Below are 71,148 nucleotides of genomic sequence, written 5' to 3'. Positions count from 1 at the left end.
AATCTGTCAATACACATATGCGACATACGGAGTCAGGTATGTGCCACATGCCCTGGACACGTATGGCTGCCAGGTGACACTCCCACCAAGACCCAGCTACACACGGAGATTGTGAACCTCCACATGCCATGGCATGGGATTAGCTGTGTCCCAGTGTAAGTGAACAGCCAGACACAACACAGGAGTGACATACATCAACACATCAGCAGAAGTAGGATGTCGATTTCAGAGACTGGTAGCGGAACACTAGAGCCACAGGTCACATGACATTACACTAGGACAGCCCGCACACCTTGCCAATAAGGTGTACATGTAATGACTCACTACACATTCATTGAGAGGATGCCGACATGTCCTTGTTACGCTACTCCATGTCCCATGCATACATACGCACCTCACATCCGATACCACATGTGGCCTGGTGTGCGTAACAGTGTGCCATTTCCATCTACACACAGACACATGTTGGTTGCTGCAACAGCTGATGCTTTTGAGGGAGCACCAACATCAAGCTAATGGGAATACCCCACACATACATGACATAGACACATCGTGCACCGTGGGTAGTCACATGTCTGGTGTGGTAACCCCTGTAGCGGGCATCAGGGGACACTTGCGTGTGTTGTTGACTGTGCCATGCCAGTGAAGCTCATCCCAAGTGTGCAGTACGACATGCACACATGTCAAAGGAGTCAAGGGCATGCCTGGCACACATTGCACCGTCACACATAACATCTGTACACATCTCATCATACATCTGGTGCCTTCTCGACTCAGGAGTGTGGTGCCACATCACAGCCTTTCACACCTGTGCCCCACACATGTAGTACTGCCCAGACAAAGCCTTGATGTCCATCCATGGACAAGTATGTCAGCCCTATTCCTTCCTGTGTGCTGCCTGTCACCACTGTGATGTGTGAAAGGCACCGTACATTCGCTCAGAGGGCCTGTGTACGTTCCCTATCACTATGGGAGTGCTGCCGTATGTGTACCCATAGTGATAGTGAGCGTACGCACGCGTGTACGGTCCGTATCACTATGGGTACGCATACGCGAGAACACCCATAGTGATAGTGAGCGTACGCACGCGTGTACGGTCCGTATCACTATGGGTACGCATACGCGAGAACACCCATAGTGATAGTGAGCGTAAAGGCGTGTGTACGGTCCGTATCACTATGGGTACGCATACGCGAGAACACCCATAGTGATAGTGAGCGTACAGGTGTGTGTACGGTCCGTATCACTATGGGTACACATACGCGAGACCACCCATAGTGATAGTGAGCGTACAGGCGTGTGTACGGTCCGTATCACTATGGATACGCATACGCGAGATCACCCATAGTGATAGTGAGCGTACAGGTGTGTGTACGGTCCGTATCACTATGGGTACGCATACGCGAGAACACCCATAGTGATAGTGAGCGTACAGGCGTGTGTACGGTCCGTATCACTATGGGTACGCATACGCGAGATCACCCATAGTGGTACGGACCGTACACACGCCTGTACGCTCACTTTCACTATGGGTGTTCTCGCGTATGCGTACCCATAGTGGTACGGACCGTACACGCGTGCGTACGCTCACCATCACTATGGGTGTTCTCGCGTATGCGTACCCATAGTGGTACGGACCGTACACGTGTGCGTACGCTCACTATCACTATGGGTGTTCTCGCGTATGCGTACCCATAGTGGTACGGACCGTACACACACGTGCGTACGCTCACTATCACTATGGGTACGCATACGCGAGCACACCCATAGTGATACGGACCGTACACACGCCTGTACGGGCCGTTGCTATGCATTTGGGGTGCCCTAGGGCCCCGGTACGCACCGTACCTGTGTGTTAAACTCCAAATTACATAGGGGACACATGAGGGACAAGTATAAAGGCCTACATGCATGCTGGTTGTCATGGAGACCAAGTTTAAAGTTTGAATTTTTTTCAGCAGGTGCACAGCAGTAGTCAGTTTGAATGAATCTACTGTGTTGCAATGTGGTTCTGGAGTTGACATCATGCTCAAGAAAAAAACACAATAAGAACCCACTGACTGTGCTAGGTTTGAAGGGATTGGAGGAAACATCAGATGCAAATGTGAGTGACCAATCACTCTGTACTCCTGTGCATGAAACAGGCCAGCAAGGCAGATATAAGGCAGCCAGGTCCCATGAGGGAGCACTTGCCTGCACATCTTTGGATTCGACGACCCAGCTGCTGCTACTGATTCCCTGGAACCATGTCAAGGTCTGTGGAGAGGGCACAGCCTTTCACCCTGGAGGAGAACCTGGCTTTGCTGGATGTGATCCTCCCACAGTACCCCCTGCTGTATGGGCGACCAGAGTATCAGGTGAGTGCAGAGTCTACTAGCACAGACTTTGTCCCTTGTTTGTGACTGTGACTTCTGGCATTGTGTCCAGGTGTGACACACATGCTATGTACTGTAGGGGGGGTCCCAGGGGGGGGAATGACTGATGTCTCCCAGCCAGTGCATGCTGTGGTGCATGTCTGCCGTCCTCACTTGCATTGTGTTTACTGTGACAATCACTGCATGGTGCATGCCAATTTCTGCCTGTCTTGTCCTCCTGGGAATGTAGCCTCTACAGTCCTCATTTGATTATGTGTTCAGCCCAGTGTGACAGGTGACTGCACCCACAGATGTGTGTTAGTTCTGTGTACCTGTGCTGAGAGTGTCCACATGATGTGTTCGTACCCTGGACATCGGTGTGTGTGTAAGTCCCCTGTCATGTGGCTGGGTGCATATGTGGAGTGTGGCACCCGGGCTGCATGAGGGATGGATATACCCTGCCCATGTGATGTGAGCAGGGAGCAGTGCTGTGTGTCTGACGTGCAGAGCCAGCCCCACACCTGTGAGCCCCCCCATCTAGTGGCACATGTGCAGAGTGAGGTTTGTCGCTGCATTTGGCAATGGCAGGTGAATGTCCTGTGCCTGTGTGTGTCTGTGTACTCTGCTGCGGTAGCGTCAGTGGCCCGTGGCATGTGACTGCTTAGAGGTGCTGCACATTATCCTGGTGTAGCTTGTGATGCACAGTGTGAGCCTGGATCATTGATTGTGTCGTTGCCCTCATTCCACCTGTGTACTTTCAATGGCACGCACTGCTTTTGCCCTTCCCCAGAGGATCATGTCCCTATGACAAAGGTGCAATGCGTTGGATGCATACTATGCCTTGTTGTAAACAGCAAATTTGTTCTAATATGTGTCTCTGTGACATGTGCCAGGTGTATTGATGTAGTGTCACTTGTTCATCCTCACAGGTAGGCTCCTCTGCCAAGAAGCAGATATGGATGAACGCCGTCAGTGCCGTGAGGAGGACGGAGGGTCGCAAGCGGCGCCTGGCCCAGGTGAGGAAACGCTGGCAGGATATCCGGTGCTGGACGCGGAGGATCGCACGGGTCCTGCTGGGGGACTCACCTGAGACCCATAAGAACCGCGGGCGCCGTCGTCTGACCCACATCCACAAGCGTGTGCTGGCGGTGATATCTCCAGACTTAGACAGGCGCTTACAGGAGAAGCAGCAGCAGGAAGGGGGTAGGTACATGTGTGTTTGTTGTGTGTCACCAGCATTTGTAAGTGCACAGTTGCATGGATACACTGCCAGGGTGTAAAGGTGCTGTGCAGATCCAGTTACCCACAGTATAGCGGTGCTCTCCTGCCTCCCTTCCCCTCCTTGCAATGTGTTCCCTGGTCTGTGTGTAGTCACTCCTTCACAAGGTTATGTAGGCTGGGACTTTCTCCACGTGAACTATGCCTGTAGCATCATGTGTGGGGGTGGTGTGTAACAGGTTTTGGGACCTTGCCTGTGCCCTGTCCAGTTCAGTACTTGTGGGTTCCATGTCAGTTGGCACTGATGCTGAGTCCAGACATGGGAGTTAGTCTCTCAAGTGTCATGCCTTACAGCACGCATATCCTATGTTGTGGCCTGTAACATGATGTGCATGAGTGTGCGATACGCATAGTGCAGGGATGGTGGCGTGTGTTGCAGTCATTCTCATTCAGGACCATGGAGTTGTGTGGCCACTACTGTCCCCTGGGGCATATTTTCCTAGCTGTCATGTGTGTCATCACAAAACGTGGACACTCTCAGTGTCTACAGCATAGGTTGTGCTCTGTGCCATTGTCCCCTGGCACCATGTATATTGACGTAATATGTAGTACAAGTGTCCACTGTACAGCCTGACCTGATTTTCCTTGTTCATACTCACGGTGGCCAGTGCCTGTGTGTCTTGTTACATTCATCTGATGGTGACCATTTGTACATGATTATTTGGACAGGCGCACCTTGGGTATTTTGTGTCCAATCTTGCATTTATCCAGCCCATGTGTATTTCACCCAGACTAAGAGATGTAAGTGCTTCCTGTGTCTCAACAAATTGTCTCATGTAGGGGGTGGTTGGTGCGGGCAAAGCCTACATGTCAAAACCTGACATCTCCTTGCTAGGTCTGGACAGTGTGTGATGTTTGTCTGCACATACACTCAAGGTGCAGTGAGCCAGTCATGGTGGGCATGTTTTCAGTATTACCCATGCAGCATGTGCCTCAAGTTCATGGATATGGTTCCTGCTCATCCCTATTTTCGGCGACGCTGTGTGGTGCAGATGCAGTGCTGGATTGTCCCCAGGGCCTGGCTCCTCTGTCAAACTCCATTTCATGTCATTTGCTATTGTGTCATGCTCTCCATAGTTTTTCTGTGGCATGGTGGGTCAACCAACTGTGTGTTGCATGCCCTACATCTGTACCTTGTTTTGTAGATGTTACTGATCTTTCTTTTCAGGCTATGCACTGTAACCTATGTAGATTGGACTCATGTGACATATGTATACAGGTGTATGATTAATTCCTGTCTGTTCACCTTGCCCACAGCATCGTCGGGGGACACGGAGGGAGACATGAGCACAGACGGAGCGGAGGGACCGAGCACCAGTGCCAGCGGTGACAACGTGCCTGGCACATGAAGTGTGTTAGACGGCGACCTCAGAGGAGCCCGGAAAGGGGTCCTGACTACCCTGAGACCTACCCTCGAAGTATCGTAGCCGGGCACTGGCGGGAGATTCCTCAGGGGGGGGGGAATCTCGTATCTAGGATCGACCCCTGGCACCACACGACACAGAGACACCACACCGTGCGTTCTTAGGAATCAATCTTTATCAATCAGATTAGCACTGCAAATATGTACAAGGAGAGCGTGGGCTCAATGAGTCTCGGCAGGGATAGGGGGTAGCGGGACAGTCTCTGGCAAAAGGTTCAAGGCAGGGACGTACCCGGCGCACAGCTCACAATCCTCGAGCTGGGGGATACGCTTGTTGTAGTTGGGGTCCGGCGGGACCGTGAGCGTCCGTGGGAGCCGCGAGTCACTCAGCAGGGCTCAGGTACAAGTTCGGAGGTCTTACGATCTTCAGGGAGCCGCGAGTCACTCAGCAGGGCTCATGTACAAGTTCGGAGGTCTTACGATCTTCAGGGAGCCGCGAGTCACTCAGCAGGGCTCAGGTACAAGTTCGGAGGTCTTACGATCTTCAGGGAGCCGCGAGTCACTCAGCAGGGCTCAGGTACAAGTTCCAGGAGCCGCAACCACGTCAGCAGGGCTCTCGTTGTTCCAGCGTCGAATCTGCCGGACAGTCCCAGAGCACCCCTTGTTATAGGTCGACCCCTCTTTGATGTCCGGAGTCTGTGCAGGCAGGGGTCTTGTCACCTGGGGGTCGCTTATCGGGGTTTCCTGCCATTGTCTTTTGATCCTTTCAGGGCCGGGTCGGGAGGAGTCCCAGACACCCAGCAGGCGTGGAGCCAGCCCTCAGGGAGGCCGGAGGGCCGATCGAAACCCATCGTCCCAGGGGAGTTCAGAGGTGCGATAGAAACTGCTCCTCCCTCTCTCATCCCCTGGAAGCGTGATGTCCTCCAGCCGGAGTGGCGCCTCTAGGCCCGGGTCGCGCTGGGGCCGGGCGGCCATCTTGGTGCATGAAGTGGGCACGCGGGCCCGGGGTGGCCGAAAGGAGAGAGGCCATGGACGAGGATGTCCGGGTCGGGTGCGTGTGTTCTGGTGGGAAGGATCGGCTAGGCCGTGGGCTCGGGGCTGCAGGTACCAGGTTAGGTGGTGCGGGGACAAGTAGAGCCATGCTACGAGGCCGGGTCCAACACGCGTCCCCCCAGCTGAAAGCCGGAGAGAACTGCCCATCATCTTGGGGGGTTCTCTTCGCTGAGGCGGAAGAACCGGGAGAGGCCGTCAGCGTTGGCGTGGTCCGTACCAGGGCGATGTTCTACGGTGAAATCCATCCCCTGGAGGGAGATTGACCAGCGCAGTAGCTTGGGGTTTTCTCCTCGCATCTGCATGAGCCATCGCAAGGGCCGATGGTCGGTTTGGACTTTGAAATGGGTGCCGAACAGGTAGGGGCGTAGCTTCTTGAGTGCCCAGACCACGGCAAAGGCTTCGCGCTCAATGGTGCTCCATCTTTGTTCTCTGGGCAACAGCCGCCGGCTGAGGAAGGCGATGGGCTGGTCTAGGCCTTGGTCATTCATCTGGGACAGGACGGCCCCAATGCCATGCTCGGAGGCATCGGTTTGGACTACAAACTCCTTGGAGTAGTCGGGAGCCTGGAGGACGGGGGCAGTACACATGGCCTTCTTCAGAGCTCGAACGCCTCCTGGCAGGCAGTCGTCCACTGCACCTTCTTTGGCTGTTTTTTGGACGTGAGTTCTGTGAGGGGGCCGACCTGGCTGCCATACCCCCGGATGAATCTTCGGTAGTAGCCAGTGAGGCCCAGAAAGGCTCGGACCTCCGTTTGGGTGGTGGGTGGTTCCCAGGCTAAGATGGCGTCGATCTTCGGCTGTAGAGGGGCGACCTGGCCGCTCCCGACCTGGTGCCCCAGGTAGACCACTGATCCTTGCCCAATCTGGCACTTGCTGGCTTTTACTGTGAGGCCTGCCTGGCACAGGGCGGTTAGCACCCTCCGGAGGTGCTGGAGGTGCTCACTCCATTCGGAACTGAAAACGGCGATGTCGTCTAGATAGGCCGCGCTGAACTGTTCCAGCCCGGCCAGGACTCTATTCACCAGTCACTGGAAGGTGGCTGGGGCATTTTTCATTCCGAAGGGCATTACGCGGAAGCGGTAGTGCCCATCTGGGGTGGAGAAGGCGGACCGCTCCTTGGCTCCCTCGGTGAGCGCAATCTGCCAGTATCCGCAGGTGAGGTCGAATGTGCTGAGGAACCGGGCTGCCCCGAGTCGGTCAATTAGCTCGTCGGCTCGTGGAATGGGGTGGGCATCGGCTCGGGTGACGTCATTGAGCCCCCGGTAGTCCACGCAGAATCGGAGCTCGGGGGCGACACCGGGGGCCGCTGCCTTTGGGACTAGGACCACGGGGCTGGCCCAGGGACTGTCAGATGGCTCGATCACCCCCAGGGTCAACATCTTCGAGACTTCAGCTTGAATGCAGGACCAGACCCGGTCAGGGACTCGGTATGCTCGGTGTCTCACCGGCGGGCTGTCCCCGGTGTCCACGTCATGGACACACCAGTCGGTGACTCGGGGGATCAGGGAGAAGAGGTCGGAAAATTGTCCTAGGAGCTGGCGGTAGTCCTCTTGTTGCTGGGCAGTGAGGGCTGGGGAGAGGTTCACTCCTTCCACGGAGCCATCCTGCTCCTTGACACACAGGAGGTCCGGGAGGGGATCGGACTCATCTTCGGCCCCGTCATCGGTGGCCAGCAGGAGGCTCAGTTCTGTCCGCACGAAGTGAGGCTTGAGGCGGTTCACGTGAAGGACCCGAAGGGGATCCCGAGGCGACTGGACGTCCACCAAGTATGTGACTTGACTCTTCCGCTCAATCACCTTGTAGGGCCCGGTCCACCTGTCCTGGAGGGCGCCAGGCTTCACGGGGGCCATGACCCATACCTGCTGGCCCGGCTGGAACTCGACCAGAGTGGCATTCTGGTCGTACCAGCGCTTCATCTCTTCTTGGCTTGCCTCCAGGTTGGCCTCGGCCAGTTCTCGGAACTTCCTGGTTTGGTTCCGGAGGGTCAGAACGTATTGGAACACATCTCGTGGGGTGGTCTGGGGTGTCGCCTCCCACCCTTCCTTAACCAAACTGAGGGGACCTCGGACGGGGTGTCCATAGAGTAACTCAAACGGGCTGAACTCTAGGGACTTCTGGGGGACTTCCCGGTAAGCGAACAAGAGGCAGGGGAGCAGGACGTCCCACTTACGCCGGAGGGGCTCTTCTAGGCCGGTGATCATCCCTTTCAGAGTCCTGTTAAACCTCTCTACTAGGCCGTTCCCTTGGGGATGGTACGGGGTGGTGAACTTATAGGACACTCCACATTGTTGCCACAGGGACGTCATGTATTTCGAGATAAAATTAGTGCCGCGATCGCTCACGACCTCGCGGGGAAAACCCACCCGGGAAAAGATCCCCATCAGGGCCCGGCCCACCACGGGGGCCGTGACGGTGCGCAGGGGAATAGCCTCAGGGTATCGGGTGGCGTGATCCACTAGGACCAGGATGAAACGGTGACCTTGGGAGGTGGGGGGATCCAGGGGCCCCACGATGTCGATCCCGACTCGTTCGAATGGGGTACTGACGACCGGGAAGGGTTGGAGGGGAGCCTTGCGCTTCCCCCCACTCTTCCCACTAGCTTGGCACGTGGGAAAGGATTTGCAGTGGGCCTCTACAGCTGCTCTCATTCTAGGCCAGTAAAAGTGGGTCACGAGACGGCTGTAGGTCTTGTCCTGACCCAGGTGGCCGGCGAGGGGGACGTCGTGGGCTAAGCCCAGGAGGAAGTCTCGGAAGCGTAGGGGTACCACCAGCACCCGGCCGGATCCCAGCTCCACCGACTTCTGCTCACTGTACAAAATGTTATTCTCCCAATAAACTCGGTGCGTTCCGGTTTGGTCGCCTGCGGCTTGGCCCTCGGCCTGGCGCCGCAGTCCGACCAGGGAAGGACAGGTGGCTTGCTCCCGGCAAAACTCCTCCCGGGTGGGCCCGCCCTCGTGGCGCCATTGGGCCAATTCGGGTAGATCGCCTAACTCGGGGACCGGGGCGGTGTCGGACGGTGAGGGTTCGCCGCAGGCGACTGACCCTTCCGATGGGGGGACGGGAGGACCCTTGGCGGGGACTGCTCTGACTTCTTCGGTCGGGGCGTCTTCGACTTCTCCCAGGGGGGTGAGTCGGGCTGACATAGATCGGGTGGTGGCGCACACCCACTCGGGGAGTCCCATCATTCCTAGGTGGGCCTTGCGCTCGACGTGCTTCCAGGGAGAACTCTCCAGGTCGTTCCCTAAGAGGCAGTCGACCGGCTGGGAGGTTCTTACGGCAACCCTTAGTTTACCTATCACCCCTCCCCACTCAAACGGCACCAGGGCTACCTGACACATACTCTCTCTATTATCTGCGGAAATTACCGGGCAAAAGACGTTGGGGAGGATCTGCTCCTCGGGGACTAAGTGCCTGAGGACACCGGTGATGCTGGCCCCGGTGTCCCGCAGGGCCTCTATTTGGTGGCCATTGATCTTGACGAGCTGCCCGTATTTCTTCGTGTTGGAGGGCAGGAGGCTACCAGGGACCATCTCTCTATCTCCCAGGGATACTAGGGCCATAGCTGCGGGTTCCCACTCCCCGGTTTCCTCAACCTCCTCCCCCAGGGCTACGTTGGCTATCTGTCTCGCAGGGGTTGCCGCAGGGGGGACTTGGGTGGCCATGGGGCACTCCGGGTCATTGGCGTAGTGCCCGGGCTTCTGGCAACGGAAACAAGTGACGGTTACCCGGTGTCCCCGTCTCCCGGGGGGGTCCGGTTACTGGTGGGGGGGGCGCTGGGAAAGGTGGAGGTTGGGTCTTTGGGGGGATAGGCTGGGACTCTCTCTGCCCTCCCTGGTTCCCTCCTCCTCTCTGGCGGGGTGGTCCCTGACTGGCTCGGGGGTATTCTCCTACCATGCCCCGGGGGACCCGGGTGTTGGTCCAGCGGTCTGCTTCCACAGCCAGCTTCCTGGGATCGGTGAGTTTGCTGTCGAGCAGATGCTGGCGTAGTTCCACAAAGCAGTTCGCAGCCAGGTGTTCCCACAACATGAGATCGGTGAGTTCCTCAAGGGTGGTGACTTTGCTGCCCTTGATCCACCCATCGAAGGCCCGACTGAAAAAGTTTACATACTCCACCCAGGTGGTGCCCGGGATCTTCCTGCAGTCCCGGAATCGCTGACGGTACATCTCGGGGGTGAGGCCGTACCTTGTGAGTAGAGCCTCTTTCATGTGGCTGTAGGAGGTCTGCAGGGAGATGGGCAGGTCGAGCAGGGTGTCTCTCCCTTCGCTCAGAAACCGTCCCCACAACCCTGCCCCCCAGTCCTTCTGCGGGACCCGATGGGAGGTCATGGCGACCTCGTAGGCCCTGAACCATTGTTGAATGTCATCGTTTTTATAATATTCTTTGACCACGTCCTTGGGGATGTGGACCTTCTGCTCCGCTGGGGAGGCCGCCTCTCGGTTTCCCGGGGGCCTCCCTTCCTCGTTTCTGGCCTTGAGCTCGATTTCCTTCAAGCTGCGTTCCTGCTCTAGTTGAAGCTTCCTTCCTTCGTGCTCCCGTTGGAGCTTCTTCTCTTCTAGTTCGCCTTGTACGCGCATTTGCTCTACTGCTAGCTTTTTTTCCGCTAACTTCAATTCGCCTTCGATTTTGAGTTTGGCTAACTCGAGTTCGTGATGGCGACTTCTCTCTCTGTCCGCGAGTTCTTCCGGGGATAGGCCCCCGTCTGGTACGATGCCTCGCACCTGATTGCTGCTGCTTTCGCCTTGGGGGGGTTCGGCTTCATCGGGGCGCTCCCCCGTGCCTTCTGGGCGGGAGGCCTCGGCATCCACCCAAGCTTTCAGTGCTTTCTGCAAATCTTCTTTGGTGTTGAGACCGGTGGTAGCGATTTTAAGCTCTTTGCAGAATTGCTTTAGTTCTTTGTGCGTGTATTCTTCTAGTTGTTCCATCTGGAACACCCTGTTGGCGTTGGTTTCTGCGGGGCTCATGGCGCTTCCTTCTGCCATCTTTGTCGGTAGTGCGTCCTTCGTTCACGGTACGATCTCTAGGTTATGGGCCCGAATCCCGTCGCTTGCCACCAATGTTAGACGGCGACCTCAGAGGAGCCCGGAAAGGGGTCCTGACTACCCTGAGACCCACCCTCGAAGTATCGTAGCCGGGCACTGGCGGGAGATTCCTCAGGGGGGGGGAATCTCGTATCTAGGATCGTACCCCTGGCACCACACGACACAGAGACACCACACCGTGCGTTCTTAGGAATCAATCTTTATCAATCAGATTAGCACTGCAAATATGTACAAGGAGAGCGTGGGCTCAATGAGTCTCGGCAGGGATAGGGGGTAGCGGGACAGTCTCTGGCAAAAGGTTCAAGGCAGGGACGTACCCGGCGCACAGCTCACAATCCTCGAGCTGGGGGATACGCTTGTTGTAGTTGGGGTCCGGCGGGACCGTGAGCGTCCGTGGGAGCCGCGAGTCACTCGCAGGGCTCAGGTACAAGTTCGGAGGTCTTACGATCTTCAGGGAGCCGCGAGTCACTCAGCAGGGCTCAGGTACAAGTTCGGAGGTCTTACGATCTTCAGGGAGCCGCGAGTCACTCAGCAGGGCTCAGGTACAAGTTCCAGGAGCCGCGACCACGTCAGCAGGGCTCTCGTTGTTCCAGCGTCGAATCTGCCGGACAGTCCCAGAGCACCCCTTGTTATAGGTCGACCCCTCTTTGATGTCCGGAGTCTGTGCAGGCAGGGGTCTTGTCACCTGGGGGTCGCTTGTCGGGGTTTCCTGCCATTGTCTTTTGATCCTTTCAGGGCCAGGTCGGGAGGAGTCCCAGACACCCAGCAGGCGTGGAGCCAGCCCTCAGGGAGGCCGGAGGGCCGATCGAAACCCATCGTCCCAGGGGAGTTCAGAGGTGCGATAGAAACTGCTCCTCCCTCTCTCATCCCCTGGAAGCATGATGTCCTCCAGCCGGAGTGGCGCCTCTAGGCCCGGGTCGCGCTGGGGCCGGGCGGCCATCTTGGTGCATGAAGTGGGCACGCGGGCCCGGGGTGGCCGAAAGGAGAGAGGCCATGGACGAGGATGTCCGGGTCGGGTGCGTGTGTTCTGGTGGGAAGGATCGGCTAGGCCGTGGGCTCGGGGCTGCAGGTACCAGGTTAGGTGGTGCGGGGACAAGTAGAGCCATGCTACGAGGCCGGGTCCAACAAAGTGGAACTGAGGCGGCGGAGAGTGAGGCCGAGGACCTGTCCACTGGCACAACAGAATATGAAGCTGACGGGTCCGAGGATGATCTCTCCGAGTGGGCGGAGGCTGCACCAGCAGCTGACAGCGGCACAACATCTCTCCCCGCCCCCTCCATTGCCATCAGCCGCCTCCCACTTGCTCGTGTCCCTTCCCAGCGTGCCCGGTCACCACATGTCTCCTTCCTGCCAGGCACCGTACCCCCTGCCCCTGTCTCCACTGCTGCCGCCAATGCCGAGTCTGTGGACATCCAGCAGCAGTTGCAGTGTTAGAAAGGGTAGACGGACCGGGAGGGTCGGCCGGGGTCAGGAGGAGAGGTCTCCGGGGAGAGCCGTCTCCAGCGATCGTACAGACAAGTAACTTCTCCCCCCCCACAGACAGATACCACACACGGATAAGGTTCAGTGTTCTTTATAAGCACTTCTTAAGGTACGGTTGAATGGTACAAGGAGGTCTGGACTCAGGGGTCCCCTCGATTCAAGTCTCTCAATGCAGGGTAAGGGGGAGCGGGACAGTCTGTTTACCAGTCAGGTAGTTCGGATGAGATGATGACTAGCTCACAATCCTCGAGCTTGGTGGTTTAGTTGGTACGGGCCGCGGCAGCGCCAGCAGGTCCCGGTCGAGATGGTCGGGACACGGTCCGCGGCAGCGCCAGCAGGTCCCGGAAGGATGGTCGATGTACGGTCCGCGGCAGCGCCAGCAGGTCCCGGTGAGGATGGTCGTTACAACGGGCCGCGGCAGCGCCAGCAGGTCCCGACGAGGATGGATGTTGCAGAAGGCCGCGGCAGCGCCAGCAGGCAGGATGATGGTTCACAAGAGCGGGCTACGGCAGCGCCAGTAGTCCGTCAAGGCTGAGTTCTCTCGGTGTCTCTCGACTCCAGGATACAACTGCCTTCCTGCTCCGGAGTTGCCCCAGTTATAGGGCAGGCGCCCTTTGATGTCCGGACCCTCGCACTTGGAGGTCGGAGGGCCCGGGATGAAGGTGTCCAGACACCCAGCAGGGGGTGGAGCCAGCGCCTGGGGGAGCTGGAGGCGATCGGCACCTGGCGGGGGAAGAGCTCTTGACACTTCGTCCTCCCATTGACCTGCCAAGTGGTCCGCTCACCTCCCGGGTGGATGGTGGTGCCGGGATGTCGGGGCCGGCCAGGCCCGGGGTTAGGGTCGGGGCGAGGCCACGCGGCCTCGTGGTGCAGGGCCCAAGATGGCGGCTTGAACCGGCCGGGGGAGCCGGTGGGGCTGGGCCCCGTGATGAGTAGAGGTCCGAGGGCAGAAGATCCGTCGGGAGACGGGGTACAGGTGCTTTTCGTGGGTTATGCCCGGTGGGCCGGAGCTCGGGCCCTATCGTGCGGGGAGGGAGCAAGCCCTTCGTGTGGCCTGTCCAACATGCGTCCCCCCCAGCTGAAGGCGGGGAGAGTCACCCATCTCCTTGGGGACTCTCTTCGTCGAGGCGGAAAAAGCGGGACAGGCCATCCGCGTTGGCGTGGTCTTGGCCTGGTCGGTGCTCCACAGTGAAGTCCATCCCCTGCAGGGAAATGGACCAGCGCAAGAGTTTTGGGTTCTCCCCCCGCATCTGCATCAGCCACTGCAGGGGTCGATGGTCGGTTTGTACCCGGAAGTGGGTACCGAAGAGATAGGGCCGGAGCTTTGTGAGGGCTCACACCACTGCGAAGGCCTCCCTCTCGATGGTGCTCCAGCGCTGTTCTCGGGCCAGGAGACGTCGACTGATGAAGGCCACCGGCTGGTCATGACCTTCGGGGTTTAACTGAGAAAGGACGGCTCCGATGCCGTGGTCGGAGGCGTCGGTCTGTACCACGAATTCCCGACTGTAATCGGGGGCCTGGAGCACAGGGGCGGTGCACAGGGCGGCCTTCAGCTTCTCGAAGGCCGCTTGACAATCGGGGGTCCAGTTAATCCGCTTCGGTTGGTTCTTGGACGTGAGACCCGTGAGGGGCCCCACGATGCTGCCGTAGTCCTTCACGAACCGCCGGTAGTAGCCGGTGAGCCCCAAGAAGGCTCGGACCTCGGTCTGGGTGACGGGGGCTGCCAGGACTGGATGGCAGCAATCTTAAGTTGTAGCGGGGCCACCAGCCCGCTTCCCACTTGGTGCCCAAGGTAGGTCACAGACCCTTGGCCAATTTGGCACTTGCCGGCCTTAATTGTGAGGCCGGCCCGCTGGAGGGCCTGTAGGACCTCTCGGAGGTGACGGAGGTGGTCGGGCCAGTGGCGGCTGTATACAGCGATATCGTCCAGGTAGGCAGCGCTGAACTCTTCGAGCCCCGCCAAGACCTGGTTCACGAGGCGTTGAAACGTGGCGGGGGCATTCTTCATGCCGAAGGGCATGACCTTGAATTGGTAGTGGCCATCGGGGGTAGAGAAGGCTGACCGTTCCTGAGCCCTGGGTGTGAGGCCGATCTGCCAGTAGCCCGCTGTTAGGTCGAAGATACTGAGGTAGCGGGCGGCCCCCAGCCAGTCGATCAGCTCGTCTGCTCGGGGGATCGGATGAGCGTCGGTCCGGGTGACAGCGTTCAAGCCCCGGTAGTCGACGCAGAATCTCAGTTCAGGTGCGGTGCCGGGGGCAGCGGCTTTGGGGACCAATACAACCGGACTGGCCCAGGGGCTGTCCGAGGGCTCGATGACCCCGATTGTGAGCATCTTGGCCACCTCCTCCTGTATGCAGGCCCGTACCCGATCTGGTACGCGGTAGGCCCGGTGTCGGACAGGGGGACTGTCCCCGGTGTCCACGTCGTGCAAACACCAAGGGGTGACCCCGGGGGTGAGGGAGAACAGGGTAGCGAACTGCAGCAGGAGGTTCCGGCAGCCCTGGCGTTGCTCCGAAGTGAGGGCGTCAGAGAGCCGGACCCCGTCCACGGAGCCGTCATTCTCCTGAGTCTTCAGAAGATCCGGGAGGGGTTCGGAGTCTTCCTCTGCCCCACTGTCCGTAGCCATCAGGAGGCTGAGTTCTGAGCGCACAAAGTGTGGTTTGAGTCGGTTGGTGTGGAGGACCCGAAGGGGGTTCCGGGAGGTCCCCAGGTCGATGAGGTAAGTGACGGGGCTTTTGCGCTCGACCACTTTGAAGGGCCCCGTCCACTTATCTTGCAAGGCACAGGGTTCGGTGGGGGACATCACCCATACTTGTTGTCCAGGCTCGAACTCAACGGAGGAGGCATTGTGATCATACCACTTCTTCATGTCCTCCTGGCTGGCCTCGAGGTTCGCCTTGGCCATCTCTCTGAAGCGCCGGGTCTGATTGCGTAGGGCCAGGAGGTATTTGAAGACGTCTGGAGGGGTCTTTAGGGGGGCCATCTCCCAACCTTCTTTTACTAGGCTGAGGGGCCCTCGCACAGGGTGCCCGTACAGGAGTTCGAAAGGGCTAAAACCGAGGGACTTCTGGGGAACTTCTCGGTAGGCGAAGAGGAGGCACGGGAGTAGTACATCCCACTGGCGACGGAGGGGCTCTTCCAATCCCCCAATCATCCCCTTGAGAGTGCGGTTAAAACGCTCCACTAGTCCGTTCCCTTGGGGGTGATAGGGGGTCGTGAATCTGTAGGTGACCCCGCATTGTTGCCAGAGGGACTTCATGTATTTGGATATAAAGTTCGTGCCTCGGTCGCTGACGACTTCTCGGGGGAAGCCTACCCGGGAGAAGATCCCCATTAGGGCCCGGCCAACCACCGGAGCTGTCACGGTCCGTAGGGGCACCGCCTCGGGGTAGCGGGTGGCATGGTCCACCAGTACTAAGATGAACCTGTGTCCTTGTGCCGTGCGGGGGTCCAGAGGCCCCACAATGTCTATCCCCACCCTCTCGAACGGGGTGGTGACCACAGGGAAGGGTTGCAGAGGGGCTTTCAGCTTCCGACCACTCTTCCCGCTGGCTTGGCATGTGGGGCAAGATCGGCAGTGGTTCAGGACGTCGTTCCTCATTTTCGGCCAGAAAAAGTGGGTCACTAGGCGGCTGTACGTTTTGTCCTGGCCCAGGTGTCCAGCCAGGGGGACATCGTGGGCCAGGTTGAGCAGAAAGTCTCTGAAGCGGAGAGGTACCACCAGTACTCGACCGGCCCCCAGCTCGGCGATTCTTTGCTCGCTGTATAGCAGGTCGTTATCCCAGTAGACCCAGTGAGTTCCGGTGGAGTCCCCTGCGTTCTGGGCGCTGGCTTGTTGGCGGAGTCCCTCGAGGGAGGGACAGGTCTTTTGTTCCTGGCGGAACTGTTCTTGGGTGGGCCCCCCTTCTTGACGCCACTGAGCCAGGTCAGGAAGGTTCTGGGGTTGCGCGTCCCCTTCGGTCGTCGGGTCTGGGAGGCTGGCCTCGTCGTTGTCTTCTACTGGGGCGACCGGGGGCGGAGGTGCCGGCCATTCCGGTTCTTCTGATCGGGGGACGGCACGGGCGGCCATGGACCGGGTGGTTACGCAGGCCCAGTCCGGGAGGCCCAGCATCCCCAGGTGCTCTCTTCTCTCAACGGTGGCCCACGGGGAACTCTCGAGGTCATTCCCCAGGAGGCAGTCCACGGGGGCGTCGTCCCGGACCGTCACCTTCAACAGGCCGGAGACCCCTCCCCATTCGAACGGGACGCAGGCCATTTGACACATACTCTCAGAGTTGTCTGCCGAGCGGACGGGGCAGAGAATGTTCGGCAGGATCTGCTCGGGCTTCACCAGGTGACAGCGGACCGCCGTCACACTGGCGCCTGTGTCACGCAAGGCCTCGGCTCGCTGTCCATTAATGGTCACCCACTGACCGTATTTCCTGGTGTTGGCGGGTAGCGGAGCCCGTGGGACCATGTCTCTTACCCCTAAGCACGCCAGGACCATGGCGGCCGGTTCCCACTCTTGCTGGGCCGGCTCATACTCTTCTGGTTCCCCCGATAATCGCTCTTCCCCCAGGGCGGCGGCAGCTACCTGGCGGGGCTTGGGTGTTTGGTTCTGCGGGCCGCTCGGGTCATTGGCGTAGTGGCCGACTCGCTGGCATCGGTGGCACGTGACGTTGGCTCGGAACCCAGGACGCCACGGGGGGTTGCCCCGGCCGGCCGGAGGCGGGGTGCTGGCCACGGGTGTTGCTGGCAAGGCGTCTCTCCCTCGCCCCTGGCCCCCTCCTCCTCCCCGAGGACGGTGCTGGCCTGGGTTGCTTCTGTTCTGTTCGTGTGGCCCCCTCCGGCCCACTCGGGTGCTTTCCCATCGGTCAGCTTCGGCGGCGAGCTGCCGGGGGTCAGTCAGCTTACTGTCGAGGAGGTGCTGCCTGAGCTCGACGAAACAGTTGTTCGACAGGTGCTCCCATACCATAAGGTCAAAGAGTTGTTCGTAGGTGGTGACATGGCTCCCCTTGATCCAACCCTCGAAGGCACGGCTAAAATAGTTCACGTATTCTACCCAAGTTGTACCTGGGATCCGGGTGCAATCTCTGAACCTCTGGCGGTACATCTCGGGTGTGAGGCCGTAGCGGGTGAGGAGGGCAGCCTTCATGTGGTCGTAGGACGACATTTGGTGATCTGGGAGCTGCAGTAGGGCATCGCGACCCTCGTTGACAAACCTCCCCCAAAGTCCGGCTCCCCAATCACTCCGGTCGATCCGGTGGGAGGTCATGGCGATCTCGTAGGCTTTAAACCACTGTTGGATGTCGTCTTCTCGGACATACTCGCGGACAACATCCTTGGGGATGTGGACTTTTTTCTCGATTGGCCCCGGGGTGTGTGGTCGCTCAGGCAGTTCTTTATTCTGTTTCCGAAGTTCTATCTCCGCTAGTTGGCGCTCGTGCTCGAGCGTTATTTTTTTCTCCTCCAGCTCTCTCTGTCTCTGCTTCTCTTCTCGTTCTTCTCGGAGCCGCATATGCTCGAGGTTGAGTTTCTGTTCAGCTAACTTGAGTTCCCCATCCATCTTGAGTCGTGCCATTTCCAACTCGTGCAATCTGGTTCTTTCTCTTTCTCGGATCTCCTCCTGCGAGAGGCCCGTTCCCCGCTCCTCGGGAGCCGTGGCGTTCCCCTCTGGTGTGATGCTGCTTTGGTCGGAGGGTCCAGCGACCCCAGTTTCGGTCCACGACTCTAGGGCGTGCTTTAGATCATCCTTGGTACTCAGGCCGGTGGTAGCAATGCCAAGTTCTATGCAGAATTGTCTCAGTTCACGGTGGTTGTATTCTTCTAACTTATCCATTTGGAATTTCTCGGTGGAGCTGCTATCTTTGGCTGACATTGTGTTTTTGTCGTGGGGTGAGCTACTCTCTGTACGATTACGCGTTGATTCGGATCGCGCCGCTGGCCACCAATGTTAGAAAGGGTAGACGGACCGGGAGGGTCGGCCGGGGTCAAGAGGAGAGGTCTCCGGGGAGAGCCGTCTCCAGCGATCGTACAGACAAGTAACTTCTCCCCCCCCACAGACAGATACCACACACGGATAAGGTTCAGTGTTCTTTATAAGCACTTCTTAAGGTACGGTTGAATGGTACAAGGAGGTCTGGACTCAGGGGTCCCCTCGATTCAAGTCTCTCAATGCAGGGTAAGGGGGAGCGGGACAGTCTGTTTACCAGTCAGGTAGTTCGGATGAGATGATGACTAGCTCACAATCCTCGAGCTTGGTGGTTTAGTTGGTACGGGCCGCGGCAGCGCCAGCAGGTCCCGGTCGAGATGGTCGGGACACGGTCCGCGGCAGCGCCAGCAGGTCCCGGAAGGATGGTCGATGTACGGTCCGCGGCAGCGCCAGCAGGTCCCGGTGAGGATGGTCGTTACAACGGGCCGCGGCAGCGGCAGCAGGTCCCGACGAGGATGGATGTTGCAGAAGGCCGCGGCAGCGCCAGCAGGCAGGATGATGGTTCACAAGAGCGGGCTACGGCAGCGCCAGTAGTCCATCAAGGCTGAGTTCTCTCGGTGTCTCTCGACTCCAGGATACAACTGCCTTCCTGCTCCGGAGTTGCCCCAGATATAGGGCAGGCGCCCTTTGATGTCCGGACCCTCGCACTTGGAGGTCGGAGGGCCCGGGATGAAGGTGTCCAGACACCCAGCAGGGGGTGGAGCCAGCGCCTGGGGGAGCTGGAGGCAATCGGCACCTGGCGGGGGAAGAGCTCTTGACACTTCGTCCTCCCATTGACCTGCCAAGTGGTCCGCTCACCTCCCGGGTGGATGGTGGTGCCGGGATGTCGGGGCCGGCCAGGCCCGGGGTTAGGGTCGGGGCGAGGCCACGCGGCCTCGTGGTGCAGGGCCCAAGATGGCGGCTTGAACCGGCCGGGGGAGCCGGTGGGGCTGGGCCCCGTGATGAGTAGAGGTCCGAGGGCAGAAGATCCGTCGGGAGACGGGGTACAGGTGCTTTTCGTGGGTTATGCCCGGTGGGCCGGAGCTCGGGCCCTGTCGTGCGGGGAGGGAGCAAGCCCTTCGTGTGGCCTGTCCAACATGCAGGTTGGTCAGGCTGCGATGCTTAATGTCCTCCATGGCCACAGCCAAGTGCTGAACAACATGGAGGCATACTTGGAGGGCATTTTATCATCGCAGGCTGACCAACGCAACTTGCTGAGGTCCATTGACTCGACACTGACTGCAGCAGTGGGTCTCCTGCAGCGCTACCTCCAACCCCCTACCCCTGACCCATCTGCACTTCCCACTCCCATGCCTTTCCCACGTACACCCAGACGTCAGCATGCACCCACCACAACAGACACAGGCACCACACCAGCAGGGAAGGTCAAAGGCACACCTCCTGGCACGCACACACAGGGTGAAGTGGGCACACCCACTGGGTCGGGGGGCAAACGTAAGCCACGCAGCCAGAGTGGGAGTCCGCATTCCACCAAATCCACTCCCTCCAAATCCCCTCCCCTCAGCTCTCCTGGCCACATATCCGGCAAAGACTCCTCCATGGCCGCTCTGTCCCTGAGCCCCACAGTGACACCACCCCGCAAGGGAGTCCCCGGTCAGGGTGGTTGAGTCCCCCCCCTGTCCACACCCTCCCCCAGCGGTGCTGCGACCCATCCCTCCGCCCCCCCTCCTCCTTGGGGCCTGTGGTTCCTTCGGGTGCAGGGGAGTCGCTGGAGGACCTTGCTAAGGTGTGCAGCGCAATCCTGGCCTCCGCCTTTGGCACTGCCCCACCCCCTGTGGTGGAGTCCTTCATCCCTGCACCCACGACGCCTACCCTTCGCCCTCATGTCCCTGCGGTGCCTGGTCCTTCCCCCCCACATGATGCCCTCCCCGCTCTGGAAGACGAAGGAGTCTGACTGTGCAGGCAAGCTAGGGGACACGCGTCCCACTGTGTCCCCCACCTGGATTTGAACTTTGGATTGCCCTATGGGCATTGTACATTTTGAACTTTCAAGGGACAAACATATTTTTGGATGCTGATTAAAGCAATTTATTTTTCCTTTGTACACTACTGTCTGTCTGGTATTGCTGTTGGTCGACCTGCCCCATTATTTTGGGTGGTGATTATGTGTTGGGTGTGTGGGAATTGTCGTCTTGTGCTGGTCATAGGGTGGATCCTGGTATCTGTGTGCCATCACAAGCTGTTGGCTACATAACTTTGTTCATGTAAGCAGTTACTGCATGGTGACATCGTCCCAAGGTGTGTTCCTTCCTCTGTGTAACCTGACTTCTTCCCTGCAGGGTCTTTCTGTTGGACCCGGCCTCGCAGAACGGCCCTCCGTGCACCCGCACCACCGAAACCTGGTACCTGCAGCCCCAACCACCCGGCCCAGCCGGCCCCTCCTACCAGAACACCCGCACCCGGCCCGGACATCCCCGTCCATGGCCTCCCTCCTTTCGGCCACCCCGGGCCCGCATGCCCACTTCATGCGTCAAGATGGCCGCCCGGCCCCAGCGCGACCCTGGCCTAGAGGCGCCACTCCGGCTGGAGGACATCACACTTCCAGGGGGATGAGAGAGGGAGGAGCAGTTTCTATCGCACCTCTGGACTCCCCTGGGACGATGGGTTTCGATCGGCCCTCCGGCCTCCCTGAGAGCTGGCTCCACGCCTGCTGGGTGTCTGGGACTCCTCCCGGCCCGGCCCTGAACGAGATCAAAAGACAATAGCAGGAAACCCCGACAAGCGACCCCCAGGTGACAAGACCCCTGCCTCCACCGACCCCGGACATCAAAGAGGGGTCGACCTATAACAAGGGGTGCTCCGGGCCGGTCCGGCAGATTCGACGCTGGAACAACGTAAGCCTGCTGAGTGACTCGCGGCTCCTGAAAGATCGTAACATCTCTGAACTTGCGCCTAAGCCTGCTGAGTGACTCGCGGCTCCTGAAAGATCGTAACATCTCTGAACTTGCGCCTAAGCCTGCTGAGTGACTCGCGGCTCCTGAAAGATCGTAACATCTCTGAACTTGCGCCTAAGCCTGCTGAGTGACTCGCGGCTCCTGGAAGATCGTAACATCTCCGAACTTGTGTCTAAGCCTGCTGAGAGACTCGCGGCTCCCCCAGATTCTCACGGCCCCGCCGGACCCCGACTACGACCCCGTATCCCCCGGCTCGAGGATTGTGAGCTGTGCGCCGGATACGTCCCTGCTTGAACTTTTGCCAAAGACTGTCCCGCTACCCCCCTACCTTTCCGAGACTCTTGCACCCGTGCACACCGTGTACATATTTGCCGTGATAGCCTACTTGATAAAGATTGTTTCTGAGAATAACCGGTGTGATTACTCTGTGTCGTGTGGCGCCAGAAGTACGATCCTAGCTGCGAGATTCCTCCCCCTGGGGAGTCTCCCGCCAGTACCCGGCTACGATACTTTGAGGGTGGGTCTCAGGGTAGTCAGGACCCCCTTTCCGGGCTCCTCTGAGGTCGCCGTCTAACATTGGTGGCAGCGGTGGGATTCGGGCCCATCACCTAGAGATCGTACCGTGAACAACGGACGCACCACCGACAAGGATGGCAGAAGGAAGCGCCATGAGCCCCGCAGAAACCAACGCCAACAGGGTGTTCCAGGTGGAGCATCTAGGAGAATATACACACAAGGAGCTGAAGCAGTTTTGCAAAGAACTTAAAATCGCTACCACTGGTCTCAACACGAAGGAAGATTTGCAGAAAGCACTGAAAACTTGGGTGGAGACCGGGGCCTCCCGCCCGGAAGGCACGGGGGAGCGCCCCGACGAAACCGAACCTCCCCAAAGTGAAAGCAGCAGCAATCAGGTGCGAGGAGGCGTACCAGACGGGGGCTTCTCCCCGGAAGAACTCGCGGACAGAGAGAGAAGCCGCAATCATGAACTAGAGCTAGCCAAACTCAAAATTGAGGGCGAGTTGAAGTTAGCGGAAAAAAAACTAGCGGTAGAACAAATGCGTGTACAAGGCGAACTGGAGGAGAAAAAGCTCCAACGGGAGCACGAAGGAAGGAAGCTCCAGCTGGAGCACGAACGCAGCTTAAAGGAACTCGAGCTCAAGGCCCGAAACGAGGAAGGGAGGCCCCCAAGTAACCGAGAGACGGTCTCCCCAGCGGAACAGAAGGTCCACATCCCGAAGGATGTGGTCAGGGAATATTATAAAAACGATGACATTCAGCAATGGTTTCGGGCCTATGAGGTCGCCATGACCTCCCATCGGATCCCGGAGAAGGACTGGGGGGCGGGGTTGTGGGGGCGGTTTCTGAGCGAAGGAAGGGACACCCTGCTCGACCTACCCCTCTCCCTGCAGACCTCCTACAGCCACATGAAAGAGGCTCTACTCACAAGATACGGCCTCACCCCAGAAATGTACCGTCAGCGGTTCCGGGACTGCAGGAAGATCCCGGGCACCACATGGGTGGAATATGTAAACTTTTTCAGTCGGGCCTTCGATGGGTGGACCAAGGGCAGCAAGGTCACCACCCTGGCCGAACTCACTGATCTCATGTTGTGGGAACATCTAGCTGCGAACTGCTTCGTAGAGCTACGTCAACATCTGCTGGACAGTAAGCTCACAGATCCCCGGAAGCTGGCTGTGGAGGCCGACCGCTGGACCAACACCCGGGTCTCCCGGGGCATGGTAGGAGAGTACCCCCGAACCAGTCAGGGACCACCCCGCCAGAGAGGAGGAGGGAACCAGGGAGGGCCGAGAGAGTCCCAGCCTAGCCCCCCGAAGACACCACCTCCACCTTTCCCGGCGCCCCCTCCACCAGTAACCGGGCCCCCTGGGAAACGGGGACACCGGGTGACCGTCACATGTTTTCGCTGCCAGAAACCCGGGCACTACGCCAATGACCCAGAGTGCCCCATGGCCCCCCAAGTCCCCCCGATGAGACAGATAGCCAGCGTAGCCCTGGGGGAGGGGGTAGAGGAATCCGAAGAGTGGGAACCCGCAGCAATGGCCCTAGTATCCCTGGGAGATAGGGAGATGGTCCCTGGTAGCCTCCTCCCCTCCAACACCCAGAAGTATGGGCAGCTTGTCAAAATCAATGGCCACCAAGTAGAGGCCCTGCGAGACACCGGGGCCAGTATCACCGGTGTCCTCAGGCACCTAGTCCCCGAAGAGCAGATCCTCCCCAACGTCTTTTGCCCTGTGATATCCGCAGACAATAGAGAGAGCATGTGCCAGGTAGCCCTGGTGCCATTTGAGTGGGGAGGGGTGATAGGCAAACTCAAGGTGGCCGTAAGAACCTCCCAGCCGGTCGACTGCCTTTTAGGGAACGACCTAGAGAGTTCCCCATGGAAGCACGTAGAGCGTAAGGCCCACCTGGGAATGATGGGACTCCCCGAGTGGGTGTGCGCCACCACCCGATCTATGTCCGCCCGACTCACTCCCCAGAGGGAGGTCGAGAGCATCCCGATCGAAGAGATCAGAACAGTCCCCGCCGAGGGTCCTTCCGTCCCCCCATCAGAAGGGTCCGTCGCTAGCGATGAACCCACACCATCCGACCCGGACCCAGTCCCTGAGTTAGGCGATCTACCCGAGTTGGCCCAATGGCGCCACGAGGGCGGACCCACTCGGGAGGAGTTTTGCAGGGAGCAAGCCACTTGTCCGTCCCTGGTCGGGCTGCGGCGCCAAGCCGAGGGCCAAGCCGCAGGTGACCAGACCGGGACGCACCAAATCTATTGGGAGAATAGCATCCTGTACAGTGAGCAGAAGTCGGTGGAGCTGGGATCGGGACGGGTACTGGTGGTACCCCTCCGCTTCCGAGGTTTCCTCCTGGGTTTAGCCCACGACGTCCCCCTCGCCGGTCACCTGGGACAGGACAAGACGTACAACCGTCTTGTGACCCATTTTTACTGGCCTAAGATGAGAGCAGCGGTAGAGGCCCATTGCAAGTCCTGCCCCACGTGCCAGGCTAATGGAAAGAGTGGAGGGAAACTCAAGGCTCCCCTCCAACCCTTCCCGGTCGTCAGTACCCCCTTCGAACGAGTCGGGATCGACATCGTGGGACCACTGGACCCCCCCACCTCCCAAGGCCACCGTTTTATCTTGGTCCTAGTGGACCACGCCACCCGCTACCCAGAGGCTATCCCCCTGCGCACCATTACGGCCCCTGTGGTGGGCCGGGCCCTGATGGGGATCTTTTCCAGGGTGGGGTTTCCCCGCGAGGTCGTGAGCGATCGCGGCACTAATTTTATCTCAAAGTATATGACGTCCCTGTGGCAACAATGTGGAGTGTCCTATAAGTTCACCACCCCGTACCATCCCCAAGGAAACGGCCTAGTAGAAAGATTTAATAGGACCTTGAAAGGGATGATCGCTGGCCTAGACGAACCCCTCCGGCGGAAGTGGGACGTCCTGCTCCCTTGCCTATTGTTCGCGTATAGAGAGGTCCCCCAGAAGTCCCTAGGATTCAGCCCGTTTGAGTTACTCTATGGGCACCCCGTCCGAGGTCCCCTCAGTTTGGTAAAGGAAGAGTGGGAGGCGGCACCCCAGACCACCCCCCGAGATGTGTTCCCATACGTCTTGGCCCTCCGGAACCAGACCAGGAAGTTCCGAGAACTGGCCGAGGCCAACCTGGAGGCGAGTCAAGAAGAGATGAAACGCTGGTACGACCAGAATGCCACTCTGGTTGAGTTCCAGCCGGGCCAGCAGGTGTGGGTCATGGCCCCCGTGAAGCCTGGCGCCCTCCAGGACCGATGGACTGGGCCGTACAAGGTGGTGGAGCGAAAGAGTCCAGTTACGTACTTGGTGGACGTCCAGTCGCCCCGGGACCCCCTCCGGGTCCTGCATGTGAACCGACTCAAGCCTCACTTCGTGCGGACAGAACTGAGCCTCCTGCTGGCCACCGATGACGGGGCCGAAGATGAGTCGGATCCCCTCCCGGACCTCCTGTGTGTCAAGGAGCAGGATGGCTCCGTGGAGGGAGTGAACCTTTCCCCAGCCCTCACGGCCCAACAACAAGCGGACTGCCGCCAGCTCCTAAGACAATTTGCCGATCTCTTCTCTCTGACCCCCCGGGTCACCAACTGGTGTGTTCATGACGTGGACACCGGGGACAGCCCGCCGGTGAGACACCGAGCCTACCGGGTTCCTGACCGGGTCCGGGCCTGCATTCAAGATGAGGTCTCGAAGATGCTGACCCTGGGGGTGATTGAGCCCTCTGACAGTCCCTGGGCCAGCCCCGTGGTCCTGGTCCCGAAGGCAGCGGCCCCCGGTGTCGCCCCCGAGCTCCGATTCTGCGTGGATTACCGGGGGCTCAATGACGTTACCCGAGCCGATGCCCACCCCATTCCACGAGCCGACGAACTCATTGACCGACTAGGGGCAGCTCGGTTCCTCAGCACATTCGACCTCACCTGCGGATACTGGCAGATTGCGCTCACCGAAGGAGCCAAGGAGCGGTCCGCTTTCTCCACCCCCGACGGGCACTACCGCTTCCGCGTGATGCCCTTCGGGATGAAAAATGCCCCGGCAACTTTCCAGCGACTGGTGAATAGGGTCCTGGCCGGGTTGGAACAGTTCAGCGCGGCATATCTAGACGATATCGCCGTCTTCAGTTCGGAGTGGAGTGAGCATCTCCAGCACCTCCGGAGGGTGCTAACCGCCCTGCGCCAGGCAGGCCTCACAGTAAAAGCTAGCAAGTGCCAGATCGGGCAAGGCTCCGTAGTCTACCTGGGGCACCGGGTCGGGAGCGGCCAGGTAGCCCCTCTACAACCAAAGATCGACGCCATCCTGGCCTGGGAACCACCCATCACCCAGACGGAGGTCCGAGCCTTCCTGGGACTCACAGGATACTACCGACGCTTCATTCGGGGATATGGCAGCCTGGTCGGCCCTCTCACCGAACTCACCTCTAAAAAACAGCCAAAGAAGGTGCAGTGGACGGCTGCCTGCCAAGAGGCTTTCGATGCTCTAAAAAAGGCCATGTGCACTGCTCCCGTCCTCCAGGCTCCCGACTATGCCAAGGAATTCCTAGTCCAGACCGATGCCTCCGAACATGGCATTGGGGCCGTCCTGTCCCAAGTGAATGACCAAGGCCTAGACCAGCCCGTCGCCTTCCTCAGTCGGCGGCTGCTGCCCCGAGAGCAGAGGTGGAGCACCATAGAGCGCGAAGCCTTTGCCGTGGTCTGGGCACTCAAGAAGCTACGACCCTACCTGTTCGGCACGCATTTCAGAGTCCAAACTGACCATCGGCCCTTGCGGTGGCTCATGCAGATGCGAGGAGAAAACCCCAAGCTACTGCGGTGGTCAATCTCCCTCCAGGGGATGGATTTCACCGTAGAACACCGCCCTGGTACGGACCACGCCAACGCCGACGGCCTCTCCCGGTTCTTCCGCCTCAGCGAAGAGAACCCCCCAAGATGATGGGCAGTTCTCTCCGGCTTTCAGCTGGGGGGGACGCGTGTTGGACCCGGCCTCGCAGAACGGCCCTCCGTGCACCCGCACCACCGAAACCTGGTACCTGCAGCCCCAACCACCCGGCCCAGCCGGCCCCTCCTACCAGAACACCCGCACCCGGCCCGGACATCCCCGTCCATGGCCTCCCTCCTTTCGGCCACCCCGGGCCCGCATGCCCACTTCATGCGTCAAGATGGCCGCCCGGCCCCAGCGCGACCCTGGCCTAGAGGCGCCACTCCGGCTGGAGGACATCACACTTCCAGGGGGATGAGAGAGGGAGGAGCAGTTTCTATCGCACCTCTGGACTCCCCTGGGACGATGGGTTTCGATCGGCCCTCCGGCCTCCCTGAGAGCTGGCTCCACGCCTGCTGGGTGTCTGGGACTCCTCCCGGCCCGGCCCTGAACGAGATCAAAAGACAATAGCAGGAAACCCCGACAAGCGACCCCCAGGTGACAAGACCCCTGCCTCCACCGACCCCGGACATCAAAGAGGGGTCGACCTATAACAAGGGGTGCTCCGGGCCGGTCCGGCAGATTCGACGCTGGAACAACGTAAGCCTGCTGAGTGACTCGCGGCTCCTGAAAGATCGTAACATCTCTGAACTTGCGCCTAAGCCTGCTGAGTGACTCGCGGCTCCTGAAAGATCGTAACATCTCTGAACTTGCGCCTAAGCCTGCTGAGTGACTCGCGGCTCCTGAAAGATCGTAACATCTCTGAACTTGCGCCTAAGCCTGCTGAGTGACTCGCGGCTCCTGGAAGATCGTAACATCTCCGAACTTGTGTCTAAGCCTGCTGAGAGACTCGCGGCTCCCCCAGATTCTCACGGCCCCGCCGGACCCCGACTACGACCCCGTATCCCCCGGCTCGAGGATTGTGAGCTGTGCGCCGGATACGTCCCTGCTTGAACTTTTGCCAAAGACTGTCCCGCTACCCCCCTACCTTTCCGAGACTCTTGCACCCGTGCACACCGTGTACATATTTGCCGTGATAGCCTACTTGATAAAGATTGTTTCTGAGAATAACCGGTGTGATTACTCTGTGTCGTGTGGCGCCAGAAGTACGATCCTAGCTGCGAGATTCCTCCCCCTGGGGAGTCTCCCGCCAGTACCCGGCTACGATACTTTGAGGGTGGGTCTCAGGGTAGTCAGGACCCCCTTTCCGGGCTCCTCTGAGGTCGCCGTCTAACACTTTCCAATATGTGGTGCTGAGCTGAGTCTACATTGGCTGGGTGTGTGACGGACTCGTTAGACTTGGGCCATGCATGCTGAGCGATGTCTCCACCTGCATCATTCGTGGCGTCCTTGGTGGTCACTGTACTTGTGTATGTAGACCGTTGCCATGACTTCATGTGTACATGTTTTCTTTTTGGCGCTATGCATGTGTATACTCCCAGCCTCGCACACATGTGGTCCATGTACTGCAGGATCTTTGTGCACCTGACTGACATTTGTGGGCATTGGATCTGTGGGTACTCCACCCTTTTCTTTGCAGGGGCACTGCTGTGAGTGTTAGGCACCCACCCCTCCTGTCTCTGGGCACTGCTGGGAGGACTCTGCACCCACCCCTTCTGTCTCTGGGCACTGCTGGGAGGACTCTGCACCCACCCCTCCTGTCTGTGGGCACTGCTGGGAGCACTCTGCACACACCCCTCCTGCGTCTGGGCACTGCTGGGAGGACTCTGCACCCACCCCTCCTGTGTCTGGGCACTGCTGGGAGGACTCTGCACCCACCCCTCCTGTCTCTGGGCACTGCTGGGAGTGATAGGCACCCACCCCTCCTGTCTCTGGGCACTGCTGGGAGGACTCTGCACCCACCCCTTCTGTCTCTGGGCACTGCTGGGAGGACTCTGCACCCACCCCTCCTGTCTGTGGGCACTGATGGGAGCACTCTGCACACACCCCTCCTGCGTCTGGGCACTGCTGGGAGGACTCTACACCCACCCCTCCTGTGTCTGGGCACTGCTGGGAGGACTCTGCACCCACCCCTCCTGTCTCTGGGCACTGCTGGGAGGACTCTGCACACACCCCTCCTGTGTCTGGGCACTGCTGGGAGGACTCTGCACACACCACTCTTGTGACTGGGCACTGCTGGGGGGACTCTGCACCCACCCCTCCTGCGTCTGGGCACTGCTGGGAGGACTCTGCACCCACCCCTCCTGTGTCTGGGCACTGCTGGGCGGACTCTGCACATACCACTCCTGCGTCTGGGCACTGCTGGGAGGACTCTCCACCCACCCCTCCTGTCTCTGGGCACTGCTGGGAGGACTCTGCACCCACCCCTCCTGTCTCTGGGCACTGCTGGGAGTGAGAGGCACCCACCTCTCCTGTGTCTGGGCACTGCTGGGAGGACTCTACACCCACCCCTCCTGTCTCTGGGCACTGCTGGGAGTGATAGGCACCCACCCCTCCTGTCTCTGGGCACTGCTGGGAGGACTCTGCACCCACCCCTCCTGTGTCTGGGCACTGCTGGGAGGACTCTGCACCCACCCCTTCTGTGTCTGGGCACTGCAGGGAGGACTCTGCACACACCCCTCCTGCGTCTGGGCACTGCTGGGAGGACTCTGCACCCACCCCTCCTGTGTCTGGGCACTGCTGGGAGGACTCTGCACCCACCCCTCCTGTCCCTGGGCACTGCTGGGAGGACTCTGCACACACCCCTCCTGTGTCTGGGCACTGCTGGGAGGACTCTGCACACACCACTCTTGTGACTGGGCACTGCTGGGGGGACTCTGCACCCACCCCTCCTGCGTCTGGGCACTGCTGGGAGGACTCTGCACCCACCCCTCCTGTGTGTGGGCACTGCTGGGAGGACTCTGCACACACCCCTCCTGCGTCTGGGCACTGCTGGGAGGACTCTGCACCCACCCCTCCTGTCTCTGGGCACTGCTGGGAGGACTCTGCCCCCACCCCTCCTGTGTCTGGGCACTGCTGGGAGGACTCTACACCCACCCCTCCTGTCTCTGGGCACTGCTGGAAGTGATAGGCACCCACCACTCCTGTGTCTGGGCACTGCTGGGAGGACTCTACACCCACCCCTCCTGTCTCTGGGCACTGCTGGGAGTGATAGGCACCCACCCCTCCTGTGTCTGGGCACTGCTGGGAGGACTCTGCACACACCCCTCCTGCATCTGGGCACTGCTGGGAGGACTCTGCACCCACCCCTCCTGTCTCTGGGCACTGCTGGGAGTGATAGGCACCCACCCCTCCTGTCTCTGGGCACTGCTCGGAGGACTCTGCACCCACCCCTCCTGTGTCTGGGTACTGCTGGGAGGACTCTACACCCACCCCTCCTGTCTCTGGGCACTGCTGGGAGTGATAGGCACCCACCCCACCTGTGTCTGGGCACTGCTGGGAGGACTCTACACCCACCCCTCCTGTCTCTGGGCACTGCTGGGAGTGATAGGCACCCACCCCTCCTGTGTCTGGGCACTGCTGGGAGGACTCTGCACACACCCCTCCTGCATCTGGGCACTGCTGGGAGGACTCTGCACCCACCCCTCCTGTCTCTGGGCACTGCTGGGAGGACTTTGCACCCACCCCTCCTGTCTCTGGGCACTGCTGGGAGGACTATGCACACACCCCTCCTGTGTCTGGGCACTGCTGGGAGGACTCTGCACACACCACTCTTGTGACTGGGCACTGCTGGGGGGACTCTGCACCCACCCCTCCTGTCTCTGGGCACTGCTGGGAGGACTCTGCACACACCCCTCCTATTTCAGGATATGTACGCTTAGAACATACACGGGTGTGGGTTCGCTCCATGCATACGAGGTGGGGGTACGGTCCGTACATCCACTGTTGGGGTGGGGGTACGCTCCATATGTACGCGGGTGACGGTACGGGTCGTACTTACACTGTTGGGGTGGGGGGTACGCTCCATACGTACACGGGTGAGGGTACGGGTCATACTTACACTGTTGGGGTGGGGGTACGCTCCATACGTACGCGTGTGAGGGTACGGGTCGTACATACACGGTTGGGGTGGGGGTACGGTCCGTACATCCACTGTTGGGGTGGGGGTACGCTCCATACATACGCGGGTGAGGGTACGGGTCATACATACATGGTTGGGGTGGGGGTACGGTCCGTACATCCACTGTTGGGGTGGGGGGTACGCTCCATACGTACGCGGGTGAGGGTCTGGGTTGTACATACACGGTTGGGGTGGGGGTACGGTCCGTACATCCACTGTTGGGGTGGGGGTACGCTCCATACGTACGCGGGTGAGGGTACGGGTCGTACTTACACTGTTGGGGTGGGGGGTACGCTCCATACGTACGTGGGTGAGGGTACGGGTCGTACTTACACTGTTGGGGTGGGGGGTACTCTCCATACGTACGCGGGTGAGGGTACGGGTCGTACTTACACTGTTGGGGTGGGGGGTACGCCCCATATGTACGCGGGTGAGGGTACGGGTCGTACTTACACTGTTGGGGTGGGGGTACACTCCATACGTATGCGTTTGAGGGTACGGGTTGTACATACATGGTTGGGGTGGGGGTACGGTCCGTACATCCACTGTTGGGGTGGGGGTACGCTCCATACGTACGCGGGTGAGGGTACGGGTCGTACTTACACTGTTGGTGTTGGGGGTACGCTCCATGCATACGGGGGTGGGGGTACGGTCCGTACATATCCGTCCCCACGCTATGTGATGCTTGTGCGGGCCGTACCCAGGCCTGTGCCACGTGGGTACAGCAGTCCCGCCATTGTTCGGGTGATGTAGGTGTGGGCGTGGTACGACTCGTACCCACGCTCTTAAGGCGTGGGTACGGGACGTACCTGTATTGTTGTGTTGCCGGTTCGCGTTGTCAAGCACTTCCGTTGTGGCGGACGCTGGCTTTGCTGGACACGCCCCCACCCCCTCGTAGTGACCAGGGCCTGGGGGTCCAGGGCATGTGTGCTGTGTGACTTTGGTGGGGGTTTTGTGGCCTGCCCCTGGTCCTGCCCCCCCCCTTTCCCCCCTCCCTTTGTTGTTCTGACCTTCTGCGGCGTCTGCGTCGTAACCTGTAGAGGAGGTCGACTGCTATGAGGGCCGGGATGACACGTAGGTTCGGGTCCATGTCTGTCCATCGCGTGCAGGTACTCCTTGTTCGCGTCGTCCTGATTTCCCGGCAGTTTTTGGCTGCCGGAAAATATTGTCCGTGTGGGATGACGTCGGTGCGAATCGTAATACCTGGTTCGTGAATGGCAGGCTGCGTGCGTCCCGACGTCACGTCGGCGCTTTCCCGGATCACATTTGTATGTTTATTTTCGTCGGTCGGGGTTTTGTACGATTCGTACGGAAATGGTATTACCGTGCGAATCGTACTTCCATGTTTGTATATTTTTTCGACCGGGTACGCGTCGGACGGAGAATATGCTCCGTCCGACGGTTCATACCCGGTTTTTACCGGATCGTGATCGGCACCTCAATGTTTCAGTATCTTCTGCTAAATCTATTTATTCTGCTCCTACAAACACATTTCTATAGTACTTTTATCAGATACAATGTTGCCTTTTGCACTTTTCTAACATCCACTAACTCTTGCCAGATTTTCTTATTCTTAGTAGTTACACCATTAACTAGAATGACTAGTGGTTAATTTTCTGCATGGTCTACACCAATAGTTTCAATGTTTTTCTTTAAATCTAATGGTAAATAAACAACTCTTCCTTTCAATCCTCTTTGTAAGTCTGATGGAGGCAATTTACCTGTTTTAGGCTCCATACGAACAATAGCCTGAAACGGGTGCACACATTGAATGAGAATAGACTCATAGGTATTTAAATCTATCAGCTCTGGAGGAATAGCAACCAACTCTAGATTATTATGAACAGCTCTAGCAGGCATTTTATTCTCATCTAATTTGTGATAACAATATTTGCAAATGCGCTGCTCAGATCCCAAATCAAAACTATCCTCCACCAACAAATAAGTTGCAAATTCCTTCCACTTATCATTTTTTTATGTTTCACTTTTTAAATACAGATTGACACTCCTAGTCAGATTTTTATAGTCTGTTCGCCGACAACAAATACAAGAAACATTTGGTCTTTCACCTGAAATTACCTTAAACTTTGTGATTTGATCTTCAACATTTTTTGTAATCATGGGTTCTACATTGTCCTCAACATTTTTTTCTACTAATGTGTCAGTTTCTGCACTCTCTTGCTGAGGACTAAAGTAACAAAACTCAATATCATCACAAACCCTCTTCACATCTGATACTGACCCACGCAAAAGAACACTGTTCAACTCATTTAACTTTAGTGCTGGACTTTTTGCATAATACAATCTTCTCACTAACTTCCGCATTTGAGTATGATGTACTGCCAACATCCTGAAATGGTGAAAAACACTTTGACAAACTTTCCTAGAAAGACAAGCCAGAGAATGACCTTGCAAACCAGTATTTATTCTCACTCTGCAAGCGTCTAGTCCTTGCAACACCTTAAGCTTTTGTTTAACACTTTTTTTACTATATGCTCGTAAGAAACTGCATAATTTATCAATAGATTCTTGTCGTACACTACAAATACTACTGCAACCCCAAGTGTACACAGGGTGTTTAGGACGTCTCCCTAGAACTTCATCAGCTATCACTTCTTCTGCATTTCTTTCAACCATTTTCTCTTTGTCAATTGGACAACCATTTCTAACCTCATAACCTCAACTACTGGTGTCAACTGCATGCAATAAATTATTGCTCTGTAAATAACTCTCTTCATTGAAGAAAGGCTCTGAACTTGAACTGTGTTTCCATTCACCCAAAAAAACATCACAAAAATGTGTTCTGTTAATTACTCTTTTCCTCCTACTTTTGGCCTTCATTAAATGGATTGGTTTATCTAGTGATCGAATTCTGTTTAATACTAAAATGAACAGTTTCCTTTTTACTTCAAAAGCCTTTTCAACAATGGTTTCAATATGCTTCTTCTTTTTATAAAATAGAGCTCTCTTTTTATATTTCTTCACATCTTTCAGCAAATTATGTACTACTCTCTTGTAAAATACTTTTTTGCGTATTTCTTTATACTGATTTTGCCTTCTTTTACCATACTTCGTCTCCTTTGACTGTCCATTTGCTTTTTTGCTTTTCCTATTATTTTGAATATTTTTTCTAGTTAACGCATTCTCAAAGGTTTCAGCATTCTGTACATTCTTTCTGGTCCTACAAACTTTTTTAATAAATTGCTTTGTGATCTTACCAGAAGATTTTTTCCTTTTTAGCCACATTATGGTGCCGATTCTGATCCGGGAAAAACCGGGTACGAACCGTCGGTCTGAGCGTTTTCTCCGTCCGACTCGTACCCGGGAAAAAAACATTACAAACATGGAAGTACGATTCGCACGGAAACACCATTTCAGTACGAGTCGTACTAAACACCGACCGACGAAAATATACATACAAATGTGATCCGGGGAAAGCGCCGACGTGACGTCGGGACGCTTTCAGGCAGCGTTTCACGAACCAGGAAGTACGAACCGCACCGACGTCACCCCGCACGGATAAAATTGTCCGCCTGCCAAAAACTGCCGGGAAATCAGGACGACGCGCGCAAGGAGCACCTGTACGCGACGGACAGCCATGGACCCGAACCTACGTGTCATCCCAGCCCTCATAGCAGTCCACCTGCTCTACAGGAACCGACGCAGATGCCGCAGAAGGTCAGAACAACACCCAGGAGCAAAGGGGAGGGGCAAAGGGGGGGGCAGGGGCAGGACACAAAACCCCCACCCAAGTCACAAATCATACATGCCCTGGACATACCTGACCTTCAGGGCCTGGTCACTTCGAGGGGGTGGGGGCGTGTCCAGCAACCGAAGTGGATGTACACGCGAACTGGCAACACAACAAGTCCGGTACGTACCGTACGCACGCCTTAAGAGCGTGGGTACGAGTCGTACCATGCCCACCCCTACGTCACCCCAATAATGGCGGTACAGCCCGTACCCATGTTCCAAAGGCATGGGTACGGGCCGCACCCCCACCCGTGCATGTACGGCACGTACCAACACCCCAACAGTGCATGTACGGACCGTACCCCCACCCGTGTATGTAGGGACCGTACCCACACCCGCGTACGTATGGAGCATACCCCCACCCCAACAGTGTATGTACGGACCGTACCCCCACCCGTGTATGTAGAGACCGTACCCACACCTGCGTACGTATGGAGCGTACCCCCACCCCAACAGTGCATGTATGGACCGTACCCACACCCACGTACGTATGGAGCTTACCCCCACCCCAACAGTATATGTATGGAGCGTACCCCTACCCCAACAGTGTATGTACGGACCGTACCCACACCTGCGTACGTATGGAGCGTACCCCCACCCCAACAGTGTATGTATGGAGCGTACCCCCACCCCAACAGTGTATGTACGGACCGTACCCACACCCGTGTACGTATGGAGCGTACCCCCACCCCAACAGTGTATGTATGGAGCGTACCAACAGTGTATGTACGGACCGTACCCACACCCGTGTACGTATGGAGCGTACCCCCACCCCAACAGTGCATGAATGGAGCGTACCCCCATCCCACCAGTGTATGTACGGACCATACCCCCACCCGTGTATGCATGGAGCGTACCCCCACCCCAACAGTGTATGTACGGACCGTACCGCCACCCGTGTATGAATGGAGCGTACCCCCACCCCACCAGTGTATGTACGGACCGTACCCACACCCGTGTATGTATGGAGTGTACATGGCCAGACACAGGAGGGGTGTGTGCAGAGTCCTCCCAGCAGTGCCCAGACACAGGAGGGGTGTGTGCAGAGTCCTCCCAGCAGTGCCCAGACGCAGGAGGGATGGTTGCAGAGTCCTCCCAGCAGTGCCCAGAAAACAGGAGGGGTAGTTGCAGAGTCCTCCCAGCAGTGCCCAGACACATGAGGGGTGGGTGCAGAGTCCTCCCAGCAGTGCCCAGGCATAGGAGGGGTGGTTGCAGAGTTGTTGGACCCGGCCTCGTAGAATGGCCCTCCGTGCCCCCGCACCACCGAAACCTGGTACCTGCAGCCCAAGCACACGGCCCAGCCGACCCTTCCCACCCGGACACCAGCACCAACCCCGGACATCCCCGTCCATGGCCTCCCTCCTTTCGGCCACCCCGGGCCCGCGTGCCCACTCCATGCAACAAGATGGCCGGCCGGCCCCAGCGCGACCCGGGCCTCGAGGCGCCACTCCGGCTGGAGGACATCACGCTTCCAGGGGATGCGAGAGGGAAGAGCAGTTTCTATCGCACCTCTGAACTCCCCTGGGACGATGGGTTTCGATCGGCCCTCCGGCCTCCCTGCGGGCTGGCTCCGTGCCTGCTGGGTGTCTGGGACTCCTCCCGACCCGGCCCTGAAAGGATCAAAAGACAATGGCAGGAAACCCCGACGAGCGGCCCCCAGGTGACAAGACCCCTGCCTGCACAGACTCCGGACATCAAAGAGGGGTCGACCTATAACAAGGGGTGCTCTGAGACTGTCCGGCAGAATCGACGCTGGAACAACGAGAGCCTGCCGACGTGGTCGTGGCTCCTGGAACCTGAACCCACCTGAGCCCTGCTGAGTGACTCGCGGCTCCCTGAAGATCGTAAGACCTCCGAAATTGTACCTGAGCCCTGCTGAGTGACTCGCGGCTCCCTGAAGATCGTAAGACCTCCGAACTTGTACCTGAGCCCTGCTGAGTGACTCGCGGCTCCCTGAAGATCGTAAGACCTCCGAACTTGTACCTGAGCCCTGCTGAGTGACTCGCGGCTCCTTGAAGATCGTAAGACCTCCGAACTTGTACCTGAGCCCGCTGAGTGACTCGCGGCTCCCCTAGCCTCTCACGGTCCCGCCGGACCCCGACTCCGTCCACGTATCCCCCAGCTCGAGGATTGTGAGCTGTGCGCCGGATACGTCCCCGCTTTGAACCGTTACCAGAGACTGTCCCGCTACCCCCTACCTTTCCGAGACTCTCGAGCCCGTGCTCACCTTGTACATATTTGCAGTGATAACTATTTGATAAAGCTTGTTTTCCGAGAATACCCAGTGTGGTCACTCTGTGTCGTGTGGTGCCAGGAGTACGATCCTAGTTGCGAGATTCCTCCCCCTGGGGAATCTCCCGCCAGTGCCCGGCTACGATACTTTGAGGGTGGGTCTCAGGGTAGTCAGGACCCCTTTCCGGGCTCCTCTGAGGTCGCCGTCTAACATTGGTGGCAAGCGACGGGATTCGGGCCCATCACCTAGAGATCGTACAGTGAACAACGGACGCACGACCAACAAAGATGGCAGAAGGAAGCGCCATGAGCTCCGCAGAAACCAACGCCAACAGAGTGTTCCAGGTGGAGCATCTGGAAGAATACACACACAAAGAGCTAAAGCAATTTTGCAAAGAACTTAAAATCGCTACCACTGGCCTCAACACTAATGAAGACTTGCAGAAAGCACTGAAAACTTGGGTGGAGACCGGGGCCTCCCGCCCGGAAGGCACGGGAGAGCGCCCCGACGAAGCCGAACCCCCTCCAAGTAAAAGCAACGACAATCAGGTGCGAGGCATAGTACCAGACGGGGGCCTATCCCCGGAAGAACTCGCGGACAGAGAGAGAAGCCGCAGTCATGAACTCGAGTTAGCCAAACTCAAAATCGAGGGCGAATTGAAGCTAGCGGAGAAAAAGCTAGCGGTAGAGCAAATGCGCGTACAAGGCGAACTGGAAGAAAAGAAGCTCCAACGGGAGCACGAAGGAAGGAAGCTCCAACTGGAGCACGAACGCAGCTTAAAGGAACTCGAGCTCAAGGCCCGAAATGAGGACGGGAGGTCCTCGGGAAACCGAGAGACGGCCCCCCCAGCGGAACAGAAGGTCCACATCCCCAAGGATGTGGTCAAGGAATATTATAAAAACGATGACATTCAGCAATGGTTTCGGGCCTACGAGGTCGCCATGACCTCCCATCGGATCCCACAGAAGGACTGGGGGGCGGGGTTGTGGGGGCGGTTTCTGAGCGAAGGAAGGGACACCCTGCTCGACCTACCCCTCTCCCTCCAGACCTCCTACAGCCACATGAAAGAGGCTCTCCTCACAAGATACGGCCTCACCCCAGAAATGTACCGCCAACGGTTCCGGGACTGCAGGAAGATCCCGGGCACCACCTGGGTGGAGTATGTAAACTTTTTTAGTCGGGCCTTCGATGGGTGGGTCAAGGGCAGTAAAGTCACCACCCTTGCCGAACTCACTGATCTCATGTTATGGGAACATCTGGCTGCGAACTGCTTCATAGAGCTACGTCAACATCTGCTGGATAGCAAGCTCACAGATCCCCGGAAGCTGGCTGTGGAGGCCGACCGCTGAACCAACACCCGGGTCTCCCGGGGCATGGTAGGAGAGTACCCCCGAGCCAGTCAGGGACCACCCCGCCAGAGAGGAGGAGGGAACCAGGGAGGGCCGAGAGAGTCCCAGCCTAGCCCCCCGAAGACACCACCTCCACCTTTCCCGGCGCCCCCTCCACCAGTGACCGGGCCCCCTGGGAGACGGGGACACCGGGTGACCGTCACATGCTTCCGTTGCCAGAAACCCGGGCACTACGCCAATGACCCAGAGTGTCCCATGGTCACCCAAGTCCCCCCTGCAAGACAGATAGCAAACATTGCCCTGGGGGAGGAGGTGGGGGAAGCCGAGGAGGGGGAACCCGCCGCGATGGCCCTAGTATCCCTGGGAGATAGGGAAATGATCCCTGGTAGCCTCCTACCCTCCAACACACAGAAATATGGGCAGCTCGTCAAGATCAATGGCCACCAGGTAGAGGCCCTGCGGGACACCGGGGCCAGTATCACCGGTGTCCTCAGGCACCTAGTCCCCGAGGAGCAGATCCTCCCCAATGTCTTTTGCCCCGTAATATCCGCAGACAATAGGGAAAGTATGTGTCAGGTAGCCCTGGTGCCATTTGAGTGGGGAGGGGTGATAGGTAAACTCAAGGTGGCCGTAAGAACCTCCCAGCCGGTCGACTGCCTCCTAGGAAACGACCTGGAGAGTTCTCCCTGGAAGCACGTAGAGCGCAAGGCCCACCTAGGAATGATGGGACTCCCCGAGTGGGTGTGTGCCACCACCCGATCTATGACAGCCCGACTCACTCCCCGGAGAGAAGTCGAGAGCCCCCCGGTCGAAGAAACCAGTACCGTCCCCGCCGAGGGTCCTCCCGTTCCCCCATCGGAAGGGTCCGCCGCCAGCGACGAACCCGCACCATCCGACCCCGCCCCGGTCCCCGAGTTGGGGGATCTACCCGAGTTGGCCCATTGGCGCCACGAGGGCGGGCCCACCCGGGAAGAATTTTGCCAGGAGCAAGCCACCTGTCCTTCCCTGGTCGGGCTGCGGCGCCAGGCCGAGGGCCAAGCCGCAGGTGACCAGACCGGAACGCACCGAATCTATTGGGAGAATAACATCCTGTATAGTGAGCAGAAGTCGGTGGAGCTGGGGTCCGGACGGGTACTGGTGGTACCCCTCCGCTTCCGAGATTTCCTCCTGGGCTTAGCCCACGACGTACCCCTCGCCGGCCACCTGGGTCAGGACAAGACCTACAGCCGTCTCGTGACCCATTTTTATTGGCCTGAGTTGAAAGCAGCGGTAGAGGCACACTGCAAGTCCTGCCCCACGTGCCAGGCCAGTGGGAAGAGTGGGGGGAAGCGCAAGGCTCCCCTCCAACCCTTCCCGGTCGTCAGTACCCCCTTCGAACGAGTCGGAATCGACATCGTGGGGCCACTGGACCCCCCCACCTCCCAAGGTCACCGTTTCATCTTGGTCCTAGTAGACCACGCCACCCGCTATCCGGAGGCTATTCCCCTACGCACCATTACGGCCCCCGTGGTGGGCCGGGCCCTGATGGGGATCTTTTCCAGGGTGGGTTTCCCCCGCGAGGTCGTGAGCGATCGCGGCACTAATTTTATATCAAGGTATATGACGTCCCTGTGGCAACAATGTGGGGTGTCCTATAAGTTCACCACCCCGTACCATCCCCAAGGGAACGGCCTAGTAGAAAGGTTTAATAGGACTTTGAAAGGGATGATCGCTGGCCTAGAAGAGCCCCTCCGGCGTAAGTGGGACGTCCTGCTCCCCTGCCTCTTGTTCGCTTACCGGGAGGTCCCCCAGAAGTCCTTAGGGTTCAGCCCCTTTGAATTACTCTATGGGCACCCCGTCCGAGGTCCCCTCAGTTTGGTTGAGGAAGGGTGGGAGGCAGCGCCCCAGACCACCCCCCGAGATGTGTTCCAATATGTCCTGGCCCTCCGGAACCAGACCAGGAGGTTCCGAGAACTGGCCGAGGCCAACCTGGAGGCGAGTCAAGAAGAAATGAAGCGCTGGTACGACCAGAATGCTACTCTGGTCGAGTTCCAGCCGGGCCAGCAGGTGTGGGTCATGGCCCCCGTGAAGCCTGGCGCCCTCCAGGACCGATGGACTGGGCCCTACAAGGTGGTTGAGAGGAAAAGTCAAGTCACCTACTTGGTGGACGTCCAGTCGCCTCGGGATCCCCTCCGGGTCCTGCACGTGAACCGCCTCAAGCCTCACTTCGTGCGGACAGAACTGAGCCTCCTGCTGGCCACCGATGACGGGGCCGAAGATGAGTCGGATCCCCTCCCGGACCTCCTGTGTGTCAAGGAGCAGGATGGCTCCGTGGAGGGGGTGAACCTCTCCCCAGCCCTCACTACCCAGCAACAAGCGGACTGCCGCCAGCTCCTCAGACAATTCTCCGACCTCTTCTCCCTGACCCCCCGGGTCACCAACTGGTGTGTTCACGATGTGGACACCGGGGACAGCCCGCCGGTGAGACACCGAGCCTACCGGGTTCCTGACCGGGTCCGGTCCTGCATTCAAGCTGAAGTCTCGAAGATGTTAACCCTGGGGGTGATCGAGCCCTCTGACAGTCCCTGGGCCAGCCCCGTGGTCCTAGTTCCGAAGGCAGCGGCCCCCGGTGTCGCCCCCGAGCTCCGGTTCTGCGTGGATTACCGGGGGCTCAATGACATTACCCGAGCCGATGCCCACCCCATTCCGCGAGCCGACGAACTCATTGACCGCCTAGGGGCCGCCCGGTTCCTCAGCACTTTCAACCTCACCTGCGGATACTGGCAGATTGCGCTCACCGAAGGGGCCAAGGAGCGGTCTGCTTTCTCCACCCCCGATGGGCACTACCGCTTCCGCGTGATGCCCTTCGGGATGAAAAATGCCCCGGCCACTTTCCAGAGACTGGTGAATAGGGTCCTGGCCGGGCTAGAACAGTTCAGCGCGGCCTATCTGGACGACATCGCTGTCTTCAGTTCAGAGTGGAGTGAGCACCTCCAGCACCTCCGGAGGGTGCTAACAGCCCTGCGCCAGGCAGGCCTCACCGTAAAAGCCAGCAAGTGCCAGATCGGGCAAGGATCCGTAGTCTACCTGGGGCATCAAGTCGGGAGTGGCCAGGTCGCCCCTCTACAGCCAAAGATCGACGCCATCCTGGCATGGGAACCACCCATCACCCAAACGGAGGTCCGAGCCTTTCTGGGGCTCACGGGCTACTACCGCCGATTCATTCGGGGGTATGGCAGCCTGGTCGGCCCTCTCACTGAACTCACATCTAAAAAACAGCCAAGGAAGGTGCAGTGGACGGCTGCCTGCCAGGAAGCTTTCGATGCTCTGAAAAAGGCCATGTGCACTGCCCCCGTCCTCCAGGCTCCCGACTACACCAAGGAGTTCATAGTCCAGACCGATGCCTCCGAGCATGGTATTGGGGCCGTCTTGTCCCAAGTGAATGATCAAGGCCTAGACCAGCCCGTCGCCTTCCTCAGTCGGCGGCTGCTGCCCCGAGAACAGAGGTGGAGCACCATAGAGCGCGAAGCCTTTGCCGTGGTCTGGGCACTCAAAAAACTACGACCCTACCTGTTCGGCACTCATTTCAGAGTCCAAACTGACCATCGGCCCTTGCGATGGCTCATGCAGATGCGAGGAGAAAACCCCAAGCTACTGCGGTGGTCAATCTCCCTCCAGGGAATGGACTTCACCGTAGAACACCGCCCTGGTACGGACCACGCCAACGCGGACGGCCTCTCCCGGTTCTTCCGCCTCAGCGAAGAGAACCCCCCAAGGTGATGGGCAGTTCTCTCCGGCTTTCAGCTGGGGGGGACGCGTGTTGGACCCGGCCTCGTAGAATGGCCCTCCGTGCCCCCGCACCACCGAAACCTGGTACCTGCAGCCCAAGCACACGGCCCAGCCGACCCTTCCCACCCGGACACCAGCACCAACCCCGGACATCCCCGTCCATGGCCTCCCTCCTTTCGGCCACCCCGGGCCCGCGTGCCCACTCCATGCAACAAGATGGCCGGCCGGCCCCAGCGCGACCCGGGCCTCGAGGCGCCACTCCGGCTGGAGGACATCACGCTTCCAGGGGATGCGAGAGGGAAGAGCAGTTTCTATCGCACCTCTGAACTCCCCTGGGACGATGGGTTTCGATCGGCCCTCCGGCCTCCCTGCGGGCTGGCTCCGTGCCTGCTGGGTGTCTGGGACTCCTCCCGACCCGGCCCTGAAAGGATCAAAAGACAATGGCAGGAAACCCCGACGAGCGGCCCCCAGGTGACAAGACCCCTGCCTGCACAGACTCCGGACATCAAAGAGGGGTGGACCTATAACAAGGGGTGCTCTGAGACTGTCCGGCAGAATCGACGCTGGAACAACGAGAGCCTGCCGACGTGGTCGCGGTTCCTGGAACCTGAACCCACCTGAGCCCTGCTGAGTGACTCGCAGCTCCCTGAAGATCGTAAGACCTCCGAACTTGTACCTGAGCCCTGCTGAGTGACTCGCGGCTCCCTGAAGATCGTAAGACCTCCGAACTTGTACATGAGCCCTGCTGAGTGACTCGCGGCTCCCTGAAGATCGTAAGACCTCCGAACTTGTACCTGAGCCCTGCTGAGTGACTCGCGGCTCCTTGAAGATCGTAAGACCTCCGAACTGGTACCTGAGCCCGCTGAGTGACTCGCGGCTCCCCCAGCCTCTCACGGTCCCGCCGGACCCCGACTCCGTCCACGTATCCCCCAGCTCGAGGATTGTGAGCTGTGCGCCGGATACGTCCCCGCTTTGAACCGTTACCAGAGACTGTCCCGCTACCCCCTACCTTTCCGAGACTCTCGAGCCCGTGCTCACCTTGTACATATTTGCAGTGATAACTATTTGATAAAGCTTGTTTTCCGAGAATACCCAGTGTGGTCACTCTGTGTCGTGTGGTGCCAGGAGTACGATCCTAGTTGCGAGATTCCTCCCCCTGGGGAATCTCCCGCCAGTGCCCGGCTACGATACTTTGAGGGTGGGTCTCAGGGTAGTCAGGACCCCTTTCCGGGCTCCTCTGAGGTCGCCGTCTAACAAGAGTCCTCCCAGCAGTGTCCAGACACAGGAGGGGTGGGTGCCTATCACTCCCAGCAGTGCCCAGGCATAGGAGGGGTGGGTGCCTATCACTCCCAGCAGTGCCCAGACACAGGAGGGGTGGTTCCTATCGCTCCCAGCAGTGCCCAGACGCAGGAGGGGTGTGTGCAGAGTCCTCCCAGCAGTGCCCAGACGCAGGAGGGGTGTGTGCAGAGCCCTCCCAGCAGTGCCCAGATGCAGGAGGGGTGGTTGCAGAGTCCTCCCAGCAGTGCCCAGACACATGAGGGGTGGGTGCAGAGTCCTCCCAGCAGTGCCCAGACATAGGAGGGGTGGTTGCAGAGTCCTCCCAGCAGTACCCAGACACAGGAGGGGTGGGTGCCTATCACTCCCAGCAGTGCCCAGACATAGGAGGGGTGGGTGCCTATCACTCCCAGCAGTGCCCAGACGCAGGAGGGGTGGTTGCAGAGTCCTTCCAGCAGTGCCCAGACACAGGAGGGGTGGGTGCCTATCACTCCCAGCAGTGCTCAGACGCAGGAGGGGTGTGTGCAGAGTCCTCCCAGCAGTGCCCAGACGCAGGAGGGGTGGTTGCAGAGTCCTCCCAGCAGTGCCCAGACACAGTAGGGGTGGTTGCAGAGTCCTCCCAGCAGTGCCCAGACACAGGAGGGGTGGGTGCCCATCACTCCCAGCAGTGCCCAGAAACAGGAGGGGTGGGTGCCTATCACTCCCAGCAGTGCCCAGACGCAGGAGGGGTGGTTGCAGAGTCCTCCCAGCAGTGCCCAGACACAGGAGGGGTGGTTGCAGAGTCCTCCCAGCAGTGCCCAGACACAGGAGGGGTGGGTGCCTATCACTCCCAGCAGTACCCAGACACAGGAGGGGTGTGTGCAGAGTCCTCCCTGCAGTGCCCACACAGAGGAGGGGTGTGTGCAGAGTCCTCCCAGCAGTGACCAGACGCATGAGGGGTGGTTGCAGAGTCCTCCCAGCAGTGCCCAGACAAAGGAGGGGTGGTTGCAGAGTCCTCCCAGCAGTCCCCAGACACAGGAGGGGTGGGTGCCTATCACTCCCAGCAATTCCCAGACGCAGGAGGGGTGTGTGCAGAGTCCTCCCAGCAGTGCCGAGACACAGGAGGGGTGTGTGCAGAGCCCTCCCAGCAGTGCCCAGATGCAAGAGGGGTGGTTGCAGAGTCCTCCCAGCAGTGCCCAGACACATGAGGGGTGGGTGCAGAGTCCTCCCAGCAGTGCCCAGACATAGGAGGGGTGGTTGCAGAGTCCTCCCAGCAGTACCCAGACACAGGAGGGGTGGGTGCCTATCACTCCCAGCAGCGCCCAGACACAGGAGGGGTGGGTGCCTATCACTCCCAGCAGTGCCCAGATGCAGGAGGGGTGGTTGCAGAGTCCTTCCAGCAGTGCCCAGACACAGGAGGGGTGGGTGCCTATCACTCCCAGCAGTGCCAAGACGCAGGAGGGGTGTGTGCAGAGTCCTCCCAGCAGTGCCCAGACGCAGGAGGGGTGGTTGCAGAGTCCTCCCAGCAGTGCCCAGACACAGTAGGGGTGGTTGCAGAGTCCTCCCAGCAGTGCCCAGACACAGGAGGGGTGGGTGCCCATCACTCCCAGCAGTGCCCAGAAACAGGAGGGGTGGGTGCCTATCACTCCCAGCAGTGCCCAGACGCAGGAGGGGTGGTTGCAGAGTCCTCCCAGCAGTGCCCAGACACAGGAGGGGTGGTTGCAGAGTCCTCCCAGCAGTGCCCAGACACAGGAGGGGTGGGTGCCTATCACTCCCAGCAGTACCCAGACACAGGAGGGGTGTGTGCAGAGTCCTCCCTGCAGTGCCCACACAGAGGAGGGGTGTGTGCAGAGTCCTCCCAGCAGTGCCCAGACGCATGAGGGGTGGTTGCAGAGTCCTCCCAGCAGTGCCCAGACAAAGGAGGGGTGGTTGCAGAGTCCTCCCAGCAGTCCCCAGACACAGGAGGGGTGGGTGCCTATCACTCCCAGCAGTTCCCAGACGCAGGAGGGGTGTGTGCAGAGTCCTCCCAGCAGTGCCCAGACACAGGAGGGGTGGGTGCCTATCACTCACAGCAGTTCCCAGATGCAGGAGGGGTGTGTGCAGAGTCCTCCCAGCAGTGCCCATACACAGGAGGGGTGGGTGCCTATCACTCCCAGCAGTTCCCAGACACAGGAGGGGTGTGTGCAGAGTCCTCCCAGCAGTGCCCAGACGCAGGAGGGGTGGTTGCAGAGTCCTCCCAGCAGTGCCCAGACACAGGAGGGGTGGTTGCAGAGTCCTCCCAGCAGTGCCCAGACACAGGAGGGGTGGGTGCCTATCACTCCCAGCAGTGCCCAGACACAGGGTGGGTGGGTGCCTATCACTCCCAGCAGTGCCCAGACGCAGGAGGGGTGGTTGCAGAGTCCTCCCAGCAGTGCCCAGACACAGGAGGGATGGTTGCAGAGTCCTCCCAGCAGTGCCCAGACACAGGAGGGGTGTGTGCCTATCACTCCCAGCAGTGCCCAGACACAGGAGGGGTGTGTGCAGAGTCCTCCCAGCAGTGCCCAGACACAGGAGGGGTGTGTGCAGAGTCCTCCCAGCTGTGCCCAGACGCAGGAGGGGTGGTTGCAGAGTCCTCCCAGCAGTGCCCAGACACAGGAGGGGTGGTTGCAGAGTCCTCCCAGCAGTGCCCAGACACAGGAGGGGTGGGTGCCTATCACTCCCAGCAGTTCCCAGACGCAGGAGGGGTGTGTGCAGAGTCCTCCCAGCAGTGCCCAGACACAGGAGGGGTGGGTGCTCATCACTCCCAGCAGTTCCCAGACGCAGGAGGGGCGTGTGCAGAGTCCTCCCAGCAGTACCCAGACACAGGAGGGGTGGGTGCCTATCACTCCCAGCAGTTCCCAGATGCAGGAGGGGTGTGTGCAGAGTCCTCCCAGCAGTGCCCAGACACAGGAGGGGTGTGTGCAGAGTCCACCCAGCAGTGCCCAGACGCAGGAGGGGTGGTTGCAGAGTCCTCCCAGCAGTGCCGGGACACAGGAGGGGTGGGTGCAGAGTCCTCCCAGCAGTGCCCAGACACAGGAGGGGTGTGTGCAGCTGCCCCCAGCAGTGCCCATGGAAAGAAAAAGGTAGGAGTACCCACAGATCCAATGGCCACAATTGTCAGTCAGGTGCACAAAGACCCTGCAGTACATGTAACACATGTGTGCGAGGCTGGGGAGTACACACATGCATACTGCCTAAAAGGGAACATGTCCACATGAAGTCATGTCAACAGTCCACATACACAAGTACAGTGATCACCAAGGATGCCACGAAGGATGCTGGTGGAGACATCGCTCTGCATGCATGGCCAAAGTTGAAGGGGTCCGTCACACACCCAGCTAATGTACACACAGCTCAGCACAACACATTGGAAACACCCTGCAGGGAAGATGTCAGGGTACACAGAGGAAGGAACACACCTTGGGACAATTTCACCATGCAGTAACTGCTTACATGAACAAAGAAACTTAGCTAACACCTTGTGATGGCACACATATACCAGGGTCCCCCCTATGACCAGCACACTACTACATTTCCCACACACCCAACACATGATCACCACCCAAAATCATGTAGCAGCCCCACCAACAGCAATATCAGAAAAGCAGTAGTGTTCAAAGGAAACAAAAATGGCTTTAATCAGCATGATCAAAAATTGTTTGTTCGTAGAAAGTTAAATGTTTACAAAGCCCATAGGGCAGTCCATGAGTCACAGCTGGATGGGGGACACAGTGGGACGCATGTCCCCTAGCTTGCCTGCACAGTTCAGACCACCCTGTCTTCCACAGGGGGGGGCATCATGTGGGGGGGAAGGACCAGGCACCGCAGGGACAGGAGGGGCAAGGGCAGGCATTGTGGGTGCAGGGACGGAGGACTCCACCACAGGGTGTGGGGCAGCGCCAAAGGAGGTGGTGAGGATGGCGCTGCACACGGTTGCAAGGTCCCCCAGCGTCTCCCCTGCACCCGAAGGAACCACAGGCCCCAAGGGGGGGGGCGGATGAATGGGTCGCAGCGCCACTGGGGAAGGGTGTGGACAGGGGGGGCACTCAACTACCCTGACCGGGGACTCCTTTGCCTGCTTGCGGGGTGGTGATACAGTTGGGCTCAGGGACAGAGCGGCCATGAAGGAATCCTTGCTGGATTCATGGCCAGGAGAGCTGAGGGGATAGGATTTGGAGGGAGTGGATTTTGCGGAATGCGGACTCCCACTCTGACTGCGTGACTTACGTTTGCCCCCCGACCCAGTGGGTGTGCCTACCTCACCCTGTGTGTGCGTGCCAGGAGGTGTGCGCTTGCCCTGCCCTGCTGGTGTGGTGCCTGTGTCTGGTGTTGTGTGTGCATGCTGATGTCTGGGTGTACATGGGACAGGCATGGGAGTGGGAAGTGTGGATGGGGCAGGGGTAGGGGGTGGGACGTAGCGCTGCAGGAGATCCACTGCTGCAGTCAATGTTGAGTCTATGGACCTCAGCAAGTTGCGTTGGTCAGACTGTGCGGCTGAAATGCCCTCCAAGTATGCCTCCATCTGGTTCAGCACTTGGCTGTGGCCATGGAGGACATTAAGCGTCACAGTTTGACCAACCCGCAACTGCCGCAGGATGTCCACAGACTCGGCATTGGTGGCAGCAGTGGAGACAGGGGCAGGGGGTGCAGTGCCTGGCAAGAAAGAGACACGTGCTGACCGAGCACGGCGGGAAGGGACACGAGCAAGTGGGAGGCCGGTGATCGGAATGGAGGGGGCGGGCAGTGATGGAGTGCTGGTGTCAGCTGTGGGACCAGCCACCGCCCCCTCGGAGTGCTCAGCCTCGGACCCGTCTGCGTCATAGTCGCTGGTGGTGTGACTGGACAGGTCCTCCGCTGCACTCCCGTCGGCCTCCGTGCCACTCGATGTGCCAGACAGCTCTGCACTGCTGGCACTGGTGCTCGCTCCCTCCACACGGTCCGTGCCAGTGTCTCCCTCGGTGTCCCCCGACGATGCTGTGGGCAAGGTGAAGAGACAGAAAATAATCAGACACCTGTATACATATGTCACATGAGTAGAATCCACATAGGTCACAGTGCTATTCCTGAAAAGCAACATGAGTAACATCTACAATACAAGGTACATATGTAGGCCCTGCAACACACAGTTGGTTGACCTACCATGCCACTGAGCAACTATGGTGAGCATGACACAAAAGCAAATAACATGATATGGATTAGGACAGAGGAGCCAGGCACTGGGGACAATACAGCACAGCATCTGCGGCACACAGCGTTGGCGTAAAAAGGGATGAGCAGGAACCATGTCTATTAACTGTAGGCACATGCTGCAAAGGTCATACTTAAAAACATGCCCAACATTAATGGGTCACTGCACCTTGAGTGTATGTCCAGACAAACATCACACACTGCCCAGACCTAGCAAGGAGACTCCAGGTTTAGACATGTAGGCCTTGCCCGCACCAACCACCCCCTACATGAGACAATTTTTGGAGACACAGGAAGCACTTACATCTCTTAGTCTGGAATAAAAACACATGGCCTGCAAGAAATCCTGATTGGACACAAAAAAACCCTGGTGCGCCGGTACAAATACATCATCTACAAATGGCCATCATCAGACCATTTTACCAAGACACACAGGCACTGGCCCCCGTGAGTATGAACAAGGGACATTTGGTCAGCCTGTACAGTGGACACATGTAGCAGAGTTCACGTAAATACAAATGTTGGCAGGGTACAATGGCACAGAGCACAACCTATGCTGTAGACACGGAGATTGTCGACATTTTTGGATTACACACATGACACCTAGGAAAATATGCCCCAGGGGACAGTAGTGGCCCCACTACTCCATGGTCCTGAATGGTACTGACTGCAACACAAGCCACCATCCCTGCACTCAGCATATCTCACACTCATGCACATCATGTCACAGGCCACAAAATAGGACACTCCTATGTCTGGACTCAGCATCAGTGCCAACTGACATTGACCCCATTACTACTGAACTGGACAGGGCACAGGCAAGGTCCCAAAACCTGTTACACACCACCCCCACACATGAAGCTGCACGCATTGGGAACATCGATAAACTGGCAGCCTAGATAACCTTGTGCAAGTGTGACTAAACACAGACCAGGGTACACGTGGCAAGGAGGGGAAGGGAGGAAGGACAGCACCGCTACACTTTGGGGACCAGGAACTGCACTGCACATGTAAACCCTGGCAGTGTATCCATGCAACTGTGCACTTACAAATGCTGGTGACACACAACAAACACATATGTACCTACCCCCTTCCTGCTGCTGCTTTTCCTGTAAGCGCCTGTCCATGTCAGGGAAGACGACCACCAGCACACGCTTGTGGATGTGGGTCAGACGGCGGCGCCCATGGTTCTTTTGGCTCACAGGTGAGTCCCCCAGCAGGACCCGTGCAATCCTCCGCGTCCAGCACCGGATATCCTGCCAGCGTTTCCTCACCTGGGCTAGGCGCCGCTTCCGACCATCGGTCTGCCTCACGGCACTGACGGCGTCCTTCCAGATTTGCTCCTTGGCACAGGCGCTTACCTGTGAGGCAGAAAAAGTGAGACAACATCAATACACCTGCGAAATGTCACAGAGACACACATTAGGACAATTTGGCTGGTTTTAACAGGGCATAGAATGCATCAAACTCATTACACCTGTGTCATAGGGACATTTTCCTCTGTGGAAGGCAAAATGCACTAGGTGGCATTGTAGAGTACACAGGTGGCAAATAGGGGTTGTTAGACGGACCGGGAGGGTCGGCCGAGGACAAGGGGAGAGGTCTCCGGGGAGAGCCGTCTCCAGCGATCGTACAGACAAATAACTTCCCCCCCCACAGACAGATACCACACAAGGAGATGAGTTAGCGTTCTTTATAAGCACTTCTTAAGGTACGATAACAAGGTACAAGGAGGTCTGGACTCAGGGGTCCCCTCGATTCAAGTCTCTCAAGATGGGAAAAAGGGGGGTAGCGGGACAGTCTGGTTCCCCGTCTGGTAGTTGAGATGGTATGGTGGGTAGCTCACAATCCTCGAGCTTGGTGGTCTAGCTGGTACGGGCCGCGGCAGCGCCAGCAGGTCCCGGTGAAGATGGTCGATACACGGTCCGCGGCAGCGCCAGCAGGTCCCGGTGAAGATGGTCGTTACAACGGGCCGCGGCAGCGCCAGCAGGTCCCGACGAGGATGGATGTTGCAGAAGACCGCGGCAGCGCCAGCAGGCAGGACGATAGTTCACAAGATAGGGCTACGACAGCGCCAGTAGTCCGTCAAGGCTGAGTTCTCTCGGTGTCTCTCGACTCCAGGATACAACTGCCTTCCTGCTCCGGAGCTGCCCCAGTTATAGGGCAGGTGCCCTTTGATGTCCGGACCCTCGCACTTGGAGGTCGGAGGGTCCGGGGTGAAGGTGTCCAGACACCCAGCGGGAGGGTGGAGCCGGTGCCTGGGGGAGCTGGAGGCGATCGTCACCTGGCGGGGGAGAGTCCTTGGCGCTTCGTTCTCCCATTGACCTGCCAAGTGGTCCGCTCACCTCCTGGGTGGATGGTGGTGCCGGGATGTCGGGGCCGGCCAGGCCCAGGGTTAGGGTCGGGGGGAGGCCACGCGGCCTCGCGGCGCAGGGCCCAAGATGGCGGCTTGACCCGGCCGAGGGAGCCGGTGGTGGCTTGGGCCCGTGATACATGGAGGTCCGAGGGCAGGAGTTCCGTCGGGAGACGGGGTGCGGGTGATTCTCGTGGGTCACGCCTGGCGGGCCGGGGCTTGGGCCCTGTCATGCGGGGAGGAAGCAAGCCCTTCGTGTGGCCTGTCCAACATGCGTCCCCCCCAGCTGAAGGCGGGGAGAGTCACCCATCTTCTTGGGGACTCTCCTCGTCGAGGCGGAAGAAGCGTGACAGGCCATCTGCGTTGGCGTGGTCTTGGCCCGGTCGGTGCTCCACGGTGAAGTCCATTCCCTGCAGGGAGATGGACCAGCGCAATAGTTTTGGGTTCTCCCCCCGCATCTGCATCAGCCACTGCAGGGGTCTATGGTCGGGTTGTACCCGGAAGTGGGTACCGAAGAGATAGGGCCGGAGCTTCTTGAGGGCCCACACCACTGCGAAGGCCTCCCTCTCGATTGTGCTCCAGCGCTGTTCTCGGGCCAGGAGACGTCGGCTGATGAAGGCCACTGGCTGGTTGTGACCCTCGGGGTTCACTTGGGAAAGAACCGCCCCGATGCCGTGGTCGGAGGCGTCTGTCTGTACCACGAATTCCCGACTGTAATCGGGGGCCTGGAGCACAGGGGCGGTGCACAGGGTGGCCTTCAGCCTTTCGAAGGCCGCTTGACAATCGGGGGTCCAGTTAATCCGCTTCGGTTGGTTCTTGGACGTGAGACCCGTGAGGGGCCCCACAATGCTGCCGTAGTCCCTCACGAACCGCCGGTAGTAGCCGGTGAGCCCCAAGAAGGCTCGGACTTCGGTCTGGGTGACGGGGGGCTGCCAGGACTGGATGGCAGCAATTTTAAGTTGCAGTGGGGCCACCAGCCCGCTTCCCACCTGGTGCCCCAGGTAGGCCACGGACCCTTGGCCAATTTGGCATTTGCCGGCCTTAATCGTGAGGCCGGCCCGCTGAAGGGCCTGTAGGACCTCCTGGAGGTGGCGGAGGTGGTCGGACCAGTGGTGGCTGTATACAGCGATATCGTCCAGGTAGGCAGCGCTGAACTCTTCGAGCCCCGCCAAGACCTGGTTCACAAGACGTTGAAATGTAGCGGGGGCGTTCTTCATGCCGAAGGGCATGACCTTGAAGTGGTAGTGGCCATCGGGGGTAGAGAAGGCGGACCGTTCCTGAGCCCGGGGTGTGAGACCGATCTGCCAGTAGCCCGCTGTTAGGTCGAAGATACTGAGGTAGCGGGCGGCCCCCAGCCGGTCGATCAATTCATCCGCTCGGGGGATAGGATGAGCGTCGGTCCGGGTGACAGCGTTCAAGCCCCGGTAGTCGACGCAGAATCTCAGTTCAGGTGTGGTGCCGGGGGCAGCGGCTTTGGGGACCAGTACAACCGGGCTGGCCCAGGGACTGTCCGAGGGCTCGATGACCCCGATCGTGAGCATTTTGGCCACTTCCTCTTGTATGCAGGCCCGTACCCGATCTGGTACGCGGTAGGCCCGGTGTCGGATAGGGGGACTGTCCCCGGTGTCGACGTCGTGCAAGCACCAAGGGGTGACCCCGGGAGTGAGGGAAAACAGTGAAGCGAACCGCAGCAGGAGGTCCCGGCAGCCCTGGCGTTGCTCTGGGGTGAGGGCATCGGAGAGCCGGACCCCGTCCACGGAACCGTCGTTCTCCTGAGTCTTCAGGAGATCCGGGAGGGGTTCGGAGTCCTCCTCTGCCCCACTGTCCGTAGCCATCAGGAGGCTGAGTTCTGATCGCACAAAGTGTGGTTTGAGTCTGTTGGTGTGGAGGACCCGAAGGGGGTTCCGGGGGGTCCCCATGTCGATGAGGTAAGTGACGGGGCTTTTGCGCTCGACCACCTTGAAGGGCCCCGTCCACTTATCTTGCAAGGCACATGGTTCGGTGGGGGACATCACCCACACTTGTTGACCAGGTTCGAACTCGACGGAGGAGGCATTGTGATCATACCACCTCTTCATGTCCTCCTGGCTGGCCTCGAGGTTCGCCTTGGCCATCTCCCTGAAGCGCCGGGTCTGATTGCGTAGGGCCAGGAGGTACTTGAAGACGTCTGGAGGGGTCTTTAGGGGGGCCATCTCCCAACCTTCTTTGACTAGGCTGAGGGGCCCTCGCACAGGGTGCCCGTACAGGAGTTCGAAAGGGCTAAAGCCGAGGGACTTCTGGGGAACTTCTCGGTAGGCGAAGAGGAGGCACGGGAGTAGTACATCCCACTGGCGACGGAGGGGCTCTTCCAATCCCCCAATCATCCCCTTGAGAGTGCGGTTGAATCGCTCCACTAGTCCGTTCCCTTGGGGGTGATAGGGGGTCGTGAATCGGTAGGTGACCCCGCACTGTTGCCAGAGGGACTTCATGTATTTTGAGATGAAGTTCGTGCCTCGGTCGCTGACGACTTCTCGGGGGAAGCCCACCCGGGAGAAGATCCCCATTAGGGCCCGGCCAACCACCGGAGCTGTTACAGTTCGTAGAGGCACCGCCTCGGGGTAGCGGGTGGCGTGATCCACCAGTACCAGGATGAACCTATGTCCTTGTGCCGTGCGGGGGTCCAGGGGCCCCACAATGTCTATTCCTACCCTCTCGAACGGGGTGGTGACCACTGGGAAGGGCTGTAGAGGGGCTTTCAGCTTACGGCCACTCTTCCCGCTGGCCTGGCACGTGGGGCAGGACCGGCAGTGGTTCAGGACGTCGTTCCGCATCTTCGGCCAGAAAAAGTGGGTCACTAGGCGACTGTAAGTCTTGTCTTGGCCCAGGTGTCCAGCCAGGGGGACATCGTGGGCCAGGTTGAGCAGGAAGTCTCTGAAGCGGAGAGGTACCACCAGTACTCGACCGGCCCCTAACTCGGCGATTCTCTGTTCGCTGTATAGCAGGTCGTTCTCCCAGTAGACCCAGTGAGTTCCGGTGGAGTCCCCTGCGCTCTGGGCGCTGGCTTGTTGGCGGAGTCCCTCGAGGGAGGGGCAGGTCTTTTGCTCCTGGCGGAACTGTTCTTGGGTGGGCCCCCCTTCTTGACGCCACTGAGCCAGGCCGGGGAAGTCCTGGGGTTGCGCGTCCCCTTCGGTCGTTGGTCCTGGGGGGTTGGCCTCGCCGTTGTCTTCTACTGGGGCTACCGGGGGCGGAGGTGCCGGCCATTCCGGTTCTTCTGGTCGGGGGACGGCACGGGCGGCCATGGACCGGGTGGTTACGCAGGCCCAGTCCGGGAGGCCCAGCATCCCCAGGTGCTCTCTTCTCTCGACGGTGGCCCACGGGGAACTCTCCAGGTCGTTCCCCAGGAGGCAGTCCACGGGGGCATCATCCCGGACCGTCACTTTCAACAGGCCGGAGAGCCCTCCCCATTCGAAGGGGACGCAGGCCATTTGGCACAGACTTTCGGAATTGTCGGCTGAGCGGACGGGGCAGAGAATGTTCGGCAGGATCTGCTCGGGTTTCACCAGGTGACAGCGGACGGCCGTCACACTGGCGCCTGTGTCACGTAAGGCCTCGGCCCGATGCCCATTAATGGTCACCCACCGACCGTATTTCCTGGTGTTGGCGGGTAGGGGAGCCCGCGGGACTATGTCTTTTCCCCCTAGGGACGCTAGAACCATGGCGGCCGGTTCCCACTCTTGCTGGGCCGGCTCATACTCTTCCTGTTCCTCTGATAGTCGTTCTTCCCCCAGGGCGGCGGCAGCTACCTGGCGGGGCTTGGGCGTTTGGTTCTGCGGGCAGCTCGGGTCATTGGCGTAATGGCCGACTCGCTGGCATCGGTGGCATGTGACATTGGCTCGGAACCCTGGACGCATCGGGGGGTTTCCCCGGCCGTCCGGAGGGCGGGGTGCTGGCCACGGGTGTTGCCGGGAGGGTGTCTCTCCCTCGCCCCTGGCCTCCTCCTCCTCCCCGAGGACGGTGCTGGCCTTGGTTGCTTCGGTTCTGCTCGTGTGGTCCTCTCCGGCCCACTCGGGTGCTTTCCCATCGGTCAGCTTCAGCGGCGAGCTGCCGAGGGTCAGTCAATTTACTGTCGAGGAGGTGCTGCCTGAGCTCGACGAAACAGTTGTTCGACAGGTGTTCCCATACCATAAGGTTAAAGAGTTGTTCGTAGGTCGTTACATGGCTCCCCTTGATCCAACCCTCGAAGGCTCGGCTGAAATAGTTTACGTACTCCACCCAAGTTGTACCCGGGATCCGGGTGCAATCTCTGAACCTCTGGCGGTACATCTCGGGTGTGAGACCGTAGCGGGTGAGGAGGGCAGCCTTCATGTGGTCGTAGGACGTCATTTGGTGATCTGGGAGCTGCAACAGGGCATCGCGACCTTCGTTGACGAACCTCCCCCATAGTCCGGCTACCCAATCACTCCGGTCGATCCGGTGGGAGGTCATGGCGATCTCGTAGGCTTTGAACCACTGCTGTATGTCGTCTTCTCGGACATACTCTCGGACAACATCCTTGGGGATGTGGACTTTTTTCTCGGTTGCCCCTGGGGTGTGCGGTCGCTCAGGCACCCCCGGTTCTTTATTCTGTTTCCGAAGTTCTATTTCCGCCAGTTTGCGCTCGTGTTTGAGTGTTATTCTTTTTTCCTCAAGCTCTCTCTGTCTCTGTTTTTCTTCTCGTTCCTCTCGGAGCCGCAGGTGCTCTAGATTTAGTTTCTGCTCGGCCAACTTTAGCTCACCGTCCATCTTGAGTCGTGCCATTTCTAACTCGTGTAATCTGGTCCTTTCTCTTTCCTGGATCTCTTCCTGCGAGAGGCCCGTTCCCCGCTCCTCGGGAGCCGTGGCGTTCCCCTCTGGTGCGACACTGTTTTGGTCGGAGGATCCGGCGATCCCAGTTTCTGCCCACGACTCAAGGGCGCGCTTCAAATCATCTTTGGTACTCAGGCCGGTGGTAGCAATGCCTAGTTCCATGCAGAATTGTTTAAGTTCGCGGTGGCTATATTCTTCCAATTTATCCATGTTGGACAGGCCACACGAAGGGCTTGCTCCCTCCCCGCACGACAGGGCCCGAGCTCCGGCCCACCAGGCATAACCCACGAAAAGCACCTGTACCCCGTCTCCCGACGGATCTTCTGCCCTCGGACCTCTACTCATCACGGGGCCCAGCCCCACCGGCTCCCCCGGCCGGTTCAAGCCGCCATCTTGGGCCCTGCACCACGAGGCCGCGTGGCCTCGCCCCGACCCTAACCCCGGGCCTGACCGGCCCGACATCCCGGCACCACCATCCACCCGGGAGGTGAGCGGACCACTTGGCAGGTCAATGGGAGGACGAAGTGTCAAGAGCTCTTCCCCATCCACCCGGGAGGTGAGCGGACCACTTGGCAGGTCAATGGGAGGACGAAGTGTCAAGAGCTCTTCCCCCGCCAGGTGCCGATCGCCTCCAGCTCCCCCAGGCGCTGGCTCCACCCCCTGCTGGGTGTCTGGACACCTTCATCCCGGGCCCTCCGACCTCCAAGTGCGAGGGTCCGGACATCAAAGAGCGCCTGCCCTATAACTGGGGCAACTCCGGAGCAGGAAGGCAGTTGTATCCTGGAGTCGAGAGACACCGAGAGAACTCAGCCTTGACGGACTACTGGCGCGGCCGTAGCCCGCTCTTGTGAACCATCGTCCTGCCTGCTGGCGCTGCCGCGGCCTTCTGCAACATCCATCCTCGTCGGGACCTGCTGGCGCTGCCGCGGCCCGTTGTAACGACCATCCTCACCGGGACCTGCTGGCGCTGCCGCGGACCGTACATCGACCATCTTTCCGGGACCTGCTGGCGCTGCCGCGGACCTTGTCCCGACCATCTCGACCGGGACCTGCTGGCGCTGCCGCGGCCCGTACCAACTAAACCACCAAGCTCGAGGATTGTGAGCTAGTCATCATCTCATCCGAACTACCTGACTGGTCAACAGACTGTCCCGCTCCCCCTTACCCTGCATTGAGAGACTTGAATCGAGGGGACCCCTGAGTCCAGACCTCCTTGTACCATTCAACCGTACCTTAAGAATTGCTTATAAAGAACACTGAACCTTATCCGTGTGTGGTATCTGTCTGTGGGGGGGAAGTTACTTGTCTGTACGATCGCTGGAGACGGCTCTCCCCGGAGACCTGTTCTCCTGACCCCGGCCGACCCTCCCGGTCCGTCTACCCTTTCTAACAATCCATTTGGAACTTTTCAGTGGAACCGCTATCTTTGGCTGACATCGTGGTTTTGTCGTGGGGTGAGCTACTCTCTGTACGATTACGCGTTGATTCGGATCGCGCCGCTGGCCACCAATGTTAGACGGACCGGGAGGGTCGGCCGAGGACAAGGGGAGAGGTCTCCGGGGTGAGCCGTCTCCAGCGATCGTACAGACAAATAACTTCCCCCCCCACAGACAGATACCACACAAGGAGATGAGTTAGCGTTCTTTATAAGCACTTCTTAAGGTACGATAACAAGGTACAAGGAGGTCTGGACTCAGGGGTCCCCTCGATTCAAGTCTCTCAAGATGGGAAAAAGGGGGTAGCGGGACAGTCTGGTTCCCCGTCTGGTAGTTGAGATGGTATGGTGGGTAGCTCACAATCCTCGAGCTTGGTGGTCTAGCTGGTACGGGCCGCGGCAGCGCCAGCAGGTCCCTGTGAAGATGGTCGATACACGGTCCGCGGCAGCGCCAGCAGGTCCCAGTGAAGATGGTCGTTACAACGGGCCGCGGCAGCGCCAGCAGGTCCCGACGAGGATGGATGTTGCAGAAGGCCGCGGCAGCGCCAGCAGGCAGGACGATAGTTCACAAGATAGGGCTACGGCAGCGCCAGTAGTCCGTCAAGGCTGAGTTCTCTCGGTGTCTCTCGACTCCAGGATACAACTGCCTTCCTGCTCCGGAGCTGCCCCAGTTATAGGGCAGGTGCCCTCTGATGTCCGGACCCTCGCACTTGGAGGTCGGAGGGTCCGGGGTGAAGGTGTCCAGACACCCAGCGGGAGGGTGGAGCCGGTGCCTGGGGGAGCTGGAGGCGATCGTCACCTGGCGGGGGAGAGTCCTTGGCGCTTCGTTCTCCCATTGACCTGCCAAGTGGTCCGCTCACCTCCTGGGTGGATGGTGGTGCCGGGATGTTGGGGCCGGCCAGGCCCAGGGTTAGGGTCGGGGGGAGGCCACGCGGCCTCGCGGCGCAGGGCCCAAGATGGCGGCTTGACCCGGCCGAGGGAGCCGGTGGTGGCTTGGGCCCGTGATACATGGAGGTCCGAGGGCAGGAGTTCCGTCGGGAGACGGGGTGCGGGTGATTCTCGTGGGTCACGCCTGGCGGGCCGGGGCTTGGGCCCTGTCATGCGGGGAGGAAGCAAGCCCTTCGTGTGGCCTGTCCAACATGCGTCCCCCCCAGCTGAAGGCGGGGAGAGTCACCCATCTTCTTGGGGACTCTCCTCGTCGAGGCGGAAGAAGCGTGACAGGCCATCTGCGTTGGCGTGGTCTTGGCCCGGTCGGTGCTCCACGGTGAAGTCCATTCCCTGCAGGGAGATGGACCAGCGCAATAGTTTTGGGTTCTCCCCCCGCATCTGCATCAGCCACTGCAGGGGTCTATGGTCGGGTTGTACCCGGAAGTGGGTACCGAAGAGATAGGGCCGGAGCTTCTTGAGGGCCCACACCACTGCGAAGGCCTCCCTCTCGATTGTGCTCCAGCGCTGTTCTCGGGCCAGGAGACGTCGGCTGATGAAGGCCACTGGCTGGTCGTGACCCTCGGGGTTCACTTGGGAAAGAACCGCCCCGATGCCGTGGTCGGAGGCGTCTGTCTGTACCACGAATTCCCGACTGTAATCGGGGGCCTGGAGCACAGGGGCGGTGCACAGGGTGGCCTTCAGCCTTTCGAAGGCTGCTTGACAATCGGGGGTCCAGTTAATCCGCTTCGGTTGGTTCTTGGACGTGAGACCCGTGAGGGGCCCCACAATGCTGCCGTAGTCCCTCACGAACCGCCGGTAGTAGCCGGAGAGCCCCAAGAAGGCTCGGACTTCGGTCTGGGTGACGGTGGGGCTGCCAGGACTGGATGTCAGCAATTTTAAGTTGCAGTGGGGCCACCAGCCCGCTTCCCACCTGGTGCCCCAGGTAGGTCACGGACCCTTGGCCAATTTGGCATTTGCCGGCCTTAATCGTGAGGCCGGCCCGCTGGAGGGCCTGTAGGACCTCCTGGAGGTGGCGGAGGTGGTCGGACCAGTGGCGGCTGTATACAGCGATATCGTCCAGGTAGGCAGCGCTGAACTCTTCGAGCCCCGCCAAGACCTGGTTCACAAGACGTTGAAATGAAGCGGGGGCGTTCTTCATGCCGAAGGGCATGACCTTGAAGTGGTAGTGGCCATCGGGGGTAGAGAAGGCGGACCGTTCCTGAGCCCGGGGTGTGAGACCGATCTGCCAGTAGCCCGCTGTTAGGTCGAAGATACTGAGGTAGCGGGCGGCCCCCAGCCGGCCGATCAATTCATCCGCTCGGGGGATAGGATGAGCGTCGGTCCGGGTGACAGCGTTCAAGCCCCGGTAGTCGACGCAGAATCTCAGTTCAGGTGTGGTGCCGGGGGCAGCGGCTTTGGGGACCAGTACAACCGGGCTGGCCCAGGGACTGTCCGAGGGCTCGATGACCCCGATCGTGAGCATTTTGGCCACTTCCTCTTGTATGCGGCCCGTACCCGATCTGGTACGCGGTAGGCCCGGTGTCGGATAGGGGGACTGTCCCCGGTGTCGACGTCGTGCAAGCACCAAGGGGTGACCCCGGGAGTGAGGGAAAACAGTGAAGCGAACCGCAGCAGGAGGTCCCGGCAGCCCTGGCGTTGCTCTGGGGTGAGGGCATCGGAGAGCCGGACCCCGTCCACGGAACCGTCGTTCTCCTGAGTCTTCAGGAGATCCGGGAGGGGTTCGGAGTCCTCCTCTGCCCCACTGTCCGTAGCCATCAGGAGGCTGAGTTCTGATCGCACAAAGTGTGGTTTGAGTCTGTTGGTGTGGAGGACCCGAAGGGGGTTCCGGGGGGTCCCCATGTCGATGAGGTAAGTGACGGGGCTTTTGCGCTCGACCACCTTGAAGGGCCCCGTCCACTTATCTTGCAAGGCACATGGTTCGGTGGGGGACATCACCCACACTTGTTGACCAGGTTCGAACTCGACGGAGGAGGCATTGTGATCATACCACCTCTTCATGTCTTCCTGGCTGGCCTCGAGGTTCGCCTTGGCCATCTCCCTGAAGCGCCGGGTCTGATTGCGTAGGGCCAGGAGGTACTTGAAGACGTCTGGAGGGGTCTTTAGGGGGGCCATCTCCCAACCTTCTTTGACTAGGCTGAGGGGCCCTCGCACAGGGTGCCCGTACAGGAGTTCGAAAGGGTTTAAGCCGAGGGACTTCTGGGGAACTTCTCGGTAGGCGAAGAGGAGGCACGGGAGTAGTACATCCCACTGGCGACGGAGGGGCTCTTCCAATCCCCCAATCATCCCCTTGAGAGTGCGGTTGAATCGCTCCACTAGTCCGTTCCCTTGGGGGTGATAGGGGGTCGTGAATCGGTAGGTGACCCCGCACTGTTGCCAGAGGGACTTCATGTATTTTGAGATGAAGTTCGTGCCTCGGTCGCTGACGACTTCTCGGGGGAAGCCCACCCGGGAGAAGATCCCCATTAGGGCCCGGCCAACCACCGGAGCTGTTACAGTTCGTAGAGGCACCGCCTCGGGGTAGCGGGTGGCGTGATCCACCAGTACCAGGATGAACCTATGTCCTTGTGCCGTGCGGGGGTCCAGGGGCCCCACAATGTCTATTCCTACCCTCTCGAACGGGGTGGTGACCACTGGGAAGGGCTGTAGAGGGGCTTTCAGCTTACGGCCACTCTTCCCGCTGGCCTGGCACGTGGGGCAGGACCGGCAGTGGTTCAGGACGTCGTTCCGCATCTTCGGCCAGAAAAAGTGGGTCACTAGGCGACTGTAAGTCTTGTCTTGGCCCAGGTGTCCAGCCAGGGGGACATCGTGGGCCAGGTTGAGCAGGAAGTCTCTGAAGCGGAGAGGTACCACCAGTACTCGACCGGCCCCTAACTCGGCGATTCTCTGTTCGCTGTATAGCAGGTCGTTCTCCCAGTAGACCCAGTGAGTTCCGGTGGAGTCCCCTGCGCTCTGGGCGCTGGCTTGTTGGCGGAGTCCCTCGAGGGAGGGGCAGGTCTTTTGCTCCTGGCGGAACTGTTCTTGGGTGGGCCCCCCTTCTTGACGCCACTGAGCCAGGCCGGGGAAGTCCTGGGGTTGCGCGTCCCCTTCGGTCGTTGGTCCTGGGGGGTTGGCCTCGCCGTTGTCTTCTACTGGGGCTACCGGGAGCGGAGGTGCCGGCCATTCCGGTTCTTCTGGTCGGGGGACGGCACGGGCGGCCATGGACCGGGTGGTTACGCAGGCCCAGTCCGGGAGGCCCAGCATCCCCAGGTGCTCTCTTCTCTCGACGGTGGCCCACGGGGAACTCTCCAGGTCGTTCCCCAGGAGGCAGTCCACGGGGGCATTGTTAGAAAAGGTAGATGGACCGGGAGGGTCGGCCGGGGTCAGGAGGAGAGGTCTCCGGGGAGAGCCGTCTCCAGCGATCGTACAGACAAGTAACTTCCCCCCCCACAGACAGATATCACACACGGATAAGGTTCAGTGATCTTTATAGGCACTTATTTAAGGTACGGTAAAATGGTACAAGGAGGTCTGGACTCAGGGGTCCCCTCGATTAGAGTCTCGTAAGGTAGGGAAGGGGGTAGCGGGACAGTCTATTTACCAATCAGGTAATTCGGATGAGATGGTGATGAGCTCACAATCCTCGAGCTTGGTGGTTAGGTGGTATGGGCCGCGGCAGCGCCAGCAGGTCCCGGTGTGGATGGTCGATACAACGGGCCGCGGCAGCGCCAGCAGGTCCCTGGAAGATGAACGGTCCGCGGCAGCGCCAGCAGGTCCCGGTGAGGATGGTCGTTACAACGGGCCGCGGCAGCGCCAGCAGGTCCCAGGAAGATGAAGGTTGCAGAGGGCCGCGGCAGCGCCAGCAGGTCCCGGTGAGGATGGTCGGTACAACGGGCCGCGGCAGCGCCAGCAGGTCCCAGGAAGATGAAGGTTGCAGAGGGCCGCGGCAGCGCCAGCAGGCAGGACGATGGTTCACAAGAGCGGGCTACGGCAGCGCCAGTAGACCGTCAGGGTTGAGTTCACTCGGTGTCTCTCGACTCCAGGATACAACTGCCTTCCTGCTCCGGAGCTGTCTTAGTTATAGGGCTGGTGCCCTTTGATGTCCGGACCCTCGCACTTGGAGGTCGGAGGGTCCGGGATGAAGGTGTCCAGACACCCAGCAGGGGGTGGAGCCAGCGCCTGGGGGCTGCTGGAGGCGATCGGCACCTGGCGGGGGAAGAGCTCTTGACGCTTCGTTCTCCCAATGACCTGCCAAGTGGTCCGCTCACCTCCTGGGTGGATGGTGGTGCCGGGATGTCGGGGCCGGCCAGGCCCGGGGTTAGGGTCGAGGTGAGGCCACGCGGCCGCGTGGTGCAGGGCCCAAGATGGCGGCTCGACCTGGCCGGGGAAGCCGGTGGGGCTGGACCCCGTGATGAGTAGGGGTCCGAGGGCAGAGGGTCCGTCGGGAGACGGAGTACAGGGGCTTGTCACGGGGGTATGCCGGGTGGGCCGGAGCTCGGGCCCTGTCGTGCGGGGGGGGAGCCAGCCCTCTGTGTGGCCTGTCCAACATGCGTCCCCCCCAGCTGAAGGCGGGGAGAGTCACCCATCTCCTTGGGGACTCTCTTCGTCGAGGCGGAAAAAGCGGGACAGGCCGTCCGCGTTGGCGTGGTCTTGGCCTGGCCGGTGCTCCACAGTGAAGTCCATTCCCTGCAGGGAAATGGACCAGCGCAAGAGTTTTGGGTTCTCCCCCCGCATCTGCATCAGCCATTGCAGGGGTCGATGGTCGGTTTGTACCCGGAAGTGGGTACCGAAGAGATAGGGCCGGAGCTTTTTGAGGGCCCACACTACTGCAAATGCCTCCCTCTCGATTGTGCTCCAACGCTGTTCTCGGGCCAGGAGACGTCGACTGATGAAGGCCACCGGCTGGTCATGACCTTTGGGGTTCAGCTGAGAGAGGACGGCCCCGATGCCGTGGTCGGAGGCGTCGGTCTGTACTACAAATTCCCGACTGTAATCGGGGGCCTGGAGCACCGGGGCGGTGCACAGGGCGGCCTTCAGCTCCTCGAAGGCCGCTTGACAATCAGGAGTCCAGTGGACCCGCTTCGGTTGATTCTTGGATGTGAGTCCCGTGAGGGGCCCCACGATGCTGCCGTAGTCCTTCACGAACCGCCGGTAGTAGCCGGTGAGCCCCAAGAAGGCTCGGACCTCGGTCTGGGTGACGGGGGGCTGCCAGGACTGGATGGCAGCAATCTTAAGTTGTAGTGGGGCCACCAGCCCGCTTCCCACTTGGTGCCCCAGGTAGGTCACAGACCCTTGGCCAATTTGGCACTTGCCGGCTTTAATGGTGAGGCCGGCCCGCTGGAGGGCTTGGAGGACCTCTTGGAGGTGACGGAGGTGGTCGGACCAGTGGCGGCTGTATACAGCGATATCGTCCAGGTAGGCAGCGCTGAATTCTTCGAGCCCTGCCAAGACCTGGTTCACAAGACGTTGGAATGTGGCGGGGGCATTCTTCATGCCAAAGGGCATGACCTTAAATTGATAGTGGCCATCGGGGGTGGAGAAGGCTGACCGTTCCTGAGCCCTGGGTGTGAGGCCGATCTGCCAGTAGCCCGCCGTCAGGTCGAAGATACTAAGGTAGCGGGCGGCCCCCAGCCGGTCGATCAGCTCGTCTGCTCGGGGGATGGGATGCGCGTCGGTCCGGGTGACAGCGTTCAAGCCCCGGTAGTCGACGCAGAATCTCAGTTCAGGGGCGGTGCCGGGGGCAGCGGCCTTGGGAACTAATACAACCGGACTGGCCCAGGGACTGTCCGAGGGCTCGATGACCCCGATCGTGAGCATCTTGGCCACTTCCTCCTGTATGCAGGCCCGTACCCGATCTGGTACGCGGTAGGCCCGGTGCCGGACAGGGGGACTGTCCCCGGTGTCTACGTCGTGCAAACACCAAGGGGTGACCCCGGGGGTGAGTGAGAACAGGGCAGCGAACTGCAGCAGGAGGTCCCGGCAGTCCTGGCGTTGCTCCGAAGTGAGGGCGTCGGAGAGCCGGACCCCATCCACGGAGCCGTCCTTCTCCTGAGTCTTTAAGAGATCCGGGAGGGGCTCGGAGTCTTCTTCTGTACCACTGTCGGTCGCCATCAGGAGGCTTAGTTCGGAGCGCACAAAGTGTGGTTTGAGCCGGTTGGTGTGGAGGACCCGCAGGGGGTTCCGGGTGGACCCCATGTCGATGAGGTAAGTGACGGGGCTTTTACGCTCGACCACCTTGAAGGGCCCCGTCCACTTGTCTTGCAGGGCACATGGGTCGGTGGGGGACATCACCCATACTTGCTGCCCAGGCTCGAACTCAACGGAGGAGGCATTGTGATCATACCACCTTTTCATGTCCTCCTGACTGGCCTCGAGGTTCGCCTTGGCCATCTCCCTGAAGCGCCGGGTCTGGTTTCGTAGGGCCAGGAGGTATTTGAAGACGTCTGGAGGGGTCGTTAGGGGGGCCAACTCCCAGCCCTCCTTCACGAGGCTGAGGGGCCCTCGCACAGGGTGTCCGTATAGGAGTTCAAAGGGGCTAAAGCCGAGGGACTTCTGGGGTACTTCTCGGTAGGCGAAGAGGAGGCACGGGAGCAGTACATCCCACTGGCGACGGAGAGGCTCTTCCAATCCCCCAATCATCCCTTTGAGAGTGCGGTTGAACCGCTCCACTAGTCCGTTTCCTTGGGGGTGATAGGGGGTCGTGAATCTGTATGTGACCCCGCATTGTTGCCAGAGGGACTTCATGTACTTCGATATGAAGTTCGTACCTCGGTCGCTGACGACTTCTCGGGGGAAGCCTACCCGGGAGAAGATCCCCATCAGGGCCCGGCCAACCACTGGAGCGGTCACGGTCCGTAGGGGCACCGCCTCGGGATAGCGGGTGGCATGGTCCACTAGTACCAAGATGAACCTGTGTCCTTGTGCCGTGCGAGGGTCCAGCGGCCCCACAATGTCTATCCCCACCCTCTCGAACGGGGTGGTGACCACCGGGAAGGGTTGTAGAGGAGCCTTAAGCTTCCGGCCACTCTTCCCGCTTGCTTGGCATGTGGGGCACGATCGGCAGTGGTTCAGGACGTCATTCCTCATTTTTGGCCAGAAAAAGTGGGTCACCAGTCGACTGTACGTTTTATCTTGGCCCAGGTGCCCAGCCAGGGGGACATCGTGGGCTAGGTTGAGTAGAAAGTCTCGGAAGCGGAGCGGTACCACCAGAACTCGACTGGCCCCCAGCTCGGCGATTCTTTGCTCGCTGTAGAGCAGGTCGTTATCCCAGTAGACCCAGTGGGTTCCGGTGGTGTCCCCGGCGGCTTGGGTGCTGGCTTGTTGGCGAAGTCCCTCGAGGGAGGGACAGGTCTTTTGCTCCTGGCGGAACTGTTCTTGGGTGGGCCCCCCTTCTTGCCGCCACTGAGCCAGATCCGGAAGGTCCTGGGGTTGCGCGTTTTCTTCGGGGGCCGGGTCTGGGAGGTCGGCCTCGCCGTTGTCCTCTACGGGGGCAACCGGGGGCGGAGGGGCCGGCCATTCGGTTTCTTCTGATCGGGGGGCGGCCCGGCCGGCCATGGATCGGGTGGTTATGCAGGCCCAGTCCGGGAGGCCCAGCATCCCCAAGTGCTCTCTTCTCTCGACGGTGGCCCACGGGGAACTCTCGAGGTCATTCCCCAGGAGGCAGTCCACGGGGGCATCGTCCCGGACCGTCACTTTCAGTAGGCCGGAGACCCCTCCCCATTCAAACGGGACGCAGGCCATCTTGCACATGCTTTCAGAGTTATCGGCCGAGCGGACGGGGCAGAGAATGTTCGGCAAGATCTGCTCGGGCTTCACCAGGTGACAGCGGACGGCCGTCACGCTGGCGCCGGTGTCGCGCAAGGCCTCAGCTCTCTGTCCATTAATGGTCACCCACTGACCGTATTTCCTGGTGTTGGCGGGTAGGGGAGCCCGCGGAACCATGTCTCTTCCCCCTAAGCATGCCAGGACCATGGCGGCCGGTTCCCACCCTTGCTGGTCCGGCTCCCACTCCTCGGGACCCTCCAACGACTGCTCCTCCCCCAGGGCAGCGGCAGCTACGTGGCGGGGTTTGGGCGTTTGGTTCAGCGGGCAGTTCGGATCGTTGGCGTAGTGGCCTAGTCGCTGGCATCTGTGGCACGTGACGTTGGCTCGGTACCCAGGCCGCAACGGGGGGTTGCCCCGGCCGGCCGGCGGCGGGGTGCTGGCCACGGTTGTTGCTGGCAAGGCGTCTCTCCCCCGCCCCTGGCCTCCTCCTCCTCCCCGAGGACGGTGCTGGCCTTGGTTGCTTCTGTTCTGGTCGTGTGGCCCTTTCCGGCCCACTCGGGTGCTCTCCCACCGGTCAGCTTCGGCGGCGAGCTGCCGGGGGTCAGTCAGCTTACTGTCGAGTAGATGCTGCCGGAGCTCGACGAAGCAGTTGTTTGACAGGTGTTCCCATACCATGAGGTTGAAGAGCTGTTCGTAGGTGGTGACCTGACTTCCCTTGATCCAACCCTCGAAGGCCCGGCTGAAATAGCTCACGTATTCCACCCAAGTGGTACCTGGGATCCGGGTGCAATCCCTGAACCTCTGGCGGTACATCTCGGGCGTGAGGCCGTAGCGGGTGAGGAGGGCAGCCTTCATGTGGTCGTAGGACGACATTTGGTGATCGGGGAGCTGCAGCAGGGCATCGCGACCCTCGTTGATAAATCTCCCCCAAAGTCCGGCTCCCCAATCACTCCGGTCGATCCGGTGGGAGGTCATTGCGATCTCATAGGCCTTAAACCATTGTTGTATGTCGTCTTCTCGGACATACTCGCGGACCACATCCTTGGGGATGTGAACTTTTTTCTCAGTTTGTCCCGGGGTGTGTGGTCTTTCAGGCACCCCCAAGTTCTTATGCTGTTTGCGCAGTTCTATCTCTGCCAATTGGCGCTCGTGCTCGAGCGTTATCTTTTTCTCTTCCAGCTCTCTCTGTCTCTGTTTTTCTTCTCGCTCCTCTCGAATCCGCATATGCTCGAGGTTGAGTTTCTGTTCAGCTAACTTGAGCTCCCCATCCATCTTGAGTCGTGCCATCTCTAATTCGTGCAGTCTGACTCTGTCTCTTTCTCGTATCTCCTCCGGTGAGAGGCCCGTTCCCCGTTCCTCGGGAGTCGTGGCGTTCCCCTCTGGTGTGACGCTGTTTTGGTCTGGTGTGACGCTGCTTTGGTCGGAGGGTCTTGCGACCCCCGTTTCTGTCCACGACTCAAGGGCGTGCTTTAGGTCATCCTTGGTACTCAGGCCAGTGGTAGCAATGCCAAGTTCTATGCAAAATTGTCTCAGTTCGCGGTGGTTGTACTCCTCTAGTTTCTCCATTTGGAACTTCTCGGTGGAGCTGCTATCTTTGGTCGACATCGTGCTTTGTCGTGGGGTGAGCTACTCTCTGTACGATTACGCGTTGATTCGGATCGCGCCGCTGGCCACCAATGTTAGAAAAGGTAGATGGACCGGGAGGGTCGGCCGGGGTCAGGAGGAGAGGTCTCCGGGGAGAGCCGTCTCCAGCGATCGTACAGACAAGTAACTTCCCCCCCCACAGACAGATATCACACACGGATAAGGTTCAGTGATCTTTATAGGCACTTATTTAAGGTACGGTAAAATGGTACAAGGAGGTCTGGACTCAGGGGTCCCCTCGATTAGAGTCTCGTAAGGTAGGGAAGGGGGTAGCGGGACAGTCTATTTACCAATCAGGTAATTCGGATGAGATGGTGATGAGCTCACAATCCTCGAGCTTGGTGGTTAGGTGGTATGGGCCGCGGCAGCGCCAGCAGGTCCCGGTGTGGATGGTCGATACAACGGGCCGCGGCAGCGCCAGCAGGTCCCTGGAAGATGAACGGTCCGCGGCAGCGCCAGCAGGTCCCGGTGAGGATGGTCGTTACAACGGGCCGCGGCAGCGCCAGCAGGTCCCAGGAAGATGAAGGTTGCAGAGGGCCGCGGCAGCGCCAGCAGGTCCCGGTGAGGATGGTCGGTACAACGGGCCGCGGCAGCGCCAGCAGGTCCCAGGAAGATGAAGGTTGCAGAGGGCCGCGGCAGCGCCAGCAGGCAGGACGATGGTTCACAAGAGCGGGCTACGGCAGCGCCAGTAGACCGTCAGGGTTGAGTTCACTCGGTGTCTCTCGACTCCAGGATACAACTGCCTTCCTGCTCCGGAGCTGTCTTAGTTATAGGGCTGGTGCCCTTTGATGTCCGGACCCTCGCACTTGGAGGTCGGAGGGTCCGGGATGAAGGTGTCCAGACACCCAGCAGGGGGTGGAGCCAGCGCCTGGGGGCTGCTGGAGGCGATCGGCACCTGGCGGGGGAAGAGCTCTTGACGCTTCGTTCTCCCAATGACCTGCCAAGTGGTCCGCTCACCTCCTGGGTGGATGGTGGTGCCGGGATGTCGGGGCCGGCCAGGCCCGGGGTTAGGGTCGAGGTGAGGCCACGCGGCCGCGTGGTGCAGGGCCCAAGATGGCGGCTCGACCTGGCCGGGGAAGCCGGTGGGGCTGGACCCCGTGATGAGTAGGGGTCCGAGGGCAGAGGGTCCGTCGGGAGACGGAGTACAGGGGCTTGTCACGGGGGTATGCCGGGTGGGCCGGAGCTCGGGCCCTGTCGTGCGGGGGGGGAGCCAGCCCTCTGTGTGGCCTGTCCAACAGGCATCATCCCGGACCGTCACTTTCAACAGGCCGTAGAGCCCTCCCCATTCGAAGGGGACGCAGGCCATTTGGCACAGACTTTCGGAATTGTCGGCTGAGCGGACGGGGCAGAGAATGTTCGGCAGGATCTGCTCGGGTTTCACCAGGTGACAGCGGACGGCCGTCACACTGGCGCCTGTGTCACGTAAGGCCTCGGCCCGATGCCCATTAATGGTCACCCACCGACCGTATTTCCTGGTGTTGGTGGGTAGGGGAGCCCGCGGGACTATGTCTTTTCCCCCTAGGCACGCTAGAACCATGGCGGCCGGTTCCCACTCTTGCTGGGCCGGCTCATACTCTTCCTGTTCCTCTGATAGTCGTTCTTCCCCAGGGCGGCGGCAGCTACCTGGCGGGGCTTGGGCGTTTGGTTCTGCGTGCAGCTCGGGTCATTGGCGTAATGGCCGACTCGCTGGCATCGGTGGCATGTGACATTGGCTCGGAACCCTGGACGCATCGGGGGGTTTCCCCGGCCGGCCGGGGGCGGGGTGCTGGCCACGGGTGTTGCCGGGAGGGTGTCTCTCCCTCGCCCCTGGCCTCCTCCTCCTCCCCGAGGACGGTGCTGGCCTTGGTTGCTTCGGTTCTGCTCGTGTGGTCCTCTCCGGCCCACTCGGGTGCTTTCCCATCGGTCAGCTTCAGCGGCGAGCTGCCGGGGGTCAGTCAATTTACTGTCGAGGAGGTGCTGCCTGAGCTCGACGAAACAGTTGTTCGACAGGTGTTCCCATACCATAAGGTTAAAGAGTTGTTCGTAGGTCGTTACATGGCTCCCCTTGATCCAACCCTCGAAGGCTCGGCTGAAATAGTTTACGTACTCCACCCAAGTTGTACCCGGGATCCGGGTGCAATCTCTGAACCTCTGGCGGTACATCTCGGGTGTGAGACCGTAGCGGGTGAGGAGGGCAGCCTTCATGTGGTCGTAGGACGTCATTTGGTGATCTGGGAGCTGCAACAGGGCATCGCGACCTTCGTTGACGAACCTCCCCCATAGTCCGGCTCCCCAATCACTCCGGTCGATCCGGTGGGAGGTCATGGCGATCTCGTAGGCTTTGAACCACTGCTGTATGTCGTCTTCTCGGACATACTCTCGGACAACATCCTTGGGGATGTGGACTTTTTTCTCGGTTGCCCCTGGGGTGTGCGGTCGCTCAGGCACCCCCGGTTCTTTATTCTGTTTCCGAAGTTCTATTTCCGCCAGTTTGCGCTCGTGTTCGAGTGTTATTCTTTTTTCCTCAAGCTCTCTCTGTCTCTGTTTTTCTTCTCGTTCCTCTCGGAGCCGCAGGTGCTCTAGATTTAGTTTCTGCTCGGCCAACTTTAGCTCACCGTCCATCTTGAGTCGTGCCATTTCTAACTCGTGTAATCTGGTCCTTTCTCTTTCCTGGATCTCTTCCTGCGAGAGGCCCGTTCCCCGCTCCTCGGGAGCCGTGGCGTTCCCCTCTGGTGCGACACTGTTTTGGTCGGAGGATCCGGCGATCCCAGTTTCTGCCCACGACTCAAGGGCGCGCTTCAAATCATCTTTGGTACTCAGGCCGGTGGTAGCAATGCCTAGTTCCATGCAGAATTGTTTAAGTTCGCGGTGGCTATATTCTTCCAATTTATCCATGTTGGACAGGCCACACGAAGGGCTTGCTCCCTCCCCGCACGACAGGGCCCGAGCTCCGGCCCACCAGGCATAACCCACGAAAAGCACCTGTACCCCGTCTCCCGACGGATCTTCTGCCCTCGGACCTCTACTCATCACGGGGCCCAGCCCCACCGGCTCCCCCGGCCGGTTCAAGCCGCCATCTTGGGCCCTGCACCACGAGGCCGCGTGGCCTCGCCCCGACCCTAACCCCGGGCCTGACCGGCCCCGACATCCCGGCACCACCATCCACCCGGGAGGTGAGCGGACCACTTGGCAGGTCAATGGGAGGACGAAGTGTCAAGAGCTCTTCCCCATCCACCCGGGAGGTGAGCGGACCACTTGGCAGGTCAATGGGAGGACGAAGTGTCAAGAGCTCTTCCCCCGCCAGGTGCCGATCGCCTCCAGCTCCCCCAGGCGCTGGCTCCACCCCCTGCTGGGTGTCTGGACACCTTCATCCCGGGCCCTCTGACCTCCAAGTGCGAGGGTCCGGACATCAAAGAGCGCCTGCCCTATAACTGGGGCAACTCCGGAGCAGGAAGGCAGTTGTATCCTGGAGTCGAGAGACACCGAGAGAACTCAGCCTTGACGGACTACTGGCGCGGCCGTAGCCCGCTCTTGTGAACCATCGTCCTGCCTGCTGGCGCTGCCGCGGCCTTCTGCAACATCCATCCTCGTCGGGACCTGCTGGCGCTGCCGCGGCCCGTTGTAACGACCATCCTCACCGGGACCTGCTGGCGCTGCCGCGGACCGTACATCGACCATCTTTCCAGGACCTGCTGGCGCTGCTGCGGACCTTGTCCCGACCATCTCGACCGGGACCTGCTGGCGCTGCCGCG

The sequence above is a fragment of the Triturus cristatus genome, chromosome 6, assembly GCF_964204655.1.
Source record: "Triturus cristatus chromosome 6, aTriCri1.1, whole genome shotgun sequence".
NCBI lineage: Eukaryota > Metazoa > Chordata > Amphibia > Caudata > Salamandridae > Triturus > Triturus cristatus.
This window is presented reverse-complemented; position numbering follows the sequence as displayed.